This window comes from Podarcis vaucheri (genome assembly GCF_965113315.1).
Source record: "Podarcis vaucheri genome assembly, chromosome: 7".
In the NCBI taxonomy this organism is placed as follows: domain Eukaryota; kingdom Metazoa; phylum Chordata; class Lepidosauria; order Squamata; family Lacertidae; genus Podarcis; species Podarcis vaucheri.
In genome coordinates, this window is record NC_138765.1 from 78,254,793 (window position 1) to 78,315,740 (window position 60,948).

Consider the following 60,948-nt stretch of genomic DNA (forward strand, 5'->3'; position numbering starts at 1 on the left):
GATGGTTCTGCATGGGACGCTACCCTCATGTTAAGGAAAACCCTCAGTCATCTCTTCCCCTTTCCCAGCCCTGCACCAATTCTTGCTGTGATTTAAAATTATAACCAGCATTAGCGGAAGAGTTTGGGAGAAGAGATCTTTCTAAACTTTTGCTTTAGCGAACCAAACTCCATTCTAATTAGGTGATACAATTTCTTCAGATGAAACCCAGCTCTGAGGGGGATATAAGGTTTTACAGTGCCCCTTGTGAGATGGTGTGTTTTGTATATCTCGTTGCCTAGCGACGCCAAAACCACACTGATGTGAGAGACTGTTTTATGAGCGGGCCTCGCTGTTCTTGGACGGCCGACAGTAAGCAGAGTTATTTCAACCACGCTGGAGCCTCTTTTCCTTCTTGTTTTTTTAAAAAAATAAATAATAAAACAAAAAAAACACGCACGTACCACCGAGCAAGTGTGAAAGAGATTAGATTCCTATTCCTCACAGGGCTTGGCCAAGTCCCATGTTGTCAGAGGCCTACTAGCCCTTGGGCAGACCCTAGATTGTTCTACAGCCAGGTGTGCAACTCCCAAAATGGCATGTGAAAGCACGTTGATATTACTTCAGTTTAGCAAGCACCACCTTTTAACATTTCAAAACCTCTGTTTGACTCCTGGGTGTAGGAAGGTCACCATTTAAATTTCTTACGGTAGTTGAATTTTCTAATGTTGTGTCATTCTGGAATGCGGGGCCTCAAGTCCGGGGAGCCAGAGGCAACCCTCCAAGTCCCCCCTATCTGGCCCTCAGAACTCTCCCAGGCCGCACATCTCATTGTCCCTGTTCTACACCATCTTTTAGACCTCATCTGCAGTATCATACAACTTTAAACAGCCATAGAATCATTGAATGGTAGAGTTGGAAGGGAACCTAAGGGGTCATCTACTCCAAACCCCTCATGCCTTTCCCCCCAAAATTATAGAAACTGTAATTTGTCAAGGGCGCTGAGCATTGTTAGATCCCTATTCCCCTCATAGAGCAACAATCGTCAGAGTTCTTGAAATATACTCAGAGTGGAGAGTGGATTTCAAGCTCTTTATTCAGCTCATAGTGGTGAGGAGGAATGGAAGTTCCCTCAGAATGTCTGCCTTATATACATTATTTACACAATGGGCCCCATGTGATTGGCTAATTCCGGGATTCTCCTGTAGGCCAATCAGGTTGTGGATTCTCTTCCACCCAGAGCTGGATTGGGTGGCTCCTGTGGACCGATCAAAACTGCTGCATTCTGGATCCTATTGTTCTAGGACCAATCAGATTGCTGCATTCTGAATCCTATTCAACTCAGTACATAACAGTTATTTAAAGGGTCAATCTCTCTTCCTAGGGAACTCTGGGAATTGCAGTTCTGGGAGGGGAATTGCAGTCTCCTAACAAATCATCATTCCCATCATTCTTTGGGGGAAAGCCATTACTTTTTTAAGTGGCATGATATTGCTTTAAATATATAGTGCAGTTTAAGCCTTAATGTTTTTGCCTAGTTGGGAATGTGTTCTTGAAAGCCAGTAATGCCTCTCACATGCCTGGACGAAGGATTGAGAAGGCGGCTGAGTGTCTGTCAAAACTAGTCTGCAAAGAATAAAATTTGTATTCATTATTTCACCCACTTTTGCCTTTCCGGCTCCATCCATATAAGGCAACTCCAAGTGAGCGCCTCAGGCTGCCATTTTAATTTCCCACAATGCCTCGGGCTGATGCTACATCGGGTATGGGACTGGCCCAATACATTTTGCTGCCTGAGGCTCAGTGGCCCAATAAATGGTATGGCAGTTTCCAAAGCCAGCAGAGTTATTTTAGGCAAAAAAGAACATAAAAAAGCCACAAATGTTCTTCTCTCTGGTGATAAAAATGCAATCATAATAAATTAAATAACACAGCCTCCCTGGCCATGTCAGTGCTGGGCAGCTGGAACCTGACAAGCTCCTATTTTAATTTCCCACAATGCACCAGGCAATTGCCTCAAGCAGCTGATTTTGTGCTACAGCTTACCAGAGGGCATATTACCAAAGGACATCTCAAGGGAAAGGTTGTAGTTCAGTGGTAGAGCATCTGTTTTGCATACAGAAGGTCCCAGGTTCAATCTTCAGCATCTCCAAGTAGGGATAGGAATGTATCCTATCTGAAATGCTGGAGAGCTGTAGCAAGTCAGGGTCAAGAGTACTGAGCTAGACGGACCAAGAAGATGCTGTGAAGAATGCAAGACCCACTTCTGTGCCTGGAAGAACTTGAAATTGTTTGAACTGGCCCAGCTTTTTCGTTCTGGCGTAATGACTGCAGAATCGCTCCAGGTATGTGATTTCTTTTACTGAGATGAAACCTGTTTGGGGAATCTGGGAGAATTCCAGGAGGTTTTCAGTTAAGCTACCAAGAGAGGAGTTAGGCCAGACCTCTGCATTGAGAGCCTGGTTTCTGGTACTGCCCACCCCATGCGGTCACCAAAGTCCATCCAAGCTAAAAAGTGGAGGGTTGTGTGTGTGTTTGTGTGTGTGGTGTTAGAGGAAGAGGTGGAGGGAATTCCCACTTTCTTAAAAGCAAAGGAATGCAGGCATGGAAAATCCCTCTAACGGCAACAAATTGGAGCTGAAACCACATGAAAAGAAAACAGTTTGTGCTGTTTTAGTAGGCTGCACAGGTTGGAAAATATACATTAAAAAGTTATTCTTAGAGAACTGGTTCCCAGCGGTTGTTCAGCTAGTAGTAGCAAGTCCAGTCCCGAGGGCCCCAGGACTCAGGAGGGGCCCCTCACTAGTCAAACCTGCTGCCCACTCTCATACCCTCCAACATTTCTCTGATGAAAATAGGGACGTCCCATTCTATAATGATAATTTTACTGGCCAGCTTCCAACATAATAAAAACATAAACATTTTTTAAAAACTTCCCTATACAGGATTCCCTTCAGGCGGCTCGGGGGGTCAGATAACTCCATACCCTCCAACATTTTTTCCAACGAGAATAGGGACATCCTAAGGAAAAGTGGAACATTCCAGGATCAAATCAGAAATCGGGAAAATCAAATCCCTGTGAACTAGGGACACTTGGAGGGTCTTCACTCTCCACTGGCTATTCTGAAGCAAGGGTGGGAAGCGTGTGGCCCTCCAGATGTCAGTGATCTAAAAGTCCCCATAATCTCTGCCGAACATGACGGATGGTCATTGATGATGGGAGAAGTATTGCAGGATCAGGCCAATGCCCCACTTAGACCAGCATCCTTTTCCTCACAGATGCCTGTGGCAGACCCGCAAGCAGGACCCAGGCACAAGAGCACTCTCTCGTCCTGTGGCTTCCAGCAGCTGGTATTTAGAAGCACGGAAGCAGAGCAGAGCCATCATTGATAGCCTTATCCTTCTGAGTTTGTCCAAGCCATCTAGGTTGGTGGCCATATAATCCTATCAGCCAACGGTCCCTAGCAGAGAGAGAGGTTTTCTGCCTCCCCTACTTCCTGCCTCCACCTTCTCTGCTTCTTTGCTTTCCTGGCCTCTTCTTTCCTTCCTCCAACCTACCCAACTTCCTCCATTTTGCAGATCTCTGCCTCCTCCTCCTCCAACAGCCTCCCCATGTTGAGAGACCACGGAGGCGTCATTTCGCAGACACCTCGGAGCAAGCTTTGTAGGCTTCCTGTCAGAGGCACGGACAGACGTCTTTGTGGCCCATTGTCACAAAGCCGAGGCAGACGGTGGCTTTGCCGGCAGTGTTGCCCAGATGGTTTTGTGGAGACGGCAGAGCTGGCCGCAGTTAATCAGGACCACACTGCAGGTAGATGAAAACCAGAGGAAGCTTTGTCAGGCTTGGCTCTGTCACGAGTCCTGCAGAGACATTGTGGAGAGCGTGTTTGGAAGAGGAGTTGGAAGAAACAAGGGAGCTGGAGAATTCTGACATAGGGGAAGGTCTTAGTGGGTTGAAGTATGATGATCTAGGACCCCAGGAGGAGTCTGGCAAAAACACTTAAAGGAGCTGCAAAGGATGGCAGTGAGGGGTTTGGCTAATGGAGAGGGTGTGACCTGAGGAGAGTAGTGAAAGCCACATAGAGACCTACGTCTGGCCCTCGGACTTGACATTCCCCATCCCTGGAGTGGACACATAGCTGTCAACCGTCCCTTATTTGGCGGAAAAGTCCCTTATCCCAGCGCTGTGTCCCGCTGCTGTCCCTTATTGATGATGTCCCTTAAATTTCCCGGGTTTCAAAGGAAGCAGCTCCTCTCCCCCCCTGCTGGCCAGGGAGGAGGGAGGCTCCAACTGTGTTGCTTGGCTGCATTGCTCTTGGGTGGAGCTTGCATGCCTTGTGCCAATCAAATCGGCCGCATTGCCTGGGGACTCTCCTTTGCTCAGCGCTTCCCAGGGGAGAGGTGACAGTGGTTTTCCTTGCTGCATCCCCTTTGCTGGGTTGCTGCGCTGTGGGAACCACCACTTGAGGCTTCATTTGGCTGCTGGCTGGGCTTTCTGCCTTTGGCTCGGAGGAGCTCAGAAGTTGAACATACGTGTGCTCTGAAAATCCCTTATTTTGGCTGCTGGTCCCTTATTTTCAAATCTGTAAGTTGACAGCTATGAGTGGACAATACTGGCCTAGGTGTACAAACTGACTGACTCACTCAATATAGGATAACTTCATATGTTCCTAAGGAGGGAAAGCTTTTTATCACTTCCCTTCTATTCCCCCACACTAAAACACCCACACCCACCCACCCACCCACCCACACAATTTCTCAAGAGGAAAAAAGTTTCCCATCTCCTATAATGTTCTACTTTGCCTCCCTTCCTTCCACCCCTCTAAAATTGCCGCTGGTCTCTTCCCACTTGACTTAGAAGCCGCTAGGCCCAATGTGCCTAGGAGTTGCTATGCAACCCCCATGTGCTCTGGCTTCTTGGCACAGGATAAGGCCCTGACCTGTGTTGTTGAAGCAGGGCTCTCTGTGCATGGGAATGGGAGCTGCCCGAGCCAGCCAGAGTCGTGTGCCAGATTTATGACACCTTTGCAAAGAGCTTGTACAATCCTGGCATGAAGCGGGGTGGGGAGCAGGCTCGGTGCTGAGGGGCCGGTGTCCATTCCTGGCACTTCCCTCAGGCGTCTCTGGATTTGCTGCTTCCCGACAAGGGCAAAGGGACTTGTTAATTGCTACAGGCACTGATAGCGATCACACTGTACTCATTGCAGCCTACTGGTCTGGCGCTTTCCCCGGTGGTTGATCTCACGGCCTGGTTTGTAGGACAAGGAAGGAGTGCTTCAGACAAGGAAGGAATTTTCTGGAGCCTGAAGTGTCTGAGTGCTTTCCTCCCCCTTCCTTTGAACTCTGCCACTGGCTTACTGTAAGACCTTGGGCAGGGTGCTGTATTTCTATCTAATGATTCTAATCTAAGCTGTACTATAACAAAAATTATATTTGGTGGAATGTAGGGACGAGTAAGGGACTCTGTGGGTTAAACCACAGAGCCTAGGACTTGCCGATCAGAAGGTCGGCGGTTCAAATCCCCGCGACAGGGTGAGCTCCCGTTGCTCGGTCCCTGCTCCTGCCAACCTAGCAGTTCGAAAGCACGTCAAAGTGCAAGTACATAAATAAGTACCACTCCGGCGGGAAGGTAAACGGCGTTTCCGTGTACTGCTCTGGTTTCCCAGAAGCAGCTTAGTCATGCTGGCCACATGACCCGGAAGCTGTGCGCCGGCTCCCTCAGCCAATAAAGCGAGATGAGCACCACAACCCCAGAGTCGGTCACGACTGGACCTAATGGTCAGGGGTCCCTTTACCTTTACAGACGAGCAAATTGATCCACTTCTTCATGCCTAAGTTCCGTTCCCCACATGCACATTACTTGGCTGTAGAACTGCACTGCAGAATTCAGAGAAGCACGCATTTCTAAGGATGGCTGTGTTTCAGTTCAGTCTCTGGTTTGAAGGTTGCAGGATCAATCTGTGGCATCTCCAGGCAGAGCTGGGAAACACTTGCTATCTCTGAAAGTCTGACGAGCCTCTGCCAGTCGGTGTAGACTGAACTAGATGGGCCAAGAGCCTGGCTTGGTATAGGGCAGTTTCCTACATTTGTCTATCTGAAGGGAAGGGCTGTATCTCATTGCAAGGGCATCTTCTTTGCCTGCTGAAGGTCTCAGCTTCAATGCCCAGCATCTCCAGGCACTACTGGCAGTGTCCCCTGTCAGAATCTCTGGAGAGCTGCTGCCAGTCAGTGCAGATAGTACTGAACAATTGTGGCAACAGGAAAAGAAAATAAAATAGTGTGTGGTCATGACTGTAGGGCATATGTGTGTGTGCTCTGCCTCCACAACTGGTGCTTCTGAATACCAGGTGCAGAAAACATGGGAGGGGAGAGTGCTATTGTGTTTGGATTCTGCATGAGGGATTCCCACTGAGGCATCTGATTGTCCACTGTGAGAACAGGATGCTGGGCTAGGTGAGTCATTGTTATGTTCTTATGCTCTTAAGCACCCTAATAATAATAATAAAGTATAAATTTTATTTATACCCCGCCCTCCCCAGCCAAGGCCGGGCTCAGGCCGGCTAACAACCAATAATAAAAACAAGTTGAATGAATACAACTTAAAAACACAACATTAAAATATTAAAATGCAGCTTCATCACAGGAGGAGAAAGGAAACTAAGCCTTTTAACTGTGCAAACTTTAATTTCCAGTATGTGCTTTAAACCCTCCCACAAAATAGTTGCAGTGTGGATGCACCTTGCTCTATGAGGAGCTGGCTTCAGGCACCAGGCCCATTGGCAGACCAACTCTGCGGTACAAATATGTCTGCAAATGTGACATGAAAGCTGACAACATTAACCCCCACTCTGTGGGAATCCCTTGCCTGGAGACAGACAGATAGGACGTTTAACCATAACAGTGATCAGAGGAAGAAGGACCACAGAAATAAGAAACGGCATAGTACACCTGCATCAGCACAACCTGACACCTTCATCTGCCCTACCTGCAACAAAACATATCTCTCCTGTTATCAGTGTCTACAGCCACAGCAGGCGCTGTAACTCTCCAACGGTTTGACTTCACCCCCTCTAGGTCTACTCCTCCATTGTCCCCTGAGACAGATGGATGCCAACCAGGATGCACCCCAAAATCCTTTAAAAAACCCAGACCCTGGAAATGCTGGGGATCAATCCTAGGACACTTCCTGTACAGAAAGGATATTCTCTGCCACTGAGTTGTGAATCCTTCCTGCAAAACACTTAAGTATCAGCCGAGTCAATCAGCCACAAATTGGCCATCATTTCCAGTAAATGCAACCTCAGCGTCTCACACGTTGACTCCGAGACAGACAGACTGACTAACCCACCCCAACCACAAGCTGCAGCAGCTGTGTGGCAGGCTCTGAAAGGGAAGAAAGAACATCTGCCCTTGGTTTTCTTTGGGGTGGTTGTGTGTGTGTGTGTGTTTCTCCTGGCTTTTTTCCGCATGTGTGTGCATGTGGTTTCATCAGAATGGTGCAGGCAGATGGGGCTGGAAGCCGCCTGCCCACAAAGTGATGAGGAAGATGGCTGGCTGCCAAGGTCAACACAACCTGACTCTGACAATGTCATCCTTTAGACTGACTGATGACATTACAAGCACATGATCTTGGGTCAGATTACCAAAGATCTACCTCAGCTTCTCTCCCATAACCTGGTGCCTTCCAGATGTTTTGGACTACAATTCACCTCATGCAGTAGTGGTTGGTGCTTGTTGGGAATGGTAGGGCAGAAGGCAGAGAGCCCAAAGACAGGCAAAGACAGTGACAGGCAGAGGCAACTAAGGGTGTATATGGGGAATATGGCATCAGTTTTCCTGATTATAATGCTGTTGGTTCAGTTAACATCAGTGCACACCATGGCAAATCTTGGCCAGTGAACCAGCATTCATTGAACCTCAGCAAAATTGAACCTTGACTGCGGTCCAATGAATTGGCCAGGATTTGCCACAGTTTGCGCTGACCATGTTGATTGGAGCAATGGATTAACAAATGCTAGCCCTTCCGTTCCTTTCACGGTGGAATTATGGAACTGTGGCTTTTTTACCAATATGTTGGCATGTCACCCTAAATTTCATTCACACCAGTGGTTTTGGTGTGGCACAACAATGACCATCACTGAGCAATGTCGCTACCTCCTCCCCCTGCTTTACACGTAGAAGGTCCCAGGTTCCATTTCCGGCATCTCCAGGTTGGGCTTGCTGTGGCCCCTGTCTGATTACCCAGGGAGCTGCTGCCAGTCAGTGTAGAAAATATTGAGCTAGATGGACCAATGCCGTTTCCTATGTAGCAGTAAGGGAGGACTGTTGCCTTCATGCCCTGCCTGTTGGACACCTGACTGACCACTGTGGGAAACAGGATACTTGATTAGACAGACCTTTGACTTGATCCTGCAGGACTCTTCATGATGTTCTGTCTCCCCTTTTTCTCAGGGTTGTCCCTTCAGTCACAAGCACCATCTAGTCTCCTCATGTGCTTCCCATGGAATCCTGCCAGCCCACTGCAAGAGAAGAAGGGGTCTGGCCTAGGCCATCACCTGGCAGATGTTTGCATTTCTGGACTCAAGGTACAGAGGAAAGGGGTTGCTGAGGAAGGAGGCGGGAAGGGGAAGAGGGCCGCAGAAGAGACGAGAGCCGGGAGGGACTTTCGTTTCCTGACTGGAGAACTTTGGCTGACACACCAGCTGTGAGTAACACACACAGACTCAGTGACACCGGCCTGGTGGCCTATTTATAGCTTGCCGGCAAATGATCCCCCTGTTTAATCGCCTAGCGAGCAAGGCTATGGTCAATATCGCTGGAGCAGACAGGAAAAGAAGGCCTTCCAAGAAGCTGTCCTTTGTTCGCTTAAGGCAAGGCCATCTGACCAGGATCCTTGTTAGAGTGGGGGTGGCCCTCAGCGGGTGAAGAGCACCTGATTTGTAAAATGAGACATGCCAGATGCCCTTGAAAGATCCACCTTGTCTCTTATCCCCACCCCTCAATGAACGAAAGCTTGGTGAGATGCGAAATGTTCTTTGCACATGCTCAGAGGTACCAATGGCACCTTTGTAGAATGAGAGGGGTTGAATTGCTCTCCAAGCTAGGATGCCCTTGAAAGGTCGTCTCTTACTTCTATCCCCCCCCCAATGCACAAGAGCAGCTCACAGGTACCTTGGTGATATGGGAAATGTTTTTTGCACATGACCAGAGACACAAGGTCTTCATTTGTAGAATAATAGACTTTGGGTTGTTCTCCAATTGAGACATACTGAGATGTTGTTGAAGGATCATCTCTCATTCCTATTTCTCCTGCAGTGTACAGGAGCTATTAAAAGAGAGTTGGTAATATGGGGAAATGCCCTTTGCACATGCTCAGAGTCACTAGCCGTGCCCCATATGTAAAATAGGAGGTGTTGTGCCATTGTTCTCTGGCTTGCCATTTAGGCTGGGGTTGATCTAGGTATGAAGGAAAGGCTCTCTGCACATCTCAGAGGTATTCCCCAGCTCATTCTTCCTGCTGAGATGGACTCAGACATCTGTTGGGAAGGTTATGCCTCAGAACAAGTATATTAATTCTGCACCCAGGCAATCAAAATTCTGCAACCTGTATACATTTTTGCAAAATTGAACTGAGGTAGTATGCATTAGTTATTCTGCAGAGTTTTACTATTCTGCACCCTGGTTCCAGTAATGAAGGATATTGCGGTAGACTCCCTATCATTCACTTGATTTCACAATGTCACCCTTTTTTAAAAAAACAAAACAAAACAGCACTATTAACGAAACCCTGACAATCAGCAGGTCATGGTGACTTGCAAAGTGAGTTACAGGCAACATGAAAAGAGATGCATAAAATGATGCATGGCCTAGAGAAAGTGGAAAGATAAAAGTTTCCCCCCACTCCCTCTCTCATATAACACTAAACTTGGGGCTGACGAATGAACCTCCATGTTGGGTGTTTCAGGACAGACGAAAGGAAGGAGTTTTTCACACAGCTGCCTAGCTAAACTTCACTTCCACAAGGGATCGCGGTGCTCTAACTCCACAGACAGAGGCGGTATTCTCCTGAATACCAGTTGCTCGAAACTTCCAGAGCAGCGAATGCTCTTGTACTCAGGTCTTGCTTGCTGATTCCCCATTGGGGGATCTGGTTGGCCCCTGTGAGAACAGGCTGCTGGGCTGGGTCTGGTCCAGCTGACTCTTCTCATGTCCTCATGCTTAGGAAGTGAATCCAGAAAGTCAGATTTTCTGCAATGCCCAATCCTTTCCTAAGGACTTGCTCAACTGGCAAGGATGTCAGAGAGTGGCAACTGAGCAGCCTTCCCCAACCTGGGGCCCTCCAGTTGTTTTGGACTATAGCTCCCATTAGCCCTTCCCCTAACTATGCTGGCTGGGACTGGTGGGAATTGTGGTCCAAAACATCTGGAGGAGGGCACCAGGTTGACTAAGGATGGAAAATGAAGCATCCAAGCAGGTGTCTGTTACTCAGGGTTTCCGGAGAAAAGCTTGTGGACTTGAATGCCCAAGTCATAGGGGAAAGAGGATAGACTGGAGCCAACTGTCTGGATGGAAATTTTTGAATAATCAGCACCTGGAGTTTGGCTAGTTCAGCTTTTCCCATCCTCTTCTGTCTGCGTTCCTTAACCCTGTGCAGGCCAACTCCTTCCTTCAGATGTCTGCCTGCTATAATACAAAGGTCAGGCTATGCCACAATAGAAGAATCTGATTTTTTAAAAAAAACACAAACAAACTCACAAGTAACAGGAGGTCAGTGATGGCCACCAACTTGGATGGCTTTCAAAGAGGACTGGACAAATTCATGGAGGATAAAGCTATCAATGGGTACCAGCTATAATGACACTGCTCTGCCTCCACTGAATACAGTGGTACCTCAGGTTAAGAACTTAATTCGTTCTGGAGGTCTGTTCTTAACCTGAAACTGTTCTTAACCTGAAGCACCACTTTAGCTAATGGGGCCTGCTGCTGCCGCCGGGCCGCCAGAGCACGATTTCTGTTCTCATCCTGAAGCAAAGTTCTTAACCCGAGGTACTATTTCTGGGTTAGTGGAGTCTGTAACCTGAAGCGTATGTAACCTGAAGCGTATGTAACCTGAGGTACCCCTGTACCAGTTTCTTTAAGCCACAGGATAGGAGAGTGCTCTTGTTCTTGGGTCCTGCTTATGGGTTTCCCTCAGGCATCTGGTTAGCCACTGTAAGAACAGGATACGGGATCAGATGGGCCATTGGCCTGTTGCAGCAGGCACTTCATATGTTCACATGAGAGCAGCTGCCAGTCAGTGGATAGTTTACATAACTAGGCAGACCAACTGTCTGCCTCAGAGTACAGTGGTACCTCGGTTTAAGAACAGTCCGGTTTAAGAACGGCTCGGTTCACAAACTCCACAAAACCAGAAATAGTGTTCCAGTTCGATAACTTTACCTCAGTCTAAGAATGGAATCTGAACGGTGGAAGGGCACTGGCGGCGGGAGGTCTCATTAGGAAAAGCGCGCCTTGGTTTAGGAACAGTTTTGGTTTAAGAATGGACTTCCGGAACAGATTAAGTTTGTAAACCCAAGGTGCCACTATATAGGAAGCTGCTATATTCAATGTTCCTGTTTAGTTAACTTTAGATGTCTGTTGTTGCTTAGTCGTTTAGTCGTGTCTGACTCTTCATGACCCCATGGACCAGAGCACGCCAGGCACTCCTGTCTTCCACTGCCTCCCGCAGTTTGGTCAAACTTAGATGTCTAACGATATCTAAAAGATCATTTCATCCCTTATGTCAGAGCTTCCCAAAGTGTGTGTCACAACATGTTAGTGTGCCGGCTGCAGTGCGTAGGACTCCCTGCTCTCCTCCCGGGGCTGGAAAGGCGTTAGTTGAACCTCTGGTTTGCTAGTAAAACTGAATTACTGTGCCGCAAAATGATGCGTGTCTAAAAAGTGTGTCACCAACATGAAAAGTTTGGAAAGCTGTGCCTTATATATTCAACCGAGGAGGAGGAAGGGAGAGCACACACACAGAATTTGGGTGGCGTAGGCGGGCGAAAATTTTGTGTCAAAACGAGGTGTGCATGAAGGAAATGGGTGTGTACCCGTCTTCAAACAGACCTAGCTAAAATATTGTTAATTCTTTACATTAATATCCCATCTTCCCACAAAGTTGCTCAAAGTGTTGCAAATGTTTCTTCTTCCTTCCCATTGTATCCTCTCAGCAACCCTGTGAAGGCAGGTTCAGCTGAGAGTAAGCAACTGGCCCAGTGTCACCCAGTAAGCTTCTCTTGACTGAATGGGGATTTGAACCCTGGTCTCCCAGGTCTTAGTCAACACTCTAATCACTGCACCAAACAGGCTTTGTTTTATGCATGGTTTTATCATTGACATTTCTATTGTTAAATTGCTTGGAGATGCTTCCTAGGAATTCATCAAGAAAAGAAACAAACCTTTTTTTGCCGGCGGGGGGAGGCAAAGTTATTTGTTTTCCGTTCTTTCTTTGAGTGTCATGTATTTGGGAATCAGTGAAAGCAAGATCAAGTAATATAGGACAATGCCAGGGAATGATGAATCTGTCAATATTAGTCATTTTTCCAGCTTTAAGTTCAGTTCTCCACATTATCACATCAGGTGTTTTATTTTTTAAAAAAAATTAAAACATCCTCATCAGCATCTCCAAATATACTCATTTCTGTATGCAATATATTCCTCTAATAATAATGTATTTTTGTAGGATATTTTCACAAGTATATTCGGATTTATGCACACCTTAATATAATGCATTTTTATACACATCTCTTGGCTGGAGAACCAAAATGCAAAATTAAGAGAAGTATGTATTTCAAATGATGGCTGTGTTTCACCTTGTGTATTTTTTAAAAAGGTAAAAATTAGGTTTGCCTTTCAATGCATCCCTAGCTCTCTCTGCCCACTGCTCCTTTTGATGGTTGGCCCCTGTGAGAACAGGATGCTGGATAAGATGGCCCATGGGCCTGATCCAGCAGGCTCTTCTTATGTTCTTACACACACTGAGCAGGATCAAGTGGGACGATTTGTGGAGATACCAGTCCAATCCAGGGTGCAAAGGGAGGCTGAACAGAAAGCAGCACTTCTGTGTCGAAGACACAGGCGAGCAAGGGAGAAATTCCAGAGATTTTTCACGTGCAAACGGATACTTCCTTTGAGAGTCTCTAGACTAAATAACGCTTCTTGTGTCTGGAACTGACGGCTTCTCCTCTCACTAATAAACTCCTACAGCTGTGTGAAGAAGGCAGTAAAAAGAAAAAAGAAAGACAGAGGAGGGTGCCTGGGAATGTTGCAGTATCTTCTGTCTCGTCCCAGGCCCATGCATATGAGGGAAGGGTCCTAGCTCAGCGGCAGAACACCTGCACTTTGCATGCAGATGATTGCGGAATCTCCAAGTAGGGCTGGGAGAGACCACTTTCTGAAACTCTGGAGAACTGCTGCCAGTTAGTGTAGACAATACTGAGCTAGATGGACCAGTGGTATAACTCGTGGTCTATGTCTTAAAGGAAAGGCTGTAGCTCAGTGGTAAAGCACCTGGTTGGCATGCAGAAGGCTCCAGGTTCCCCTCTCAGCATCTCCAGGTAGGACTGTGAGAGATTCTGCCAGTCATTGTAGACAATACTGAGCTAAATTGCCAATGGTCTGACTTGCTATAAGACAACTTCCTATGCCTCTCTGAACTTTAACATTTATTGAATGTTAGTATTAGGTGCTGGACACAGTAAGTTGTATTCAGCTAAGCCCTGCTTGGAGGACAGCCCTTGAAATGAACAGATCTAACTTAATCATGTCCATTCATTTTAGTTGGTATACTCTGATTACAATCAATGCTGGATGCAACCTAGTCTCATGCTTTGTATTTAACAGTCCGTCAAAGCAAAGTGAAGTGGCAGATGTGGGGTTCTATTAAGAGTGGCAAAGTTGGGCCACGATCCCCTGGGAATGTTTCCAGCCTTGCTGTTTGCCAGCATTTGTGTTTTGAAGCTAGACTGCTTTTGCACATGCAGGCTCCACTGAGCGATTGTGGCACCCGGTAGCCATTGATTTACACATATATACAACCTGATACAGTGGTACCTCGGGTTACAGATGCTTCAGGTGACAGACGCTTCAGGTTGCAGACTCTGCTAACCCAGAAATAGTACCTCGGGTTAAGAACTTTGCTTCAGGATGAGAACAGAAATCGTGCAGCGGTGGCATCGGGAGGCCCCATTAGCTAAAGTGGTACTTCAGGTTAAGAACAGTTTCAGGTTAAGAATGGACCTCCAGAATTAATTAAGTTCTTAACCCGAGGTAGCACTGTATATGGGTGAGAGTGGAAGTGCTCTGGAACAAACCCCAAATGGGCAGCAGAGCCATGAAACCTGGTGTCCAATTTCCCTCCCATGGCGCTTGTTCCCATCATTAAAAAAAATACACTGAGAGTTGCTTCCTGCGTCTGATCTCTACCAGGCACCTAAAAGCAGTGGTGACTGGTGTCCATTGAGACTGTTGGGACAGAAGGCAGAGAGCCCAAAGCCAATGAGTGGCTGAGCCAGAGCCAATATTAACCAAAGCCAACTAGTTCTAGTTTTGTCCCCATCCTCCTCTCTGCTGAGTTCTTTAGTGCAGCAACACTGAGACTAAGGAAGAGGGGGAGGAATCTGATATGGCCACTCTCTGGACTGGTTATCGATGAGACCTGGCTGAGGGCACTAAATGAGGTTGGTGGGGCAGAGGTGCTTTTGCCCTAACTGGACCAGCCTCCCTTGCCTAAAAGGTTGCTTCTACATTGTAGAAACTCAAAATTTGTGAAGCACATTGTAAACTCTTATCTCATGAGGAGTTTTCCACAAGTCATTGATCAGAGTGCCATTCTAATAGCTGCCAACAGAGGGCACATGATACTGAGTATCCAAAGCTGTCATATGCTGAGTCAGGCCATTGGTCCTTCTGAGCCGACAGCGCTATCTCCTCTCCCCAGCAGCATCTCTCTTGACTCTCAGGCTCCCATCAGCCCCAGCCAGCATTGCGAATGATCTGGCACAATGGGAGTTGTAGTTCAGCTGTATCTGGAGGGCCACAGTTGTCTTAGATGGGGAATGTGCCCTTTCTGATGATGTTGGACTCTCATCAACCCCACCCAACATAGCCAGTGGTCAGGGAATATGGGAGTTGTTATTACAACAACACCTGGGGTTGGGCACAGGTTTGCCACCCGAAATCTACATGCAAAACATGTGCTTTACCACTGAACTGCGACACTTCCTTGAAATGGGTTGAAGGAGAGCTGGAGTTGTGGGACCGGGAGAGAGACATTTTAGGATTCAGGTTTTGTGGCTCTGGGCTGATGCTGCTAGGAACATGGTGCTTGCTTCAGCATCCCCTGCCATATCTGCTTGACCTGGATCAGGGATAGAGGGGAGCTGTAGCTCAGATGCAGAGCACCAGCTTTTCAGGCAGAAGGTCCCAGGTTCAGTCCCAGCATTAGGTATGTAGTCTTCTTGTCTCTGAAGCACTGGAGAGCTTCTACCAGTCAGTGTAGACAACACTGAGCCAGGTGGACCAGTGGTCTTATTCAGTATAAGTCATGTTCCTATGTACCTGTGCAAAGCCATTGTGCATCTCAAAAGAAAGCTCGCCCTGGAGACCGCAAAGCAGCTGGTGGCAAGGATCCTCTGATGTGCAAAGCAAAACTGGAGACCACTAACCAGAGAGCTAGCATGAACAGGGTCTCTCCTTCAATGGAGCATTGAACACACTACAGGAAGGGATTTGGGGTAAGGCATTTCCTCCTGGGCAAGGCACCTGGCTGCCTTTTGAGGGGCAGAGGATCTCCAGGGTCCCCTTAGCAAAGGATGCCAGTTTCTGTTTCGAAGGAAAAAGAGACATGGAGGGGGCAGAACAGGGGCTAGGTCAATTCTCTCTCTCCATCTCACACGTGTCCATAAAGAACCCCCCTTTTTTTTAGCTTCCTAGTATCAAAAGGTGTGACCATGGCCAAGTTTAGATGCAGTCTAGACACATTCAGTGTATTTATAACCTTGGTGCAAGGAGGGGGTGTGATACGGGAGGTGAATGGCCAGCATTCAGAAAAGGAGCTTTTTTTAGCTTTGGGGTGGTGAACTTAAAGGGTCTCGCTCAGAGTCTGCTGACTCCACTGGGAATCTCGGGAGCCAGCGGGAAGTGAAAGGAGTCCGCTGTTGTCCAGGAATGGCCTGTTATCACAAAAACAGAGGTTGTCTTAGTGCAGAACGTACACATCTAGGGGAAGTCCGGCTAGCAGTTATTATCGATGTTGTGTAATGGCCTCCTAGTTGGACTACTGCAGCGCATTATCCATGGGGCTGCCTTTGAAAGTGGACTCAAATTACATCTAGGACAAAATTTATTTATTCCATTTCTATCCCACCTTTTTCTGCAATTTGCTCAAGGTGGTATACATGGTTCTCCCCCTCCTCAGTCCTTACAACAACCCTGTGAGGTAGCTTAGCCTGAGAGGCAGTGACTGGCCTCTGTATTACCCAGTGAGATTCACGGCTGAGTAGAGATTATATAACCTTGGCCTCCCAGGTTTTAGTCCATAGACATACATACCCATAAAACCCAATTTATAACTGCAATCCTGTACATTGCTTCCTGGCAGTAAGCTCTATCAAACTTGCTGCTCATACTTCCCGCTGCAATGGTTCAGCTTATAGAAACATGCAGAGCTTTTTACAAACAGCCTCGAGGCAACTGCAATGCAACCTGAAAGCTTTTTATTTAGAAATGTAAGTCACCTTGCAAAGGTTTAAACTGCTAGCAGGGACCCCTTCAAAGGACAGAGGATTAAAAGGGGATTACTCACATTCATGCAGGAGAGGGCTATTAGCCATTAGTGTGATGACTATTCTCTGCCTCCGCAGCTGGAGGCAGCAATGCTGGACACCACAGGAGAGGAGAGGGCTCTTGTGCTCGGGTCCTGCTTGTGGACTTCCCACAGGCATCTGCTTGGCCACCGTGAAAAGAGGATGCTGGACTAGAGGGGCCAACAGCTTCATTCAAGAGGCTCATTATGGTCTTACGTTCAGATGCATCCAATCTTTGCTTGATTATTTTCAAATGTAGGACACGCATTGCTTACAGCTCATGGCTTTTCGGGAGACAGCTGAATTTTTCTGCAGCTATGCCAAACCAAGGTGGACTCTGCACACATATAAAAACATTTTGAAAGATATATTTAATTTTCCATAGCTCACCATCGCCATCTAGTGACACATTTGTATATTGCACTTTACAACACACTTAAAACGTTCTATTTGCAGCTGTATAGCTGAGTCCCAAGGCTCAGCCAAATGACTGAGAAGGAACAAAGTGGCCTCAATCTCCTCTCTGGGAGCCTGTACCTTTGCTCTTTCACACTAAGCCAGCATGGTTTGGGTTAGTATTACCAGTGGCCGGCCCAAAGTCATCTAGAGAGCTTTATGACTGATTGGGGATTTGAACCCTGGTCCCAGGCCTCTGTACCACACCAGTTCTCACTGTGAGTGTGATGTAAACTGTGCCCCACTGGCGAGTCTTTTGTGTATTCCTCTGGTCTTTTAAGCCAACACAAGCTAGCAAGGAGTTTTAAGAATCCACCCTTTGCTCCAGTTGTTCAAAGCCAAACGCATAACCAACTCGGCCACTGAACAATCTGCCCTTACTCTCTATCTCCTGTTGACATTCTCTTGGACTCTGGAGTACTAGTCATAGCCTGATGAAAAAGCAACACAAAACCACCACCTTTGTTTCCCCGACAAAAGGCTTGCATTTTGCAATTTTGGACATCCTTGCAAAGGGAGTCAGGTTGATAAATAGAGCTGTTGCAAGGCTGTCGGTAACTATGACCCCCACCTTTTATAAAATGGCACATTGACTTGGGAGGTTGTAACTACTGTAAGTTGAGAATGTGGGATGCATTTTCTTGCTGCCAGGATCAGGCTCCTAGTGTACAGAACATTTGAGTTTCTAGGAAAATATTTACGGGTTTTTTGGGTACACAAAGCAACAACAACCACCCTACTCCATCTCATAAGAAATCCAAGACAGAGAAAGGCTACATGCACACCATTCATTTAAAGCCATGGCTTTCCCAAAGAACCCAGGGAAGTGTAGTTTGCTAAGCATGCTAGAAATTGTTGCTCTGGGAGGGGTAACCTACAGTTTCCAGGATTCATTGGGGGAAGCCACACGGTGATGGGGGGGAGGCCCTGGCTCAGACAAAGCGTTTTAAGTTGAGACTTAAAGTTGACCTTGATGATCATCTAGTCAACCCCTGCTCATTGCAGGGACCTGCAGCTATGGCACCCCTGAGCAAGGGTTGACCTTGGTAATATTCCACCCTGTCCGAGGCCAACATTTGATGCCCTCTTTCCAGCCCCTTGTGATGCTGGCTTAAGCACAGGATAAGGATTTCCAAGCTTTGGGAAGGTGCCATCCTTGGCACCATGCCCAGTGCCCCCATATCCGCTGCCCTATATCTGCCTCTGCCCTGACAGATGACTGCCCAGTCTCTGCTTCCAAATGCCCTTGGTGGAGGAGAGCACAGCCCCTCTAGAGGCAGACAGTTCGACTATCAAATTATCGCCTCTGTGCCAGCTTCTGTGCAGGAGCTCTTTAGATATTTTGCTGCCTGCCATGAGCTGGGCTTGCCTGCCCACAAGGCGGGCTGAAACGGCCACCACAGGTACGGAAGCCCAAGAGGCAAAATAACTTCAGACATCCCATCTGCCCCGCTGCCTCCATTACCAATGGAGAAGCAGCCAGTGGTTTCTGGCGACACTCTATCAGACCTCACTGGAACCCGCCGTAATTGCTGCCACTTCACAGTCACCACCACACAACCCGGGTAAAAGAGGTTTCTGTTGGTGGGGCAGTGCGGTGACAGCAGAGAGGGCTGACACCTTCGCATTTTGCCACAGGTGGCAAAATGGGATGTGCTGCCCCTGGTCACGAGCCTCATGGAGACATCTTGGAGGAGCTGGTTGGATTCAGATGAGGGGAGGGAGGAGCTGGCATCTGATGACTCCAGTGAGGGACCAGCAGGCTGTGTCAAATGGTGTCTGGGCTTAAGGAACATCTGACTAGTCCTGCTGGATCAGGTCAATGGCACATCCTGTCCAGCATCCTGGTCTTGTATTGGCCAACCAGATGCCCCAATGGGAAACCTGCAAGCAGGACATGAGCATAAGAGCAAACTCCCCTTCTGCAGTTTCCAGCAACTCGCATTCAGAGGCGTTACTGCCTCCAGCTAGTAGCCATTGATAGCCCATGAATCTGCCCCATTCTCATTTAAAGCCATCCAGGTTGGTGGACATCATTGCTTCCTGTGGGAGTGAGTTCCATAGTTTAACAATGCGCTGCACGAAGGACTTTCTTTTATAGGACATGCATCGTCCAACATTCAGCTTCATTGGATGGCTATGAGTTCTAGTGTTACCAGAAAGGAGAGACAGAGAGGTCTCTGAGTTGTCTGGCGATGATGCCAAAGGTGCTGAGTCAGGTCCAGGGAAAGGGCCAGCAGGGAGGGGCACAGTGGGCTGTTAGAGAAGGAGCCCATCCCCCTGATGCCTGACACTCACATTCTGCCTCTTACACTCCAGCTGTCTCCATCGCCACTCACCCCTGCTGGCGAATCCCCAAACACACCCAGCCTCCACAAGGAGGACACATGAAACGAAAGTTTAGTTCTTTATTGGCAAAGCACTCAGATGCATCGGCTCCTAAGGTGCAAGAATCACTTGCACCACTCCTGCTAAATAGCTAGCTGAGCATCTCCTCCTTCAGATTTGCGCTCTGTCCCAAATGTTGGAGCAACAGTGTGCCAAGCCTCAGTGCATTTGAGCCACCTCTTGCAACATGGTGCTCACAAGCAACTGGCAACTTCTCCTGAACTGCGTCTCCAGCTGATCCTGTCGCTTTAAGCCATTCTTTGTCCTTGGAGACAGTGGAGGAGGGCCAGACTCTCTCTCTGGGACTGTCTCTTCCGCCTCTGCACCTTCCTGAGCCTCTTCCCCCACCTCTGATTGCCCGGACTCTTGTTCTTCCCCCTCTCTCTTGGGTGGCACAGAATCCCACAAATCATGGCCCCCTTCCCCTGGATCACCCTCCTGCCCCCTTGCCTCCTCTGCCCCCCTTTGGAGTCTTGCCAGTCCCTAACATCAGAGGCGCCTCCATACACCCTAGAGGTGGCAGGTGCCAATTGGGACTGGTAGGGCAGAAGGCAGGGAGATCACCAGTAGGTGGCAGCAGCTGGTTCTGGTTTCATCTCCATCTTCCTCCTCCCAGCGGACTTCTATAAGGCGCAACACTGAGACTGAGGAAGGAGGAAGCTGACAGGTTGTGGCACCCCCTAGACTGCTTGTAAATAAGGCAGGTAAGCGGAGGCTGGTGGGGCAGTGGCACGGTAGCAGGGTGGCCCATGGCTCCTTTGTGCACTTCAAACCCTCTGATGCCTCACGCCAAGCCTCAGGCCCAAACACAACTCTCGCTTTTTTGCAGGCCGTGAGTGAAACATGCCACCCTGCTTTCCCGCAGCCCGCAGCCCCTTTCATGGCCCCTGCTCAGGCATCTCGGGGTGTTAGCGGCAAGCTGACAGGAATCTGTTTCCTCAGCGCTTGGGCCTCCCCGGCCTGGTCCCAGCAGTCGCGTGAAGCCTTCATGAGGCCCAGGAGGCAAGGTGTGTTTGAGTGGTTGCCTAGGCAACAGCCAAACACTCCCTGCATAGCATAAATGGTGGGATAACTTTGCGCTGAGAGCAGGGGGGAGTGATGGCCGACAGTTGCCCATCGAGCCTCAAAGTCCTGGGTTTAAAGCATCTTTTATCCCTTCAATCTATCCAGGGGCCGGCCTTTAAACTATGCCTGAAACCTTGGGCCTTCAGCTGCTGCCAGTCAGTGTAGAGACTACTGAGCTGTTGTGGCAGCAGAAAAAGAGGGGAAATGCTGTAAGGTCCTGGCTGTTGGGCATGTGTGTTGCGGACACACTAAAGTCTGGTGCTGGCCCTGCATTGTGGCTGCGGAAACTTTCAGAATGCAAGGTTTTGTAAATATAGGCTGCCTTCAAACAATCAGTCAAGGAGGGGTCCAAACTTTACAGTGGTACCTCAGGTTAAGAACTTAATTTGTTCCAGAGGTCTGTTCTTAACCTGAAACTGTTCTTAACCTGAGGTACCACTTTAGCTAATGGGGCCTCCCACTGCCGCCACGCCACCGGAGCACAATTTCTGTTCTTATCCTGAAGCAGAGTTCTTAACCTGAAGCACTATTTCTGGGTTAGCGGAGTCTGTAACCTGAAGCGTCTGTAACCCGAGGTACCACTCTATCTGGAAGGAGCCTCCTCTGTCAACTCTATCACCCACCATCTGTCTGCATCAGCCTTAATTGATCCGTGCCCGTCTTGGCTGATTAGGGAGTGTCCAGATGTTGCACGGACCCCCCTGGTTGAAATTGTCAATTTGTCCTTTGACACGGGGACATTCCCAGGGGAACTGAAGGAAACAGTGGTGCGTCCACTCTTAAAGAAAACTTCATTAGATCCCTTAGACCTATCCAATTACCGCCCAGTTTCAAATCTTCCATACCTGGGTAAGGTAATTGAGAGAGCGGTTGCTGAACAGCTTGGTAGGTTTCTGGAGGAAACATCGGCATTAGATCCATTTCAGTCCGGTTTCCGCCCTGGTTTTAGGACGGAGACGGCTCTGGTTGCCCTAACAGATGATATCCGTAGACAACTGGATCGAGGCGGGTCAGGGCTGCTGATCCTTTTAGATTTGTCAGCAGCCTTTGACATGGTCGATCATGATCTTCTGGACCATCGCCTCGCAGACGTGGGGATACAGGGCATAGCCCATAACTGGTTGTGCTCTTTTATCTCTGGTCGGGGACAGAGGGTGGCACTAGGGAGGGAAATGTCGTCACGCCACTCCTTGGTGTGTGGAGTGCCACAGGGCGCAATTCTCTCCCCGATGCTTTTTAACATCTTTATGCGCCCCCTTGCCCAGATTATCCGGAGCTTTGGGCTGGGCTGTCACCAATATGCTGATGACACTCAGCTCTATCTGTTGATGGATGGCCACACTGACTCAGCCCCGGACACACTGACCAGATGCTTGGAAGCTGTGGCTGGATGGTTTCGTGGGAGCCGATTGAAACTAAATCCTTCGAAGACAGAGGTCCTATGGCTGGGTCGGGATGGTATGGGGATGAGGGACCAACTCCCTTCTCTTGAGGGGGCCCAGTTAGTGCCATTGCCTTCCGTTAAGAGTTTGGGTGTAATCCTTGACGCCTCCCTTTCCATGGAGGCGCAAGTTACAGCAACAGCCAAGGCGACATTTTTTCACCTTCGCCACATCAAGCAGTTGGTCCCTTACCTTTCCCGCCCCGACCTGGCCACAGTGATCCATGCGACAGTCATCTCCAGGCTTGACTACTGTAATTCGCTCTATGCGGGGCTGCCCTTGAAGCTGTCCCAGAAACTCCAGCGGGTACAGAATGCTGCAGCGAGGCTCCTCACGGGGTCTCTGCCATGGGAGCATATTCATCCAGTGCTTTACAAGCTGCACTGGCTCCCGGTGGAGTACAGGGTCAGATTTAAGGTGCTGCTTTTGACCTTTAAAGCCCCACGGAGAGCCTCAAGGTCCATAAATAACAACACCCTAGTGGTCCCAGGCCCTAAGGAAGTTAGATTGGCTTCAACCAGAGCCAGGGCCTTTTCAGCACTGGCCCCAACTTGGTGGAACGCTCTGTCTCATGAGACCAGGGCCCTGAAGGATCTGATTTCTTTCCGCAGGGCCTGTAAGACAGAGTTGTTCCGCCTGGCCTTTGGCTTGGAGCCAATTTGATTCCCTCCCCCCCTTTTCTTTTTTCTTTTCCTTCTCCTGCAATGAGGCTACATTTTAATATTTTAATGTTCCATTATTTTAATGTTGTATTTTATTTTTGTTTTTAAGTTGTAATCATTCATCTTGTTTTTATTATTGCTTGTAAGCCGCTCTGAGCCCGGCCTTGGCTGGGGAGGGCGGGGTATAAATAAAAAAATATTATTATTATTATTATTAATAATTCTGGAATAAGCAGACTCAAACTCTCAATGTGTGATGCTGCCTTACATTGAACCTCATCCACTTTTCCATCTCATCCAGTACTGCCTACTTCTGTGCTCCCGATGGTCTGGGGCGGAGGCTTTCCCTCATCAACTTGCTACCTAGCTGCTGCCCTAGACACCCTGTTTGTTGAGCATTCATCCTGATTTCCTCGCACAAAGCTGACATGGGCATTTGACTATGCCGTGTCTTTATCGATTGTTAATCAGAATATTTTATGGGGTAGTTATGCAACTATGAGCATTCACCCTGGTTTACTTGTAAGGTGTTTATACGTATTCCCGTTCATTCACCCCACACTTTTCAATGTATTTCTGCATCAGCTAACCCCCAGATATATGACAACCCTGCAAGCAAATCAGGATGAATGAAGACTGGATAGTAATTACAGTGGTACCTCGGGTTAAGAACTTAATTTGTTCCAGAGGTCTGTTCTTAACCTGAAGCACCACTTTAGCTAAAGGGGCCTCCTGCTGCAGCCACACCGCTGAAGCATGATTTCTGTTCTCATCCTGAAGCAAAGTTCTTAACCCGGGGTACTATTTCTGGGTTAGCGGAGTCTGTAACCTTAAGCGTATGTAATCCAAGGTACCACTGTATTTCCAAATCTGAGCCTATGCATATAAATTAGCATATGCCAATTTTATGCAAATCTGTGTCCTTTTTTGTGTGTGGTGCATTTTCCTTCTCCCCCCTTTTTCCAGAAGCAGGCAGGCTAATCCCATTAATTGCCCAAAACAGTTTTGATTGCTGACTCCAGTCCAGGGCACCATATACAGGAGGTGGAAAAGTAAGAGCTAGGTACTGTTGTTTTTTTTGCTCCGTGGGGCAGGCAGTGAGAATAATAGCTGCAGATCTCTGAATATCCCCACAGTCTATCTGCAAAATACTGGAGTTTATTGGTGTTAAAATGGATTTCAGAAAACTGTCCCTCCCAATCTGGGCCAGCTCAACAGTCCTGCTGCCCCAGAAGGGTGTACTCCAGCCCTCTCGGCCCCTTGACATGCACACCCCGATCCCCTCCCTTTTTCGCTCCCCGTTTGCAAAATACTTCATCCAGAGCAGCACATTCCTGAATGAGTGCCATATCGCTGGCTCGTGGAGTTACTCTACATCACACCATGTTGCTGAGGGGAAAATACGCATCAGCCTCACAGATGGGTGTGCATGCAAGGGTGGGACCAGCAGCCCGAACTTTCCAAAGACCTGCCTCCTCCCCCCCCCCTTGACCACCAAGCCCCTCTTTGGCCCTGAAAAGTTTGTGTTGTGGACAGCAACAGTAGATCCTGTACTATCTCTTCAAGGATGTGAAATCTGGGCGGCAGATTGTAGGCTTTCGCTGCCCCCTGGTGGCTGCTGAAGTGTGAGCAATTTTTTGCCAACCTTTCAACCTCTACTTCCTGACCGACTGCCGCTCTTGTTTCGCTGAACACCAAAACATGCACATTTGCCGCATATAAATCCAGCCTGCATTCTCCAAACATACGTGCGTTGCAGGCAGCTGCTATAAATTGTTCCCAGTCTGAAGCTGGTCTGCTCATGTGAAGGGAGAATCTTCCCCATTCCTTGGTTTGTAAGAGTGCCGCAGCTGTTATAACCATTCAGGCCTGTGCGGAGCTTGTCTGAGGCCTGGGGCAGGATAGAATAAAGTCTTGTAAGAATAAAGTTATAAACTCAAACAATAGCTTAGCTCTCTGAGATGCCCAGGGCAAGTGTATCCAGCTGCCCCCACAGCTGCAAAGATCTGTTGTGCTTAACATGTGGAACTCACAGCCACAAGATGGCCACCAACACATATATCTTTAAAAAGGGATTAGTTAGATTCTTGGAGAATATTAGAGGTGGCGAGTCCTGATAAGACATGGAACTGTTTTGTTGCGCTTTTTAATTATGTATCGTTTTTGTAATGGATTTTATAGCTGTGACCTCTTAGAAGCCATTTGGACATGTAAGTGGTAAATAATAATAATGATGACGACGACGATGATGATGTTATTCTACTGATTTATATGCTTCCTTTCCCCCCGACCAAGGCTAGATAGATGCTCTCTGTGGCACAAATGGGTCAGGATTCCAGGGGGTTGAACTAGATGACCCTTGAGCATCTCTTCTAACTCTACAATTCTATAATTCAGTGTGGCTCACACAAATTAAAACAACACCGATAAAATGATGATGAGCCTGGCTGTTGGATCATTTTCTCTAGATCCCCAAACTCCACAAACTTCGTCAAGTGGAATTGTTCCTTGCATACATTTTGGAAGGGCCATGGTCCTCTGGGTGTTTTGGACTGGACCTCCTGTAGCTGCAGGTCAGTGCCAGGGCGTCTGCTTTGCATGCGAAGGTCCAAGGCTCAGTCCCACAACACATGCACACACTTTAGCTGTCCTCTGCAATGCAGCCTCTGAAAGAGGAAGGGGAATGATTAAATGCACCTCAGGGCTTTCCCCCTTCTTTACAGGAAGGGTCGTAGCTCATTGGTAAAGCATTTGCTTTGCAGGTAGAAGCCAGGTTTGATCCGCAGTGGCATCCTGGAAAGGTTGGGAATGTACCCTGCTTGAAAGCCTGGAGGGCAGCTGCCAGTCCGTGTAAACAATACTGAGCTAGAGGGGCCAACGGTCTGACTCAGTATAAGGCAGCAATCTGTTTCCGTTATATATAATGTATTGAACAGGGTGCATTGGCTGCAGATGCAGCTGGAGGCGATCTGGTTTCTTGGTCACTTGGAGCCACTTGCTGCCTGCCCTGGCTCCCATTTCCCCCTCCCCTCCAGCAGCCTGAGATGGGTCATCATCCATTTGTCCTCATTCTTCTTTGGTCCTCTGGCTGCTTGCCTGCACGGTAGGATGAGTGTTGCCTGGTTACTGTGCGCCAGACCATGTCAAGAAGATTTTCACATTCAGACCATCGTGACTGCAATACCAAATCAGAAGCAGGCTTTAAAGTGGGTCAAGGAGATCCATTTGGGGGTTCCAAATAATTGGCCTCGCACAGGGTGTCATATTACGAAAGATTACAAAAGTCCACCCCTGTCATGTGCTAGATGCGTCAATGGTCTGACTCGATATGCAGTACCCTCCTATATTCCTGTGCTTTAAGAGAATATGCAGGAGTTCCCAGGTTCAATCCTAAACATCTCCCGGAAGGGACAGGGAAAAGGCTTCCTGTCTGAGATCCTGGACAGCTGCTGCCAGTCCGTATTGACAATGCTGAGCTAGGAGGATCAATTATTTGACTTGCACTTCCTGCGTTCCTAATCAATTCCTGACAATGCGCAAACATGCAGAATTATCCTCCCGGGGTTCCTCCTCTCCCCCCCCCCATGTCCACATCCCCTTTTCTCCATTACATGCCTTTTGTGAATTCTAAGACCGCCCATCGATATGATGTTCCCTGGGGCATCTTACAGGCCCCCCACTTGGCCTCCTCCACCAAGTCACCTTCTCAGACTGAGCTGCAGCAGATCCAATTTCCCTTCTCCAACTTGTTAAAATGTTATTTGGCAGGCCTGCAGGCTGAGCAAACCAGTTCTGTCCCCAGAGCTGCACGTCGGCTATAAATAATCCTTTGGCAATGTGACGTGCCAGTTGCTTAAGGCTTAGCATTTGCTCCTGATAGGACGTCCCCGTCCCCTGAGCTGATGTGGGAGGCCTGTAGGTGAAAGGAGGGATACACAGAAAGCACTCTTGAACCACTTTGTACCACTCTACCCCCGAGGAATTCTGGAAACTCTATTTCATCAAGGGTGCTGGGAATTATAGCCCAGCTTTCAGCACCTTAAACAAACTACAGTTCCCAGAAGTCTCTGGGGGAAGCCATGACTGTTAACATGGCATGTGTTGTAATATGGTTTTTAGCCCATCATCAATTTTAATTGTTTTCGGAATGATTAATATAAACGTTTAGTTTATTGATAATGCCATTGTTCCCCCTCCCTCTCCAAATCAATTCTCTCTGGCTTCTGAAATTTCAACAGGCACTACCAATCTACTTTCAAGAAATCTTTTTCAGTCGTAAAGACTAGAAATTTGTTTAGTTTTGTTTTCAATGGGGATTCTCAGGTAGTGGAATTCTGGGCTTTTTAATTTGCTCCAGGACAGAGATCTGTGGCAATTCAATAATTCAAAAGGATTGTTGCTGGAGTATAATACCATCTGATTGTACAAATCAAGTTCCACAGTTGTTATTGACTGTTACTTCACAGAGCTGTTGGTGCTTTTTGTTTTTGTTTTTTTTTTGTTGTTGTTTTTTGTTTTTTGCCTTCAGTTCAGCATTGATCCCACAATCTGATCTTTTTAACTTACTTATACAGTATCCTGCTATTCTAAGCATAAAAACACCACTCAGAATGTCTTGCGATGAAGAACGTTACAGTTTCATACAATGATCTGTACAGTTTTAATTTATACAGTTAAACAGGTATTACAGGCTGTAATGTCACCGAGTTCCCCCATTTCACTTCATTGGGCTGCTTCTTACGTGGGTGCGTAAAGCTTAGCGAGCAAAATGACATCATAGCTTGTGAGTGGTATTTCTAGATCAGGGAAAATAGAACCTTTTGTTGGACACCTGTCAGCTCCAGCCAGCATGCCCAATGGTCAGGGATGATGGCAGATGTGGTTAAGTGATACCTGGAGGGTCACAGGTGCCTTGGCCCTGACCTAAACGAACCAGGTCCCCGCCTCTTACCTGCCCTAGACACAACAAGAACTGACTGTCCAGGGAAATTTCTAAATTTGCAAATTAGGAATGCAAAAAATGTTGGGCATGCATTGCCTTGCGGGTAGAGTGCGAAGGCCTGGTATTGTGATAGTTTTAAACTCAAGGTTTGGGGGAAATGTGCTTGTTGGAACAGGGTTATTGACTTGTCTTTGGGTTTTGTGCATTTTGTATTCTCATTTTGTATTTTTGTGTTGTGAACTGTTCTGTGATCTCTGGATGAAGGGCAGTGGTATACGAATTTAATAAAGGAAATGATAAAGGAAAGATGTTGCAACAGGGAGAAAGGTAAAGGTTAATCACCAAGACAGAGGATTGTTTACCTGCTGCTGGGCCCTCAAAACCCATATAAAGCACATGGTTGTTGGGCCACTATGTCTGCAAACAAGACGGGGAATGTCTTATCAAGTGTAAACTCTGATGAACTTCCCAAGAGCAAAAGGTCAATACTGAAATTGCATGAAGCAACCAGTTTACACACAAACACACATACACACACATGGAATAATTAACAGAAGCTATTATTTTAAGCGATATATACAGCAAACGGCTTTCTACCAACTCCGACCACTGACCCATCTCACTCAGTATTCCCTACTCTGACTGGCAGTAACTCCAGGGTTTCAGAGAGAGGGAGTCTTTCTCAGCCCTACCTGGAGATGCCATCAGGGACTGAATCAGGGACCTTCTGCATGCCAGACACGTGCTCTTTCTTGGAGAGCTGCTACCACTAGGCCATTGACAACAGCTAGATGGATCAATAATGCAGCCTCGTCCCAGTTCTGAGAGATGGTTTTTTTATAAGCAGGCTGCTGGCTGCTGCTGTTTTCTTATCGACCAATTTCCTAGTGCATCGCCTCACGGGTTTTTCTTTGGATTGCAAAAGGTTGCAGGTCTTGTTTGTCTATGATCTGTCTCTTTCCATCTGCTGCTTTGAGGGTAAAGTTGAGCGGAAGGCTGGAGGGATGCGGAAAATGAAATAAAACAAAGCAAATCAGGAAAGTCATGCGGCATGCAGGGGCCATTCCCTCCCTCCTGCAGGCAGAAGAAGGCGGCTGTGTATATAATGATGGGTGTTATGGGGTGCGGTTAGATTCAGACAGTTCTCATTGCCTCCCCTGGGCTTGAAAAACCATCTCATTCTTCTTTGAATCAATCATTTCTATTGATTTCCCCCCCATACCACTGTCGAATAGGAACATAGGAAGCTGCCTTAGAACAGAGTCAAGCCATTGGTCTGTCTAGGTGAATACTATCTACTACACTGACCAGCAGCAGCTCTCCAGGGTTTCAGAAAGGGGTCTCTCTCTCTCTCGCTCTCGCTCTCTCTCTCTCTCTCTCTCTCTCTCTCGGTTTTGGAAGAAACCGCAGCCTGAAATCCTGTAGAGCTGCTGCCAGTCAGTGCCGCCCATCTAGCTCAGTATTGTCTACACTGGCTGGCAGCAGCTTTCCAGGGTCTCAAGCAGGGGTTGTCTCTCCAAGCCCTCCCTGGACAGTCCACTGGGATTGAACCTAGGACCTTCTGCATGCAAAGCATCTAATGCATCTAATCCCTCAGACCACAGCCTTCTCCCTCAGCCTCTCGCTTTTCAAATGTAACCCCTTCCAAAATTATCCCAGCGTGTCCTGGGACTGACAGCTGCCTCTTCTGCAAGGCTCCTATGAGATGGGTGCAAGGGGGGGCATGTTTGCTCAGCTTTTCACAAAACAGATCCGGCTTCAGAAGGCTGCCCTCTGGAATCAGAGTCCATGCGCTTGTCGCTTTCTGGAAATACACAGAGGGAGGTTTTGAAGGAGAGTTTCCCAGACAGCAGCAACAATTTAAAAAGTAGGGCTTTGTTCAGCGCAGGGGTGGGGAAACTCTTCCAGCCAGAGCATTAACACCCCAGCAGACCTTGCTCTCCCATTAGATTTTTTTTTTTGGGGGGGGGTATCACAGAAACATAGGAAGCTACCATATCCCAAGTCTTGGTTCAGTCTTGTCAACACTGGCTGGCAGCAGCTCTCTGCTTATAGGCAGGATCTTTTCCAAGCCTTACCTGGAGTTGCCAGAGACTGAAACTGGGAGCTTCTGCATGTGAAAGAGATGCTCTGCTGCTGAGCTATGGCACTTCGCCTAAGTAATAATAATAATAATAATAATAATAAATTTTATTTATATCCCGCCCTCCCCAGCCGAAGCCGGGCTCAGGGCGGCTAACAACAATCAAATAAACAATCAAATAATCATACATTCTAAAAATATTTCATTATAAAATTAGTTAAAATCAAATTGATGGCAACCGATTAAGCAAGATTTTGTGCAGGTTGCCAGAGGAGGGGGTCAGGCTGCGCCCTGACCAAAGGCCTGGCGGAACAACTCTGTCTTGCAGGCCCTGCGGAAAGATGTCAGGTCCCGCAGGGCCCTAGTCTCTTGTGACAGAGCATTCCACCAGGTTGGAGCCGCAGCCGAGAAGGCCCTGGCTCTAGTTGAGGCCAGCCTAACCTCTCTGAGGCCTGGGACCTTGAGGATGTTATTATTTGCTGACCGTAGGTTTCTCTGTGGAACATACCAGGAGAGGCGGTCCCGTAGGTACGAGGGTCCTAGGCCGTATAGGGCTTTAAAGGTTAAAACCAGCACCTTAAACCTGATCCTGTACTCCACCGGGAGCCAGTGCAGCTGGTATGATACTGGATGAATGTGCTCTCGCAGCGAAGACCCCATAAGGAGTCTCGCCGCGGCATTCTGCACCCGCTGGAGTTTCTGGGTCAGTCTCAAGGGCAGCCCCACGTAGAGCGAGTTACAATAATCCAGTCTGGAGGTGACCGTCGCATGGATCACAGTGGCTAGGTCAGGACGAGAGAGATAAGGGGCCAACTGCTTAGCTTGGCGGAGATGAAAAAATGCCGCCTTTGTTATAGCTGTAATCTGCGCCTCCATAGAGAGGGAGGTATCGAAGATTACACCCAAACTCTTAACGGCCGGTGCTGGCACTAATTGCACCCCCGCAAGAGATGGGAGTTGCCCCCTCAATCCCATATCGTCCCGCCCCAGCCAGAGGACCTCCGTCTTCGAAGGATTTAACTTCAACCGGCTCCCACGTAACCATCCAGCCACAGCTTCCAGACATCTGGTCAGTGTATCTGGGGCCGAGTCAGGATGGCCATCCATCAACAGATAGAGTTGGGTGTCATCGGCATACTGATGGCAACCCAGCCCAAAATTCCTGACAAGCTGGGCGAGGGGGCGCATAAAGATGTTAAAAAGCATCGGGGAGAGAATTGCACCCTGAGGCACTCCACACACCAAGGAGTGGCGTGATGACAATTCCCCCCCAAGCGCCACCCTCTGTCCCCGACCAGAGAGAAACGAGCGCAGCCATTGAAGGACTGTGCCCTGGATCCCCACGTCGGCAAGGCGGTGGTCCAGGAGTTCGTGATCGACCATGTCAAAGGCTGCTGACAGATCTAGAAGAATCAGCAGCCCCGACCCGCCTCGATCCAGCTGCCTGCGGAGATCATCTGTTAGGGCGACCAGAGCCGTCTCGGTCCCATGACCAGCGCGGAAGCCGGACTGGAATGGATCCAAAGTAAAGCTCTCTCCAGTTGGCCATAAGCCAAGATAAAACTGACCCCTGGGCTATTGCTCTCCCATACCCACCAATCCTTACCCCCAGTCTGGGGAGGGCGGCATTTCTATGGCAATGCACCTGTACTAAAGACTAACTCTTTAGTCATGCAGAGAGATGCTTAACAGACTTGGCTAGGGCCATGTACTGAACAAGGAGACTGGCTCCACCACAGGCTTGGAGGAGGCCCGGAATAGCATCCAAAGCAGTATGTGCCCCAGTTGTTGTTGTTGCTGTTTGTTTTATAGAATTCTACCCCACCCATTTCTCCTAAGAGACTCAAAGTGGCTAATAAACAACAATAAAATGAAATAAAACAACTGCAATGTCCTTAACCCTCCCTAGATGTACATTCACATTCACCACTGCCTCTTTTTGTCTAAGCCCCTCTTAAAGCCATCCAGGTTGGTAGCCAGCACTGCATCTTGTGGGAGCGAGTGCCGTAGTGGTGTATATTTTCTTCTCCTCTTGTGCTCTTAAATTACATTGTTTTGATTCAGTGTTGTTTTTCAATATGGTAACTTATTAATATGCTTTATAAATATGTTTAGAACTGATGGTTGTGCTTTTAACTGTATCAGTTTTTAATTTATGTTGTGAGGTGCCTTTGGAGAAAGGTGGAAAATAAATAATAATTTTAAAAATCGGTAATGCCCCGCCAAGTCCTGCTTAGAGTACATCCATTGAAGAGAATGAACCCTAAGTGAGTTATGACCATTAACTTCAGTGGGTCTACTCTAAATCGAACTAGCCATTGGCAATTGGATATCACTCAGTGGGCCTGCATTTGAGTAAAACTTAGTTGGATACAACCCTTTGTTGTCTTTTTACTGCATCGGACTCTGCAGAGTCGCAGACAGATCCTGTGCTTAACCATGAGAGATGGTTACTTACTCGCAAGTAAACGCGCCATGGACCACAACCTTCAAACCACTTACAAATCCCGTCATCGCCCCACCCACCCCTCTCAGAATGCGCCAATCCCCTGCGCCCCCTCCCCCCTCCCTTCGCGCTCCATTCATAAAATTAACATTGAAGCAAACTGTGCGCTGGCCCCACCTCTCTTTCTTAAGTCATCGTGGGCTGAACTCTATTGCGCCGGCCGCCGCGCCCCCTTGCCTGCGTCGCGGGGAGCCTATCGCCGCCTCCGGAACGGGACGACGTCAGAGCCGGCGCCACGCCTACTTTTTTTTTTAGTTTTAACCTCGCAGCCGGCCAGGCTGCCTCGCGGTTGGCTCGGTATGCACGTGGAGCTGGCGGCCGGCGTCGCGTGACCTGGCTGGCTGTGTTGGCGCAGGCCCAGTTCTGCCTGGCCGTCCTCGGCATTGGAAGCAGCAGTAGAAACTGCGGGGATTGTGGTGACCGGACGGGGCCGGGCCGGCAGGCAGGCAATTAAGCAGGCATGGCCGGACCCACGCAGGAGAAGAGCACGCTGCTGCATCTCTTCGCTGGAGGGTGAGTCCTTCTCCCTCATTTCATTCATCCTTCTGGGCTCATCCTTAAAGCGTTAGGCTTTCTCCCCATTCATCCTTATCCCCCATCCTCATTCATTATCCCCCCTCCCACACTTTATTCATTAATCTCCCCCATCCACCCCCTTCTTCCTCCATTCATCAGTCTTCTGTAAACCGCTTTGAATTTATTTGTTTTTTACAATCAAGCGGTGTTTTACAGTAATTTTTATGAAATAAATAATAAATAAATTATTCCCTCTATTTATTTTTCTCTCACATGAACGCCTTCTCTCCATTCATCTCTTCTTTCTTGATTTCTTACCTTCCCTTTTGACCACTACCCTTCCTCTCCCTCTCTGGATTTCCATTTATTTGTTGTCTCAAATCTTCATTCTGTCTCTCTTTATATATCACCCTGCTTTCTTTTATGTCATTATCCTCATCTTACCCATTTTCTCAGCCTCCTCTTTCAAGGGGGTGGGGGTGGGTGGGGAGAAAATAACGCTGTTAATGGCTACTGCCCATGATGGTTATGCTGTGCTTCCAGGGTCAGAGGCAGTAAAAAGCTAAGGCTTCTGAATATCACTTGCCAGAAACCACAGAAGGGTAGAGGGCTCTTGTGTTCCTGCTTGCAGGCTTCCCATAACGGGCACCTGATTGACCACTGTGAAAATAGGATGATGGACTAGATGGGCCACTGGCCTAATCCAGCAAGGCTTATCTTATGTTTTCCTCCATTCACCCCTTTCCACATTCTCCTCTTCTTTCTTCCTACCTTCCCTCTTCTTTGCTTTTCTCTTCCATGACTTCAAAATGGTACATCCATATACAGGCGCAGCCTACCTCTGAGGTCCTGAGAATACCTGCTAAGGAGTGCCCAGCAGTGCACATTCTATTGGAAGCAAAATGCTTGGATAAGTGAACCTTCCATCCAACCTAGTAGGCCTTGTTTATTTATAAGGAAACACAAACATACACATGTGCTCCCCACACACTTCATAACCCCTTGCTGGTGATAGCTTGTGGCATTCATATAGTGCTTTAGAATGTCCGTTGTGTTTGTACACATGTGGCATAGTGGTTAGGCCAGGGGTGCAGGAGCCTGCAGCCCTCCAGGTGCGTTTGGGTTCCATCTCCCATCGTCCAGTAGTCGGGGCATCTGGAAGCCTGCAGGTTCCCCTTTTTTGGGTTTGAGTGTCAGACTGGAAACAGGGAGATCTGGGTTGAAATCCCCCAATTGAACCATGAACCTCACCAGGTGCCCTTGAGCCAGTTTGCCCTCCATCAACTTGATCTATCTCTCAGGATTATTGTAAGGGTAAAATATGCACATGTGTCAGTGAGAATCAGCACTGTGTTGAGCTCCTTGAAGGAAAGACAGGCTGTAAATGTAATAAAAATAATAATGCACTTACAGCAGCCCTGTGAGGTAGGCCAGTTTACTTATTCCCTCGTGGCTAGTGCCTTAAATGGCTTTTCAGAAGGTTGGAAATAATTATGCAGGGTGTGCCATTTCATGCATCCATGTATAAATGCAGGACTCTGTCCTTTTTGTGAGCTTTCCAGAAGGTTGTGATTGGACACTGGGCTAGGCCCTTTTATTTTTGGTCCTTTACTTTCCCAGCAGAGCAAGATCAGACCTGTCCTCAGGCGTGAACTCATTGTGTGGCTTTGAGCAAGCTGCTGGCTCTCTCAGCCACCACCACCCTGTCTGTAAAATGGGACTAACATATCTCAGTGAACAGTAGAGCTTTTCAAGTGCTTTACAGATGAAAAGTGTACATTACAAGAGCCATGGTCTAAAGTGGTTTGGGCTACACCTGCAGCCACAGCTCACTGGTGGGGTGTCTGCTTTGCATGCAGAAGCCTCCTGGTTCAATCCCCAGTGGAGGCAGGACTGGAAGAGAATTTGTGCCTGAAGCCCTGGAGAGCTGCTGCCAGTCAGTGCAGACAATTCAGAGCTAAATGGGACAGTTGTATTACTCTGTATAAGGCAATGTAGTTGTAGTCTAAGACTTCTGGGGGGTGCCAGGTTGGCGAAGTCTGCTTCTATTATTTCCCAAGGCAGGTTTATTGCATGCATTGCAAGGTTGGGGCAGACCCATTCCTCTTGCCATCCTGGGCCTAATGGATACCTGAACAGGCATGACCAGATCTTAGGCAGGAATCTGGGGAGACTTTAGAATGTGTCTGTGGTTTGTTTGTTTGCTTGGAAGTACTGTACCATAGCCTCTTTTTTAATTGTCTTGAAAGTGAAAATAAAAACATTTCTATTATTATTATTTTAAGTCCTTGTTCTATTCAGAAAGGACTTCCATGTTCTGAGGATGTGGGTTTCCCCGGCTTGCTTTTTATAGACAACTAATCTGGGAGTGCAGAGACACTAAATTGTGTGTGATCCGTCCCTCCCTCCAAAGTCTGCTTCATGCATCTGCTTATTTGTGGTTAGCAAAGTGTAGGGAAATCCTGCTCTCCCCTCCATCACTACTAAAAAAACACCCAACCCAGCTAGCTAGCTTACTCTTGGCTTTCGGCTCCCCCTTTTCATTTGTCATGCTTTAGGCAAATGCTGCATTATAAATTGTTGCTTCCTGGCTGCAAGTCTCACGCTGCCTTGTCTGCTCTGCGCTGGTTCTTGGGCAAAGAGGGATGTTATACGGATATATCTGTCCAAGTGTTGCATCATACCAGGCCAGAGTAGAACTGAGGCAGCTTTGTGTTTTGTAAGCAAGAGTGCTGTCTGGGTATCTTTTTTGTGCAGCACGCTGTGTGTGTGGTGTTTTGATCCATGGTGACGGAGGAAGGACCCTGGATCTCAGATCTAGGTCTCTTCTTACATGGGAAGTAAACTCAGCTTTTAAAAATAGAACCGACTTCTAAGTAAGCAGAGCACATTCCCAGGCATGTTTATAAGGAAGGGATGTAGCTCAGAAGGTCCCTGGTTTGATCCCCAGCATCTCCAGGTAGGGCTCAGAGATACCCTGCCTTAAACACTGGAGAGTGGCTGCCTGTCAGTGTAGGCAGTACTGTACTGCGTTAGATGGGGCAATTGTCTGACTCTGAATAAGGGAACTTTCCTGTGTCTACACAGAAGGAAGTCTACTCTGGGGTCATTAGTGCTTTCTCCCATATAGATGCACATAGGATTCCATGCCAGCCTCAATATCATTTGGGGATGGATCTGTGTTGTGTTTTTAGAAAATGTGCCCTCTACAATGGTACCTCGGGTTAAGTACTTAATTCGCTCCGGAGGTCCGTTCTTAACCTGAAGCACCACTTTAGCTAATGGGGCCTCCCGCTGCTGCTGTGCCGCCGGAGCACGGTTTCTGTTCTCATCCTGAAGCAAAGTTCTTAACCCGAGGTAATATTTCTGGGTTAGCGGAGTCTGTAACCTGAAGCGTATATAACCCGAGGTACCACTGTATATAGGGAGGGAATTGCAGACTGACTTGTAATCCCTTCTCTCTCTCTCTCTCTCTCTCTCTGTGTGTGTGTGTGTGTGTAAATGCTTGTTTTCTCTTCTTGTGTGCAATGACTGTTTTCTTAAAATGGTAACTTTCTTCGTTATTACATCAGTGCCTCAAGAGTTTCAGTGCTGTTACTTGCAGACTGAACCAAGACAGAGGATTATTTCCCCGCATTGTATGCCTTGACTGGCTTTCTAATGACAGGTTATCTGTCTGTGTCATCAGAAACTGTTTTGTGAGTTGCCAGCTTTCAGTACATACCGTAATTAGCACTTTCTGTAACTTCCTGTGTTTCATCTCCCTCTGACTTCGCTTTTTACGCTCCTCCCACCTGACCAGGTATACACAGTCATACCATGCATTCAAAGCTGTGACATCAATGAACATGGCCTTCTGAAATTCATAGAAGCATAGATTTGTACAGGACCTCAAGGGTCATCTAGTCCAACCCCTTGCAGTGCAGGAATCACAACTAAGTGATTCCTTAGTCATGTTATTCTTTCATATAATGTGTGTGATGCTTTATAAAATGTGGAGCTAGTGCGGCATAGTGTTTAGTTTCTCAAACTTTGTCCTCCCTTGCCACTGCTAGCTATGGATGATGGGAGTTGTAGTCCAACAACTTGGAAACCCAAGTTTGAGAAACCCCGGAGAGTGTTATAGACTAAGACCTGGGGGAGAGCAGGGTTCAAATCTCCACTTGGCCTTAGGTGTAACCTTCTGCCAGTCACTGCCTCTCAGTCTCGCCTGCCTCTCAGGATTGTTGTGAGGATAAAATAAGAAGGAGAACTATGTACTTACCCTTGAGGTGGGATATAAATGTAATAAAATATACCATTACTCAGAGTAGACCCACTGAATTGATGGACTTGTGCTAGCCATGTTCTTTAATTTCATTGTGTCTACTCAGTGTAGGATGGACATTGGATGCAACCCCCAGAGGTTTGGATTTGGTTTCAGGGGACCCACAGGGACGGAGCCTTTGTAACAAAGACTCTTTTATTTTAGTTTAATCCAAGGCATCATTGCATCCAAGGAGGGTCCATTGAGTTGAGATTCCTGCATTGCAAGGACCCTGACATCCGTTCCAGCTGTGCAGTTCTATGATTCTGTGAGTTCGATAGACCTTACTTCCTGGGAAGTGTGCTTAGGATCACACTTTTGAAATACAGGAGGCGGTTTTCTCAGTACTGTACAGTGGTGCCCCACAAGACGAATGCCTCGCAAGACGGAAAACCCGCTAGACGAAAGGGTTTTCCGTTTTGGAGATGCTTCGCAAAACGAATTTCCTATGGGCTTGCTTCACAAGACGAAAATGTCTTGCAAGTTCCTGCAGGGGTTTTTCCCTCCCCCCCCATTTTTCCCAAGCCGCTAAGCCGCTTATCAGCTGATCTGCTAAGCTGCCTAACAGCTGATCCGCTAAGCCGCTTAGCAGCTGATCCGCTAAACCGTTTATCAGCTGATCCGCTAAGCCGTTTATCAGCTGATCCGCTAAGCCGCTAATGGGCTTGCTTCGCAAGAAGAAAAAACCGCAAGACGAAGAGACTTGCGGAACGGATTCTTTTCGTCTTGCGAGGCACCACTGTATCTGCATTCCTTTGCAAGCTTTTATTTTCCCACTCGCTCCCTCCTTTCCAAATCTGTATAAATAATTACTTAGGGCTTAGATTCTCTCCACCGCAAGATGATGGAATCCAGGATGAAAGATACTTAATTAGCTTAAGGGCTTCCTGCCTACCTTTATATAAAGCTGTCCCTGCAAGGCGGAATGCCAGTATAGCAACACTTTCTCCCTGGTGTGGCCTTGAGATTTGGACCTGCATGTGGAAACCCTTAATAGGGTGTGGTTGTTAAAACAATTAGGTCCCCCCCCCATTTGCTATTCTGCTTGCATATATTTATAGATCTGTGTGTATTCTGTATGTATCTTCAGAGCCAGCATTTGAGGGAGTTGTATTGGGTCTGGACCCTGCCCCCCAAAATTAAGCACTCGATCCTGAATATGCAGCTTGGCTCACTGGCTGGCGTGAGTTGCCAAGATCGATTTTGGAAGTGAATCGTCCCACCTCAGCAAGGGTGCTGCAGAGTTTTGAAAGGTTCGAAAAAGGGCAACCAGAATGATTGAGGTGGAGAAACTCCCTTATGAGAGGAAAAGTTGCAGCATTTGGGGCTTTTTAGTCTAGAGAAAAGGCAATGCAAGAGGTGACAGGTGTCTAAAGCGATATGTGGTCTGGAGAAAGTAGATAGAGGGAAAGGTTTTCTCCCTCTCTCATAACACTGGGAACGGTGGGGATCCCGTGAAGCTGAATGTTGAACGATTCAGGACAGGTGAGAGAAAGTCTTTGCTCATGCAGGACATAGTTAAACTATGGAACTCGCTCCTGCAGGACAAGCCAATGATGGCCACCGGCTTGGATGGCTATAAAAGAGGATTAAACAAATCTGTGGAGGATATGGCTATCGACAGCTACTAGACATGGTGTCTCTATCCTCCCAGGGCTACAATTCTCAGAATGGTTGGACAATCGGTCCCTCTTCACAGGGAACACTGGGAGTCACAGCTCTGAGAGCAGGCAGGGGTCTCCTAAGGTACTCCCAGAACCCTGAACAAACTACAGCTCCCATAAATTCTTTGTGGGGAAGCCATGACTGTTTAAAGTGGTGACATAGTGCTTTAAGTGTATGGCATGAATGTCACCCCGTTTTTTTTGTCCTTTAGGGTTGGCTTGGTTGTAATTGCCTCAGTGCAGGGCCTTTTGTTGTGGTGGCTCCTCCTCTCAGAGGTCTGCATCTTTCCTGCATCACCTCTCATTTGTGGGTGAAAACTGTTCCGTTCCATCAGAGCAGTTTTGCAAACCCTCACCATCTTTATCTCTCTTGTGTTTGTTCATTTATTTTGTGTGGGCTTCATGCAGTGTTTTAAAAAATCAGACCATCAAAATAATGCTTTCATGTTGAAAGGCAGTCTCTTAATGTTCTAAATCAGGCATAGGCAAACTGGGCCCTCCAGATGTTTTGGGACTACAACTCCCATCATCCCTGACCACTGGTCCTGTTAGCTAGGGATGATGGGAGTCCCAAAACATCTGGAGGGCTGAGTTTGCCTATGCCTGTTCTCAATAAATGCTGGAAAGTGTGCCCCTTCCCTGAAGTGATTTTTTCCTTTCCTTAGCCATGGGAATCTGCTGAGGGAATAAAAAAAAAAATAGTTCTCTAGGTGCCAACATTATTTTAAGATGTCTAGGCAACCAGGCACATGGGATTTTCTAGCTCTGCAGTATAGTCAATAATTGCTGTTCTAAGCTAAATGGTTTCTCCTTCACTTAAGCAGAGAAGATCCTTGGGCAAAGTTCCTTAAAGCAGTGTTAGGATCTCAGATATATTAGCTAATCACCAAATGGCACCTTATACCTAGGTCACAAGCGGCACAATAGAATGTCTAGGCACCATATTGTTATAATCTTTTACAATGAGACTTATTATTCATTTCATTTCTATACCACTTTATATTTTAAAGAAAAAAATCTCAAAGCCGTTGACAACACACGAAAACATCAGATCAAACAATCCAGAATAAAACAAATTCAGACTTCAAGGAAAACATTTCAGATCCTTCTCTAAGTGACATTTTGCTTTCCCCATATATATCTACTTAATTTATATAGCTGCCCCATAGCAAAAGGACTCCAGGAAACCAGTGTGGTGTAGCGGTTAGAGTGTCAGACTAGGACCTGGGAGATCAGGGTTCAAATCCCCACTCGGTCATGAAGCTCACTGGGTGACCTTGGGCCAGTCACAGCCCCTTAACCCACCTCACAGGGTTGTTGTAAGGATTAACTGAGGAAGCGGGGTGAACCATGTACTCCTTGCAGAAAAAGGTGGTATATACATTCAATAAATAGGCTGTTCTGCTTACAAAAGCTGGAGGGGACAGCCAGATGGAGATGTGAGTTGCCAACCTGGCACCCAGAGACCTCCGTGTGGTTGCAATTGGACCCACACCTGTCACAAAACACGCCTGGCTAATTTCTGACATTGCCTTAAAGACAGGGTCTATTAATGGTGGATGGAGGGTGTTGTTGTTCCGCCAATCTTTATACACACACACACACACACACACACACACACACACACCCAACCATCACTTGTACCTGACCCTTGGGCTAAGCCAGGCTTCCTCTTTTCTCCAGCCCACCACCCTCTTGCCCAGCAGTGGTCCTTCTGATGCAAATGCTTCTTCCCTGCCATTTGTCCTTGGTGCCTAGCATTTAAAGGTAGACTGCCTCTGAGCCAGGGTGATCCATTCAGTTAGCATGACTGCTGATTGTTATGGGACCTCTCCCCGTCTCAAAATGCTGTCAAAAGCCAGCAGTCATTTGCAACAAGTTCCATGAGCTGCTTGTGCATTATTTATGCAAAAAGCTTTGGCTTGTGTCCTGCTAGGTTCTGCTCAGAGGTGGCCCACTGAAATGAACGGGTTAGTCCCACATGGGTGAACTTAGGCTCGCTAATTTCAGTTGGGCTACTCGTGAGTAGGAGTAACGTTGACTGCAGGCCATTGTCTTTGCTAAATTCCTGGCGTTGCCTGCATTGTAGTGCTGGAGGGAGCTGGTGTTAGCAGTTTCCCTTTGCTTTAATATATATCTGGCAGCAAACAAAGCAGCAGGAAAAAAGTCAGCTTCCCCCCCACCTTCAATTTGAGCTTGTGGGGCAAGAGGGAGACCTGTCTGGGCCTCCCTTGGCCCAGCTTAAACATTAATCAACCTGAGTGGCAAAGAGTTTGTTTTATTTTACTCTTTATTGTTTTATTGAATGTTTAAAAGGGGGGGGTCAGCAGCCTCTTTTATCTTCTTGAGAGCCACATTCCTTCATGAGTGATGGATGGGGCCAGAATCAGTGGCCCCCCTTTTTCATTTCCTTGGGTCACCCCCTGTCCTGCCGTCCTTAATTTTGCCCCCTCCTCTCTCTGGGTCACCCCCTTTTCTTTATCTCTGGCTCACCCCACTTCCTTTTTCTTTCTCCCATCCCATGCTCAGGAGATCGTAGAATCAAAGAATTGTAGAGCTGGAAGGCACAGTGAGGGTCATCTAGTCCTATCTCCCTGCAATGTTGGAATCTCCACTAGTGCATCCATGACAGATGTCCATCCAACCTCTTCTCAAAAGTCTCCAATGAAGGAGAATCCACCGCGTCTCCTAGGAGACTGTTCCACTGTCAAACAGCTCTTGCTGTCAGAAAGCTCTTCCTGATGTTTAGTCGCAATCTCCTTTCTTGTAACTTGAATCCATTAGTTCTGGTCCTACCCTCTGGAGCAGGACAAAACAAGCTTGCTCCATCCTCCATTGGACAGCCCTTTAGATATTTTAAGATGGCTATCATATCTTATCTCTGCATCCTCTTTCCCAGGTTAAACATACCCAGCTCCCTCAACCATCCCTCGTAAGGCTGGGTTTCCATGATGATCTCGAAACCAAGAGGTCAGAAGTGATCGCTTGTGGATGGCTTCTGAAAGGAGGCTGAGGCCCACAAGCTGCCCACCCTGGTAGTAAAGGCATCCATCCCCTCCAACAACACCTGGGACAAATAGGAACATAGAAGACTGCCTTACAGCAAGTTGGACCATTGGTCCATCTAGCTCAGCCTAGATGCCTACTGGTTGGCATTAGCTTTCCAGGGTTTCAGGTAGGGGACAATTCCCAGCCGTACCTAGGAATGGAACCTGGGGGGTTCTGTGTGCAAAGCAGATGCTCTACCACTGAGCTACAGCTGTTCCCTTAAAATATATGAACAAAGGAAGCTGCCTTATACTGATTACGCCATTGGTCCATGTAGCTCAGTATTGCTTACAGTGATTGTCAGTGACACGAGATGTCAGCTTGTGATGGATGTCTCCCCGTACCTGCTGCAAATCCTCTTTTTTAACCCACCTCCTCACTGTTTTGCTTTTCCTTCGTTCCTCTACACATCTGAGATGTTTGGAATGATGCAAAATGTTTCCCTTGGATCCACAGCCGGCTGCTTTTCAGTAGCTTTCCTGGTTTTGGGGGCAAGAATGTGGAAAAAGGAACAACCCCACCCCCAGTGCCTGCAGAATTGGTTGCTGCAAAGGATAATTAATTATTCTGCAGAGCCGGTTTGCACCGGCTGTTCCAGGCCTCCAGAGTTGCTCAGTGTGCTTTGTTGAAATCCACAGTGACATCTGTGAACCGTTCATGCTGACGGTGCAGCTATTAATGCGGCGGCGCATGGGGTTGCAGGTGTACAGCAGAGGGAACGGCTTGCACACCCAGGACAGCTCTTTGATTTAATGCGTTGGTTATTCCTTGGTTGAGTGAATGGTGTGAGTCTTGGTTGCCAAATTTGTTTATTTTAATTTTAAATGGTTCTATTAGCTTAATCTAGAAGCATAGTAAGGTGCTTTATAGAGAGGCAAGCCATTGGGTCCATCTAACTCTGTATTCCCATCACTCCCTGGAGATGCATTTCGGGATTGAGGCTGGAAACTTTGGTGTGCAGAGCTGACACTCTGTCACTGAGCTGTGGCTACGGGAGGCTTTGTCCAAAACATCTGGAGGGCATCAGGTTGTCAAGGACTGCTTCAAATTGGTCTTGTAGTTTATACTTCTCTTTCACAAAGCACTTGAAAAGCTTTTGTGTAGTTGCTGAGGTCCACTTGCCCCATTTTACAGATGGGGTAAATTGAGACTGAAAGCCAGCAGCTTGCCCAAAGCCACAATGAGCCACAACCCTTCTCCCCACCTCCCACAGCATGGAAACAGATTTGAGTGCACGAAAAGGTATGCACAGTTTATTGAACTATACCCACGCTTCTTGGAACTTACCTACAGGGGATTGGATTACCCTTAGGACCCTTTCCAACTCTACAATTCTATGATTCTGCGACCAATTTTGCTCAGGATGTGAGCAGACCTCCAAGATGCTTGGGGGCCAAGTCTCTCCCAAACCCTACCACTTTTATCATCTCTACTTGTAGATGCCAGGGATCAAACCTGGCACCTGCTGAATGTACAGCTTATGCTGCTTCCATTGAACTATGAGGCCATCCATCTGCAATGCTCCCTTTCGATATATAAGCTAGGCATGGGGAGCAGTCTCTGTGGAGAAGGTTAAAAAGAGTTTGAGCCTGGCAGAAGAGGTAAACAGCTGGTGCTCTGAGGATGTCTGCCAAGTCTTGGAGAGAAGTTGGAATGTTTTGCAAAACATGTGATATCACTCGCAGGGGGCTCGTCAGAGGGCGTGTGGGTGTGTGTGCAATCAAAACATTCTTCGCACTAAACGGGGCGGCTGGAGGAGCATGCCATCGCGCCTGGTAACCTTGCGCCTTACTTTTAGAAGGAAGCCCACAGAAGGCCAACTTACTGGTTGACGCACCATGATACCGTCTCTGTGTGAGCGTGTGTGAGTGATCCGTTGCTGATTTTTGCTGGGGAAGGGTTTGACTTTCTTCCTCTATACATAAAAATGTAAGGCTGACGTCACTCAGAGGATTTGCAGAGCCGTATCACAAACTGGGAATTGCATGAAGAACAATCCAAGAGGTCAAGAAAAGAAAGCTTAGCGGTTGCATGGGGTGAGAAGGGGACACTCTAGGGAGTGAAGGTTGGGGAATGGCAGTGGGGTTGGCAAGTGGAGCGAGTTGGGGCACAGACCCTAGTATGGTGCATACAAATATAAGGCCACAATTGTACTCCTCCTCCGGTCATGTTCAGTTATGGAACTCGTCATCTGCTGTTGCTTCATCTGCCAAAGGTAGCCCTCACTTCCTTTTTGTTTAATATGCCTGATCTCATCTGCACTGGGATTTACCGTATCTGAGTGCCGTGCTTTTGATTGACAGTGTTCCTGCGGAAAGAGGAAGGAAAACGAGTAATGCAATACCTGAAAATATTAGTGTGGGTGTTTACAGTAGATGGCTTGAATTGTACAGTAATCAGTGGGTGTTTTCAGTTTGTTTTGTTTTAAGTGTCATCTGATACGCTTGTGTCCTGCCATATTTCTGTGTACATAATACATATATACAAAAAAACAAGCCATTATAGATCCTACATTGCGGAATTTCAGAATGCTGATTTTTAAAAATATCTATTAAGATGCAGTTCAGCTAGTTTGTGGAAGGTGGGAAGCTTAGCAGCAGGAGCTTATTTGAACAGCTTAGCTTCATGGAGCCTCCGTTAATAATAATAATAATAATAATAATAATAATAATAATAATAATAATAATTTATTATTTATACCCGCCCATCTGGCTGGGTTTCCCCAGCCACTCTGGGTGGCTTCCAACAAAACACTAAAATACAATAACCTATTAAACATTAAAAGCTTCCCTAAACAGGGCTGCCTTCAGATATCATCTAAAAGTTTGGTAGTTCTTTTTCTCTTTGACATCTGGTGGGAGGGCGTTCCACAGGGCGGATGCCACTACCGAGAAGACCCTCTGCCTGGTTCCCTGTAACTTGGCTTCTCGCAGCGAGGGAACCGCCAGAAGGCCCTCGTTGCTGGACCTCAGTGTCCGGGCAGAACGATGGGGGTGGAGACGCTCCTTCAGGTATATTGCACTGAGGCTGTTTAGGGCTTTAAAGGTCAGCACCAACACTTTGAATTGTGCTCAGAAAAGTACAGGGAGCCAGTTTACAGAGGAAGTCCATCTTTCAGGGTGCTTAGGATAAATAACGGGGAGACACCTGTTGCTTTCATGCCCTGTCTTGTGGCGCCGTCTGGCTTGCTGTCATTTGCTAACCTGCTGCTGGGCTCAGTTTGTTTTGCAATTTACTACTGCATTAATAAATACTGTAATGGAAGGGAAGGCTCAGGACAGACAAAAGTTATAGCATTTCTGCAAAGCGTCTGTTCAAAACAATGGAATCCAATCCTACAAGAGGCACCGAGGGCCACCAGTTGGGATGGCTTTGTCAAAAGGATTAGACAAGTTCATGGAAAAGGCTCTCAGTGACTACTAGCCACAATGACTATGTTCTGCCTCTATCCTCTGGTCAGCACTGTATGTTTGTGGACAATGCTAGAAACTCAGATATTTAAGGTACATGCCAAATGGCTCCTTAAACTAGAGTTAGTCGCCAAAACAGAATACCTAGCTGCCATTTTGGGGCCAGACAGCTCTAAAATTGTTTTTCAATAAAACTGTTTGGTCCCTGAAATTCATTCTGATTGTGCAGATAAAATATACCGGATAGAATTCTACAGGATGTTTTGCTGGTGTGTGAAAATAGTCAAGAGCCAAGGATCCCCAGGCATGCCCCTCCAGATGGTGGAGACGACAGGTGTCATCATCCTGGCACCTGGGCATCTTCCCTTGGCCGCAAGTAGCTGATAGCTAGATGCAAAATGCGCCTGGCACCTGGCTAATTTTGAACACTGCTTCTGGATACCAGTTTCTTGGGATTGCTAATGGGGAGAGCAATGTTGCAAACAGGTCCTGATTCTGAGCTTCCCATTGGGGCACTGTGAGAACAGGATGTTGAACAAGATAGGCCTTTGGTCTGATTCAGCAGGGCTCTTTATGTTTCCTGCCTAACTGGAAACTTTTGTATGCAGTAAACCAGGTGTGGCGAACATGTGGCCCTCTGGATCTTGTGTTTATTATTTATTTAGACCAGCCTTTCTCAACCTTGGGTCCCCAGGTGCTGTTGGACTACAACTCCCATCATCTATAGCTACCGGGACCAGTGATCAGGAATGATGGGAGCTGTAGTCCCAACAGCATCTGGGGACCCAAGGTTGAGAAAGGCTGATCTGGACCTTTTGCACCCTGCTCTTCAGCCAAAAAGGCTCCTAGAGGGGCTTACACACCATCAAAACAGTCTCTGTCCACAGGCTTACAATCTTTTTTTTAAACAACCATGACACACAAGGGGAAAAGGACAGGGAGGGAAAAGTGGGGAAATCAAACTTGTGCACCAATTATTAAACTGTTGCTGAACTACAGCTCCTATCATCCCTCTCCATAGTTAAAATTCAGCAGCATATGGAGATCCAAATGTTCCCCAGACCTGCAATAAATGATTGGGGGGGGGCAGGAACAAGAGCAAAGAGGGGTCTCAAAACCTTCACCTGCCAGCCAGTGACTTGGGGGGGGGGTTCATCCGGCTGTCAGTCCCCTTCTCTCCCTCTTGGCTTTTCCGTATAATTTTCACATGACCCTCTCTTGGCCTCCTTTGGCAGCAGGCGTAGCTGCTAAGAAGCTCTATAAAAAGCCCGCGGAGAAAAAGCTTAGCCACCGATAGCATCTTTGTTCCTTTTCTAAAATTGTATAACTGGGGCACAGTGATGGCACCGTTGGAGGCAGTAGCCCATTTTATACACTGCCTTCATGTTACTTGCTTTTTTTGAAGGTGCTCCTGTGCCCACCCAGGACCCCATACCATGGCCTGACATCCATTGGATGCCAGCACGCAGAGATCACTGGATTAAATGGAGTGGCCAGGGGATCAGGCCACTCCTGTCACGCACACAAGGTTTTAATTGTCATTCTTGGCAGCCCAAGAATTGGATTTTTTTCCTGCCGCTTAGCCAAGGTTCTAGTCTCTTTGATGCACAGAGATGCTTTAGAACACGCAAGCCATGCATAGTGTTATTTCAGTAACCAGCGTTGATTCCTAGGTGGACATGTTTGTTGCACCTAGTTCCTCCTTCCTTCAACCAGATGTGTGCCCATCAGTTGCTTGCTGTAGGGTATTTGCAAGGTAGTGGGGTGGGTGCATGTTGACCGCCGACCTTTGTTTGCATTTTTGAGGTGCTCCGTTTTTAAAATCTTTAGACTGTCAGAACACATTCAGGCTGGTTGCAATGAACTGTCTCTCCCTCTCCTCATCTCCCCGTTCTGATCCTCTTTTAGGTTCCATGGACATGTGAACAGCACAGGGCTTGTGTACCATGAGGGGGAGGAATGCAACCTGATTGCGTTGGCCGTGGCTGTATTTGCAGAGCTTGAAAGCCAATGTCAAACCTCTGGTTCTGTACACAGAGCAGAGAGAAGCTCAGATAACAGCTGGTCTTCAAAGGCCCCTGCTGTCTGTCATTCAATGGACTCTGCTCTCCCTCTCTCACACATAGACCTGGTGCCCAGGTTACAGGTGTGACACAGTAGCCAGGGATTGGGAGCCTTCAGCTCTCCAGATGTTTCACTACGAGTCCCATTATCCTTCACCATTGGCCATGCTGTCTGTGACTGATGTACGCTGTAGTCCACTTTTGCTGAACTACAACTCCCATCAGCCCCCAGCAAGCATGACCAATGGCCAGGGATGGTGGGAGTTGTAGGCAAGGCCAAAGGCTTCCCACACCTGCTTTAGATGCAGGCCTTGCCCTCTCCATGCTTTTTGGAGGTAACCAAATCAGGTAGTTGATTTGTTCAAAATGGGGCTTCCCATTTGGGGCCTTGGCTCTGGGGAACATGCAAGAAGTTCCTTTTGGAGCACAAAGGGCAAAATGTTCTGCCCCTCTCCTGTGACCTGACCTTCATGGCTCCTGTCTTGTTTATCTGGAAAGTGGCCCTTTTGATTGTGGAGTGATTTCTGAAGCTGCTTTGCCAGTGGTGGTTGAGTGCCATGGCTCAGAGCAGAGTCACAGGGGCAAGAAAAGCAAGTGATGCTCTAGTTTGGGAATGGGGAACCTGTTGAACTCCAGCTCCCAGCAGCCCCAGCCAACACAGTCAATGATCAGGGATGATGGGAGCTGCAGTCCATCAACATCTGGAGGGCCACAGGGTCCCCACTTGTGGCATGGACAGCACTGAGCTGGGTGGACCAGTGGTCTGGGTTGGTATACAAGGCAGCTTCCTAGGGCAAGTGGCTGTGATTTGTATTCAGTTGTATAAAGTGCAACTAAATAAATTCTTGCTCTTATCTCTTAAAGAGTTAGTTTAGAAGGGACAGTTTCTTTTTTTCTGTGTCAAGGCCATGGATAAGCAGCTTTTGTTTGATAGTGTAAGCCTCAAAGGCGTATTATATGTATGTGGTATTTTAAAATCTGGGTTTTCAAAAGTTCAAGGGACCTTTCTTCCTCACCAAGGGTGCATCCTCAAACCTGTTGTGGAACCTCTTCTGCATTGCCAAGGATTCTGGAGGCACATTATTATTTATTTAACTGAATCTGTATACCACTTAATCGTAAAAACCTCTAACTGGTTTCTATAAAATTTAAAATTGCCAGTGTAATTATTTCATGGGAGTCGGAAGTTAAAAATAAGTTGGCCTACCAAAAAAATCAGTATGTAAAATGAATTGACAGTTGGTAATACGCATTTAGAAAATAAAACTCTGTATTAAACTTTAGGTGTTTGGAAAGGTTAAACAAAAAATGTTCTTAGGAGGTGCAAAAAAGTGTACAGTGAAAGTGCCTACCTAACAGTTCCAGAGAGTAGTTGCTGCCACGCTGAAAGACTGACCATTAATGCGGCACATATAAGCATGCCAGTGTGGTGGATCACATGCTCAGGAGTGAGGTCCGTGTGGTTTCTTCCCTTTCATCTGATGTATTCTACATTTTCCCCCCCCCAGGTGTGGTGGGACAGTGGGCGCCATCTTCACCTGTCCGCTGGAAGTCATCAAGACGAGGCTCCAGTCTTCGAAACTGGCTTTCCGCACAGTCTACTACCCGCAAGTCCAGCTGGGCACGATCAGTGGCGAAGGAGTGGTCCGTCAGACGTCTGTCTCCCCGGGCCTCATCCGGGTCCTGAAGTGAGTATAACGGGCTTGGCCATCTAGAAATATTAAGCAGCTCCACACGGTGCTAAATGGGGCCCCCCTCCTTTCACTGTGGCCTTGCTCTCTATTCTTAACCCCAGACTTTCCAGATATGTTTTGCTTCATCTTCTCTCCCTTCTCTCACCCCCCCCCCAAACTGTAGATCCATTTTGGAAAAGGAGGGGCCACGGTCGCTGTTTCGTGGGCTGGGGCCCAACCTGGTTGGAGTTGCGCCGTCAAGGTACGAATCTATTTATTTCATTCCTATCCTGCCATCTTTCCTGCAAGGAGCTCAAAGTGGCGCATATACTTCTCCTTTTTTTTAATCCTCACAACAACAACCCTGTGAGTTAGGTTAGGCTGAGTGAGTGACTGGCCCAAGGGAGCTTCATGGCTAAGTAGGGATTTGAACCCTGCTCTCCCAGGTCCTAGTCTGGCACTCAAGCCACAGCACCATACCGGTTCTCATCTTGCTTTTTAATCTTTCAGAAGCCTTTAATGTACTTGGCTTATAACTTTGGTTATATAACTCACCAGAGACTTACCTGGTAGCGGCAACAGGCAACGGCTTCCATTTCCCACAGTCCTTCATAGCATCATTGGCCCAGGAGCACTGTGGGAGAAGTCAGCTTCTCAACAGTCCTACCAGCAGGTAAATCTACTGGGACAGGTGTTGGTAGACCCTGGCAGGGCACAGAGGGCACCTGCTCAAGGTTGCCAAGAGCCAAAACTAGGGCTTTAAAAAATATGCAGTGGATTATTTCATCTGCTCTGTCTTTGCGGGGGGTGGGGGGTGGGTTGTTGGAAATCGTATTCAAGACAGAGATGTAACCAACATTAACGTTGCTCAGAGAAGACCCATTGAAATTAAGGAAAATGACAAAGTTAGGTCTGTAAATTCTAAGGGGTCTACTTTGAGTAGGGTTAATGTCGGGCACAACCTCTGAAGTGGTATATGTGCACAGCAGAGGGAATCTTGGAGAGGTTCTGTGCATATTGAAGGCATAATTTGGAAAAACCTTCTGAGTCCATGCCCTTTCCCAGGGTTTTATATTTATTTTCTTAGATGTATATCATGCCTTCATTCCACTATGGAACCCCACCATTCGTGGGGTTCCCAGGCACAAACCAGACCCAGACTAGTGATATACATGTCTCCAGATCGTGTTGATCCTAGATATGAAATTCAGTACAGTGATACCTCGGGTTAAGAACTTAATTCGTTCCGGAGGTCTGTTCCTAACCTGAAACTATTCTTAACCTGAGTTACCGCTTTAGCTAATGGGGCCTCCTGCTGCCGTCGTGCCGCTGCTGCGTAATTTCTGTTCTCATCCTGAAGCAAAGTTCTTAACCCGAGGTACTATTTCTGGGTTGTCTGTAACCCGAGGTACCACTGTATCTGCATAGTCTCAGCTCTCTTCCTTTTTTAAAAAATAAAAGCAAGGTTTCTAGTCCTCAAGGTTGCCAAGATAGGCTTGAAAGTGTACATGGAATGTGTGGTTAACATCTCAGCCGGAAGGGAGCCCTGAAAAGGATTATCAGTAGTCAGGGTTGGCTGGGGTACTGCTTTAGAATCCTTCACAGCTCCTGAAGAAGGCAAGATTTTGCATAATATGTGTGCATTTGCAGTGGCTTCTCAGTGTCTTAAAAACGACTTCCCAGTTTCTCATTTTTCACCTCCTTGTACATGCCCCACTCTGGCAACATCTTGTTGTCTTCCAGCTCGCTGGACAAGCTTGCACACTCTTTTATTCTCCAGTCTAGGGTAATGATTTAATTGGGAAAGGGAATTTCTCCCCTTCTCCTGCAAAGGCCAACAGCTTAGCCCTGGCCAAAGGAGCCTTTCTCCTTGACAACAATACTGAGATCCCAGCTGAAAGATACATTTGTAGGTTTTGTTTCATTTTTTAAAAAAAGCCTTTCGGACGAGAATAGCAGCCTTGTTCTAAAGCTGGAGCGCTTTGCTAATGGCTCTGGCTCTAGGATCCTTCTTTGGGGCCAGAACTGGGGAGAAAGGATAGGAGAGGTGGCTGTCCCTCCGCAGAAATAAAACGCTGACCTCCTTCTGTTTGCTTGCAAGGCCCTAAGGCACTATTGATATCCAGTCACTATTTATCTAGGCCTAAACTACCTCCGGGACGCGGGTGGCGCTGTGGTCTAAACCATAGAGCCTAGGGCTTGCCGATCAGAAGGTTGGTGGTTTGAATCCCTGTGACTGGGTGAGCTCCCATTGCTCGTTCCCTGTTCCTGCCAACCTAGCAGTTCGAAAGCATGTCAAAGTGCAAGTAGATAAATAGGTACCGCTCCAGCAGGAAGGTAAACATCATTTCCGTGCGCTGCTCTGGTTCGCCAGAAGCGGCTTAGTCATGCTAGCCACATGACCTAGAAGCTGTACGCTGGCTCCCTCGGACAATAAAGGGAGATGAGCGCTGCAACCCCAGAGTCGGTCACAACTGGACCTAATGGTCCAGTTTTTAAACTACTTCCAGGCCCAGCCCACTCATGAGGTGGGGTGAAGCCATTGCCTCAGGTGGCAGAAGTCCTCAAGGCCAAGGTGTACCCACAGGCTCCCCGCTGCCTCCAGCGCCAACACTGAAATCTCGCAAGATCTTGAGATGCATGCGGGATCTCACGAGATTTCTGCAACATCTTGCCAGAAATCGGCACCAGTTACGACGCCACTTCACCACCACCAGCGGGACGGGCCGCAGGGTAAGGCGGAATTTCCTGTTTTGCCCTAAGTGGTGAAATGAGACATTCCACCCCTGCCTACTTTGCAGGGTGGTTGTGAGCACAAAATGGGATTGGAGGCTAAGAACTCTAGGCTAAGAGCCCTAGAGCTCCTTGAAGGAAAAATGAGATGTTAATAAAATACATAAAGTATTAGCTTAGTTTGGATTTTTCATGTGTGTGCTGTATAAGAAAAAAAGGGGGGGTATATATTGCTACTTTTTTTTAACTAAGAAGGGCACAGCAAGTAATCAGAGCAGTGCAAGCCATCTTCCGGATCTGGTGAGTCCAGAACATCTCTGGCTGCGGGTGCAAAGCCTCTTTTCTCCACAATGTACAGCGTTTCTCGAAGCTATAGCTGGCTTGTTTTATTTTTCTGAGCTGTTGTGGAAAATGCATCCTGTTGGGCTGTTGGGAGTTGTAGTCCCAAACCACAAAGCGAAGTCTGTGCTCAGATGATCAGACAAGTGGAAAGTGTTTGAATAAAAATGTTCATTCTAACATTCTGTCTATTTTTGTTTGCATCATCATCATCATCATTATTAAGAGGCTGCACAAGGTTTTTGTTTTTAATGGGGTTTTAAAGGTCAGAGGCAATCGCTTTACAAGGTCACCCACTCTCAGTCAACCTGACTTTGCCTCTTCAATTCATGATTAGAACTCAGAGCCCTTTTCCCCACCCTTCCTCTTACCTCTCCCACAGGGCCATCTATTTTGCCTGCTACTCCAAGGCCAAGCAGCAGTTCAATAACATCTTTGTGCCGAACAGCAACATCGTCCATGTCTGCTCAGCAGGTTCTGCAGGTTTGTAACCCTAATCGAAGGGGATGTAGTTTACCAGCCAGTGCTTTTTATGTAGATGCATTAAGCAAAAGCAACTGTGCCTCTATTGGGGCCAACCAGGCTAAGGGGTTGGCAGCCTGGCAGCCTCAGGGTGTGGGTGGGAAGACCTTTTTTGGCCCAACAGGCTGGATCTTAATCTCCTCCCCCTCCCCGCAACAGGCTAACTTTGACAAGTGGGTGGGACCATCCACCTTGCAATCATCTGACGTCAGAATGCTAGCCGAGGCAGGTAGACTTGACTAGCAAGCAGTCTGGCTGCAAGTCCATTGTTATCATTAAATTTATTACTCAGTCTTCACCAGCAGATCCCAGGGCAGGTTACACTGATTTAACATTTAAAACAGTTAAAATAGACGACAAATCACCGGTACAAGGTGGGCTCTGAAAACTCGTGTCTCGGGTGTCAAAAGCCAGGGTAAAGAGGTGGATCTTCAGCATTCGCTGGACGCTGTACAGGAGTGAAGCCAGGCACACCTTTAAACCAGGAGTGAATAAACACAAGGCCAAATTCAAGATACAATTGTAGAGTTGGAAGGGACCACAAGGGTCATCTAGTCTATCCCACTACAATGCAGGAATCTTTTGCCTAACATGGGGCTCGAACCCACAACCCTGAGATCAACACGAGTCTCTGCCACATGGAGCCATGAGATCATGCTTGGTGTTGGTGGCTGTGTATTTCATTTCTTAAATTTATATCCCGCCCGTCCTCCCAAAGGAGCCCAGGGTGGTAGACACTTGCGTAATGAAAAAATGCAATTAAAAATAAAACATTTGAAACATTTATGAACAGATGTAACCAAGTCATGTGTCTGGATCGGCCTTTCCAAACAGGAAAGGCGTGCTGAAACGAATGAGGTTAATTTCCCTAGTTATCACATCCAGGTTTATTTATTTAAGGATTTTAAACAAACTGCTTAAAAAAATAAATCTCTAAGCAGTGTACATTAAATATTGCACCACGTTTGTCTTTGCCTAATTGAAGCCACATTTCCTTAATTTTGCCTGGTGTGAGAGTGACTTAAGAGAAGTGAAGTCTTGTTTGAACATTGTATGTAACAAGTGAAGTCTTGTTTGAACATTGTATGTATGTTTGAACGTTGCATGATCAGTCCAGTGGCCCATCTATTCCAGCATCCTGTTCCCAAATAGATGTCTGTGGGAAGCCAGGAAGCAGGAACTGAGTGCAACAGCAGGGTTCTCCCCACATGTGATTCCCAGCTACTGACTTCCTCTTTGCGAAAACAACAGTGTGTGACAAAGGGAGCAACAAGAATCAAACAAGGAGGACTGCTCAGTTTCCTTCTGTCTCTCAAATAAGGGAGCTGCCTCCCTTCTGAGACCAGCTCACCTGTGTGCATTTCCTTTCTTTTTGTCTTCCTTTTTTTTTTTTTTTGCATTGGATCAGAAGTGCCGATCTCCAGGCACAGAGCAGCTGTGTGTGTATTGCAGCCGCTCTCCAGTTACACAAGCTGCTATCCAGCTTGAGCCAGAGCAGAGCTTGAAATAAACCAAGTGTTACATGGGCCGCTTACATAACTTTGGAGACATGTGCCTTTCTGCAGAAAGCTACCGGGAAATGTGGCTATGCGTCTCCATTAATTTGATCTGGCCATTTTACCTGCTCAGTTGGTTTTTACATGTTTCTACTGTGTGTATGCAAATTTGCAGTGGCTGATGCAAATAATTGCCTACCTTCCTGTTAACAGCTGAGGGCTGCGGCTCAGAGGGGGAGCACTTGTTGTACATGCAGGAGGTCCCAGGTTCAATCCCTGGCATCTCCAGGTCAGAAAGGACTTTTTACCTGCGACCCTGGAGAGCCACTGCCAGTCAGTGTAGACAACACTGAACTTTAGGGACCCAGTGGTCTGACTCTGTATAAGACAGCTTCCCATTCAAATCAGTCCTTTATGCAGAACCATGAGGACTAGAATCTTATTTACTTTTTAGCAGGAGGGCCTTTAGCTCCGCTGTGGAACACCTGCATTGCATGCAGAAGGTCCCATTTCCAACTCCCAGCATCTCCAGATAAAGGCTGGGGTACAAGTCCACAGAGCAGCTGCCAGCCCGTGTAAACAGTACTGAGCTAGATGGACTTAAGGGCCTGATTTGGTGTAAGGCACCTTCCTGTCAATCCCTGGCATCTGTTCCCCCCCCCCAAAAAAAAAAGTTCAGGTAACAGGTGATGGGAGAGATCACTTGTATGAGACTGTAGAAAAACACTAAAGTCAATGTTGATAGTGTTATACCAGGTGGGCCAATGGACAGAGGTGATCTAAGGTAGCATTGCCCACCCTTTTTCCTCTGCCCCAAAGCCACCTCTGTTGATCACATCCAGAAGTGGACAGATGACTCAACAATGCCACCTAGAGCTCCTGCATAGGTGGTACACACACTTTCATGCATAGACATTTACTGAATTTGTAAGGGCAGCTTGAGATGTTCCACCTGTCCTGGACACAACTGCAGGAAATGCCAATGGGCTCTTTAAAAAAGTGGAAGGGTGGATTTAGATTTGTGTTTAGTGCTGAGCACACATGCACAAAGACATTTGGATACCTACTTTTAGACTGGTTTTCAAAAAAGCTTTTCAGTCAAACTGTTCCCAGCAGAGATGAAAGAAACATTAAACTATTTTCCATATGAGGGCTGCAGGAGGCTCTTTGTCTTTGAAAAATGGAAGCTGCTGTCAAGCTCTTGCTCCATCTAGCTCAGTGCTGTCTACACTGGCTTGCAGCACCTCTCCAGGGCTTCAGGCTTTCTGAGCCCTACCTGGAGATGTCACGGACTGAACCTGGGATCTTTTTGCTTGCAAAGCAGAGGCTCTGCCACTGAGCTACTTGTAAGTGATGTTCCCTTGAATGTGCAAGAGGTGCTTCTTCTCAAGTTTATAGCTGTATATTATCTACAATTTTATTGTGTGCACTGCGTAGAGTGCTTTGTGATTAAGCAGAATAAAAACCTTTCTAAATCTTTGTGGGAGTGGGGCTTATTGGTTTGTTTTTTATCTTGTATTTTTATGCTGTGAACCACCCTGAGATCTTTGAAGGGCAGTATCCATATTTAATAAATACATGAAATACGTGAGGGGGGTGCACACATCTTGAAAACCAAAACAAGGATCTCTTTTCCTTGATGCTTCTTATCCATACGCAAACTTCTTGCAGGTTACAGTGTTGTTGTTAAGATTTATATACCTCCCTTTATTTGTAGATAAAACACACAAAATGCATAATAAAATTAAGAACAAAAACAAACCAATAATCCCTCTTCCCACGACACATTTAAAAGGGCATTGGGTGTCAATCAGCCCAAGGTCTGATCAAAGAGGAACATTTTCAACTGGCACCTAAAGGACAGGGAGAGATCTTTCCAATCATTGCTAACCAATCTGCTTTAACTGACAATGTGCCCGGGACCTTCTGCAAGCGCCCAAATGTGCCCTCTCACCAGGCTGCCTTTTTCCCGGCTGTCCTTTCCTTTTCTCAGTGCTTTGACAAGCTAACCAATTTCCTTCTCCCTCATCTGTTTCGCAGCCTTTATCACAAACTCGCTGATGAACCCCATATGGATGGTGAAAACCAGGATGCAGCTGGAAAGGAGGTAATCCCAGGGGCTGAGCTGGTGAAACAGCACCTAAGGGAAAGGAAGGTGTATTTGCAAAGGATGCTCTAGAGGGGGCTGTAACGGGGGGAGTAGCTCTTCCGCTTGGGGGCTGCATCCTATTCTGGGCCACTGTCTCCCTCAGCTGTGTCACCTCCACCAAGCTGCCTCAGCAGGAGAGATAGGCAGGAGAAGGCTTCTTTCATTACCTCCTTGCCTTTGAACGGTGTCAGCTGGTCTTTATGGGAACAACCGCTTAGAACAGGCTTCCTCAAACTTGGCCCTCCAGATGTTTTTGGCCTACAACTCCCATGATCCCTAGCTAGCAGGACCAGTGGTCAGGGGTGATGGGAGTTGTATTCCCAAAGCATCTGGAGGGTCGAGTTTGAGGAAGCCTGGTTTAGAAAATGGTGTGTGTTTTGATTTTGGTTTTCCTCTTCCCTCCCTGTCCACTCTCCCTTGTGTGCTGTGTGTGTGTGTGTGTTAAGTTTGTAAACCTGCAAGTAAGGGGACTATCTTGTTTCAATGGTGCATCAGCCACCCTGGGAACCGTTTTGACCAAAGAGTAGGGTGCAAATCCTCTAAATAAATAAAGAAATATAAAGTGCCTTTAAAAACTGGAATAAATGGATGGTTATTCATTTTTTGGGATGGAGGGTGGTGGGAGAAATTCTGGGTTGCAGCTAATGCTAGTTCTACAATAGTAAATTCATGACTGGCTTCAGTAGATCTACTCCTGGAGTAGGACTAGAACAGCTATAGACCACCGGTCACGTATCTTGATTCAAATAAGGTACTGATCGCTGTCTCTCTCCACCCCCACCCGCCTTTTTGCATTCCAGAGTCAGAGGTTCGAAGCAGATGAACGCGCTGCAATGTGCTCGCTATGTCTACCAGACAGAAGGAATCCGCGGCTTCTATCGGGGCCTGACTGCCTCCTATGCTGGGATCTCTGAGACCATTATCTGCTTTGCTATTTATGAGAGCCTGAAGAAGCACGTGAGCGAGGTCCGGTTGGCCCCTTCTCCCGCTGGCGGGACAGAGCGGAACTCCACAAGTTTCTTCGGATTGATGGTCGCCGCTGCCATTTCTAAAGGCTGTGCGTCATGCATTGCTTACCCACATGGTACGTGAGCTGCACCCTTTGCTGGACTGGCTTCCGTCCAGACACTGACCTCCTTCAGTTCATCTTCCTGAGATTCCCTTAGCTATTTATTTATTCTCATTCATTCATTCATAATCAAGTTGCTAGCCCTCATGGTTGGTTGTACAACAGGGATGAGGAATCTGGTCCAGGCCTGGTGCCTGCCAGGGGGTCCAAATCTGACTGCAGGGCCATTTCCCCCCAACCACGCCCATCTGCCTGTCATCTGATGTTGCTCATGACATCTGGTGGGTGGGAGGGCGGGCAGGGTTGAATCCTGCATTTGCTGTGAACACCCAGAGAGTAGGTGGGCTGGCATCCAAACTGAGCAGGATTTAACCTTACGATTTAAGCAGGATTTACATCGCAGCAGGGAACAGGGACATGCTGACAAAACGGAGTGGGATTTAACACCCCCACCCCCCCACACTTATTTACTGATTGGGGGGTGGGCCTTAAATCCTTTCTGGTTCGGCTGAATTTCTTGCAAACCCTTCCTGATTTGGGAAGTGGTTTCCATGGAACCCCCTCCTAAAAGCAATGGGGGCCAACTTGGTTTTAGCATTGCCTTGAAAGGTGCTTTGAAGACCTGTGTTCAGGACTTGAAAGCACCTTGCACCTGATGTCATTGTGGAATTGCCAGTTTTGATAAGGATCTAGCCCATGGAGCTAAAATGGTTCCCAACCCCTGCTGGGAGGTATGCTTGAAAAGAGGGTGGGTGGTACCTGGTTGTTTGGCAGGTGTGCCCTTGTCCCCTCTTGCAAACCAGAATTCAGCAAAACAGCAGCCTATGCAAATACAGAAAGTTCATGTTCTAAAATTCTTTCTTGCAAGCAAAACAGTTTGCCACTACACTATGCCGCCAGCTAACTCGCTGAGGAAAACTTAAAATGGGTGTTGCAGGGGTTTGGTCTAGATGAGCCTAGAAGTCCCTTCCAACTCTACAGTTCTATTATTCCAACACCTTTAATTTGTCTCTCTTTCCTACCCTAGAGGTTATACGGACAAGACTACGGGAGGAAGGCACCAAGTACAAGACGTTTGTCCAGACGGCGCGGCTGGTGTTTCGGGAAGAGGGCTACTTGGCCTTCTACAGAGGACTCTTTGCCCAGCTCATGCGGCAAATCCCAAACACGGCTATTGTCCTGTCTACCTACGAGTTAATAGTGTACCTGTTAGAAGACCGAGTTAAGTAGCCGACCAAGACTTGAATCAAAAACGCACTCAGACAAACAAACAAAAAACTGTTAAAACTTCCACAGGCCAGTTTCTTCGCAAAGAGCCGTTTCAAACAGTCGGACAGGACTGGAGAGTTGGAAAAATCATGGATCATTTTGCTTGATAACGTGCTCTCTTTTAAAAAGTTTATTTTCTGCTCTCTTTTTCATTATTTACTTCCTTAGGGGATTCATGCTTTCTGAAAGGTGTTGATGTTTAAATGTTAATAGTTAATTATTACCTTTTTTTAACTTGAAAGAGACGAGGTTCAGAAATTAAAAACGACAAAACTAAATTAAAATCACTATTTAATTTACATAACACACCTTGGGTCTTTCATCTATTACCCCCAACCCAATGAAGCAAAAACCGTTGGATGGGATGTTTGGAAGAATAGTATTTTGTAGTCTCAGAAGATAAGAGGCTTCATAAACATAGAAATTGGTGCCTAGTACGATTTCACACGGTGATTCTTGGTTTTGCTTTTTAAAAACAAAAATCAAGTCTCTAGACCCGATGATTAATAAAATTAGCTTTAAGCCAATATGGGGACCCTGGGGCCCTCCAGATATTGCTGGCCTAGACCAGGAACTCCAGGTCATCTCTGGCCATTGTAGTCCAACATTTTGAGCAGAGATGGGGAATCTGTGAGTGTTGCTGGAATACAATTCCCATCATCCCTGACCATTGGCTTTGCTATCTGAGGATTGATGGGATCTGGAATCCTCGAACATCTGGAGGAAACGTTTTATCACACCATAGTGTTTGTAATGGCTAGATGGAACCCTCCCATGTTCAGGGTTATTTTCATCATCACTCCCATCTAATAGCAAATTCAGCTGGACTGGATTATAGTCAAAACAGGGCTGGCTGGGAAACAAGACATTAGTTTGCAAAAGTCCCCCCCCCAAAAAAAAATGGAGGTGGAGGACTCAAAAGCGTAGAGAAATGGCTCACCGACGACTGAGCGAGCTCAGTGGCCCACCAATCACTTAACAGGTATAATATATACCCCTCTGGGTGTCGCAGAACTGAAAATCCCATCATCCTTGCTGGCCAGGGTTGATGGGAGTTGTCGCTCAGCAACTCTGGAAGAGCCAAAGGTTCCCCGCACCTAACTTTTTATTCAGTTATTCCAAACTGCATGGAATACTGTATTTTTCGCTCTATAGGACGCACTTTTCCACCCTCCAAAAATTAAGGGGAAATGTGTGTGCGTCCTATGGAGCAAATGCAGGCTCCTTGGCTTCAGCGATAGCAACGCGAAGCCTCCGCGCTCCGGAGGCTACGCATTGCTTTCGCTGAAGCCTGGAGAGCGAGAGGGGTCGGTGCGCACCGACCCCTCTCGCTCTCCAGGCTTCAGGGATAGCCGTCTGAAGCCTTTGGAGTACAGCGGGACCTCGTGCTGCGCTCCAAAGGCTTCACAACCTTACCGCTGCTCCCGGACCTGTTCTGGGGAAGCTCGGGCTTCCCCAGCCCCGCAGCTAAAAATGAAGCCAAGACCGCGCGCAGCCTCTCCCGGCTGGAGATGTTGCTCGTGGCTAAAGAGGAAGCCAAGACAGCCAGCGGGATGGATCCCGCTCACTGTCTTGGCTTCTTTGCTCTTTGGGGCTGGGGGGGAGGAAATCAAGAAAAAAAACTAGATGCGCCTTGTGGAGCAAAAAATACGGTATATATTCTGTTTGAGGTTGGGGAGAATGCATAAAACCTTGCCTAAGAGCATACAGCAGATTGTTGCCTCCATCCCCTTCTTATGGGTTTTCTAGATGCCTCACTTGGACGGCTTTGAAAGAAGATTGAATGAATTCAGGGAGGATCTCAATGGCTACTCAGCCTGGTAGCTATGTTTCACCTCCTTTGCCAGAGGCAGTAAATGCTTCTGAATACCAGTGGCTGAGAACCACAGGTGGGAAGAGCTGCTAGATGGGGTGAGGTCCTGCTTGCGGGGCTTCTCCCAGTGGCCACCCAGATGTGTGCCATTGGGAACAAGGTGCTAGACAAGATGGGTCTCTGGGTGGGTGAACAAGTGTACATCCTAAGAATCATTCTAGTCCAGCGCCCTTCAATGCAGAAATCTCAACTAGATCATACATGACAGATGACCATCCAATCTCTGCTTAAAAACATCCAAGGAAGGAGAGTCCACCACATCTTGTGGGAGTCTGTTCCACTGTCAAACAGCTCTTACTGTGATGTCCAGTCAGAATCTCTTTTCTTGTTATTTGAATCCACTAGTCCAGGTCCTAGCCACACAATCTGAATGAATTAGTCAATTGTGTGGGGGTCTGGTTGTGGCAAGGGCATCTGATTTTTCTTGACCCACCCTCCCTCCCTCTGT

The 60,948-nt window shown here is 47.4% G+C and overlaps 1 protein-coding gene across 2 annotated transcripts; it reads left to right on the top strand.

Annotated features, from left to right (window-relative positions):
• The first annotated feature begins 32,628 nt into the window (after positions 1-32,628).
• On the top strand, positions 32,629-59,512 carry SLC25A33 (solute carrier family 25 member 33). 2 transcript variants are annotated; one of them, XM_082230410.1, is made up of 7 exons: positions 32,629-32,883; positions 48,886-49,065; positions 49,235-49,312; positions 52,505-52,605; positions 56,181-56,247; positions 57,090-57,373; positions 58,386-59,512. In XM_082230410.1, the coding sequence occupies exons 1-7, from the start codon at positions 32,831-32,833 to the stop codon at positions 58,586-58,588; spliced, it is 966 nt and encodes a 321-aa protein (XP_082086536.1). In that variant the 5' UTR covers positions 32,629-32,830; the 3' UTR covers positions 58,589-59,512. The 2 variants fall into 2 exon arrangements, with proteins under 2 accessions (XP_082086536.1, XP_082086535.1); XM_082230409.1 differs by lacking the exon at positions 32,629-32,883 and adding an exon at positions 43,513-43,679.
• Positions 59,513-60,948: the final 1,436 nt, after the last annotated feature.

Excerpts from the sequence above, each read along its gene's own strand:
- SLC25A33 (XM_082230409.1), top strand. The coding sequence starts at position 43,528 with ATGTCTGCCAAGTCTTGGAGAGAAGTTGGAATGTTTTGCAAAACATGT. Across the intron at positions 49,313-52,504 it reads GTTGGAGTTGCGCCGTCAAG|GGCCATCTATTTTGCCTGCT; the intron begins GTACGAATCTAT and ends CCTCTCCCACAG. Across the intron at positions 56,248-57,089 it reads AGGATGCAGCTGGAAAGGAG|AGTCAGAGGTTCGAAGCAGA; the intron begins GTAATCCCAGGG and ends TTTGCATTCCAG.